The sequence below is a fragment of the Alnus glutinosa genome, chromosome 2, assembly GCF_958979055.1.
Source record: "Alnus glutinosa chromosome 2, dhAlnGlut1.1, whole genome shotgun sequence".
Classification (NCBI taxonomy): Eukaryota; Viridiplantae; Streptophyta; class Magnoliopsida; order Fagales; family Betulaceae; genus Alnus; species Alnus glutinosa.
This window is the reverse complement of record NC_084887.1, coordinates 29722136-29792477: the sequence shown is the minus strand read 5'-3', so window position 1 is coordinate 29792477 and position 70342 is coordinate 29722136. Positions and strand designations below refer to the sequence as shown.

General features: G+C 35.6%; 7 protein-coding genes and 2 long non-coding RNA genes across 19 annotated transcripts; 2 read left to right on the top strand and 7 right to left on the bottom strand.

The window, feature by feature from the left end:
• Window positions 1-4587: 4587 nt before the first annotated feature.
• Window positions 4588-7327, top strand: LOC133860167 (uncharacterized). 2 transcript variants are annotated; one of them, XR_009898883.1, is made up of 4 exons: window positions 4588-4870; window positions 6337-6480; window positions 6562-6625; window positions 6710-7327. It is a non-coding gene; the product is annotated as an uncharacterized LOC133860167 (long non-coding RNA). The 2 variants fall into 2 exon arrangements; XR_009898882.1 differs by having other exon boundaries at window positions 4588-4940.
• Window positions 7328-7862: 535 nt separating this feature from the next.
• On the bottom strand, window positions 7863-11105 carry LOC133860166 (uncharacterized). The gene is made up of 3 exons (XR_009898881.1): window positions 10851-11105; window positions 9395-9502; window positions 7863-8375 (listed from the first exon to the last, which is right to left on the bottom strand). It is a non-coding gene; the product is annotated as an uncharacterized LOC133860166 (long non-coding RNA).
• An 8158-nt stretch (window positions 11106-19263) lies between these two features.
• Window positions 19264-21419, bottom strand: LOC133859268 (nuclear transcription factor Y subunit C-2-like). The gene is made up of 7 exons (XM_062294604.1): window positions 21303-21419; window positions 21108-21195; window positions 20860-20930; window positions 20000-20203; window positions 19809-19895; window positions 19634-19726; window positions 19264-19516 (listed from the first exon to the last, which is right to left on the bottom strand). Exons 1-7 carry the CDS (start codon window positions 21417-21419, stop codon window positions 19511-19513), a joined length of 666 nt encoding a protein of 221 aa, XP_062150588.1. The 3' UTR covers window positions 19264-19510.
• Window positions 21420-22657: 1238 nt separating this feature from the next.
• On the bottom strand, window positions 22658-24810 carry LOC133861015 (zinc finger CCCH domain-containing protein 14-like). 2 transcript variants are annotated; one of them, XM_062296710.1, is made up of 3 exons: window positions 24433-24810; window positions 23558-24319; window positions 22658-23415 (listed from the first exon to the last, which is right to left on the bottom strand). In XM_062296710.1, the coding sequence occupies exons 2-3, from the start codon at window positions 24302-24304 to the stop codon at window positions 23110-23112; spliced, it is 1053 nt and encodes a 350-aa protein (XP_062152694.1). In that variant the 5' UTR covers window positions 24305-24319; window positions 24433-24810; the 3' UTR covers window positions 22658-23109. The 2 variants fall into 2 exon arrangements, with proteins under 2 accessions (XP_062152694.1, XP_062152693.1); XM_062296709.1 differs by having other exon boundaries at window positions 23558-24310.
• Window positions 24811-40326: 15516 nt separating this feature from the next.
• LOC133860478 (agamous-like MADS-box protein AGL82) lies at window positions 40327-41343 on the bottom strand. The gene has a single exon (XM_062296070.1). It carries the CDS (start codon window positions 41341-41343, stop codon window positions 40327-40329), a length of 1017 nt encoding a protein of 338 aa, XP_062152054.1.
• A 2331-nt stretch (window positions 41344-43674) lies between these two features.
• On the bottom strand, window positions 43675-52771 carry LOC133859316 (putative lipid phosphate phosphatase 3, chloroplastic). 6 transcript variants are annotated; one of them, XM_062294687.1, is made up of 9 exons: window positions 52659-52679; window positions 50709-50801; window positions 46602-46823; window positions 46403-46490; window positions 46158-46267; window positions 45955-46045; window positions 44446-44634; window positions 44293-44352; window positions 43675-44054 (listed from the first exon to the last, which is right to left on the bottom strand). In XM_062294687.1, exons 3-9 carry the CDS (start codon window positions 46815-46817, stop codon window positions 43843-43845), a joined length of 966 nt encoding a protein of 321 aa, XP_062150671.1. In that variant the 5' UTR covers window positions 46818-46823; window positions 50709-50801; window positions 52659-52679; the 3' UTR covers window positions 43675-43842. The 6 variants fall into 6 exon arrangements, with proteins under 6 accessions (XP_062150671.1, XP_062150665.1, XP_062150667.1 ...); XM_062294681.1 differs by lacking the exon at window positions 52659-52679 and adding an exon at window positions 52354-52511; XM_062294683.1 differs by lacking the exon at window positions 52659-52679 and adding an exon at window positions 50438-50502 and having other exon boundaries at window positions 50709-50765.
• A 4171-nt stretch (window positions 52772-56942) lies between these two features.
• On the bottom strand, window positions 56943-58571 carry LOC133860161 (transcription factor DYT1-like). The gene is made up of 4 exons (XM_062295823.1): window positions 58335-58571; window positions 58058-58231; window positions 57794-57970; window positions 56943-57348 (listed from the first exon to the last, which is right to left on the bottom strand). The coding sequence occupies exons 1-4, from the start codon at window positions 58536-58538 to the stop codon at window positions 57277-57279; spliced, it is 627 nt and encodes a 208-aa protein (XP_062151807.1). The 5' UTR covers window positions 58539-58571; the 3' UTR covers window positions 56943-57276.
• A 4426-nt stretch (window positions 58572-62997) lies between these two features.
• On the top strand, window positions 62998-65045 carry LOC133859313 (protein PAL OF QUIRKY). Its single transcript, XM_062294675.1, has 2 exons — window positions 62998-63825; window positions 64115-65045. The coding sequence occupies exons 1-2, from the start codon at window positions 63173-63175 to the stop codon at window positions 64818-64820; spliced, it is 1359 nt and encodes a 452-aa protein (XP_062150659.1). The 5' UTR covers window positions 62998-63172; the 3' UTR covers window positions 64821-65045.
• Window positions 65046-66791: 1746 nt separating this feature from the next.
• Window positions 66792-69944, bottom strand: LOC133859314 (protein PLASTID MOVEMENT IMPAIRED 2-like). Of its 4 annotated transcripts, none has more exons than XM_062294677.1 (4): window positions 69709-69944; window positions 69466-69633; window positions 68998-69127; window positions 66792-68888 (listed from the first exon to the last, which is right to left on the bottom strand). In XM_062294677.1, the coding sequence occupies exons 3-4, from the start codon at window positions 69022-69024 to the stop codon at window positions 67062-67064; spliced, it is 1854 nt and encodes a 617-aa protein (XP_062150661.1). In that variant the 5' UTR covers window positions 69025-69127; window positions 69466-69633; window positions 69709-69944; the 3' UTR covers window positions 66792-67061. The 4 variants fall into 4 exon arrangements, with proteins under 4 accessions (XP_062150661.1, XP_062150660.1, XP_062150663.1 ...); XM_062294676.1 differs by having other exon boundaries at window positions 69466-69573; XM_062294679.1 differs by having other exon boundaries at window positions 66792-68885; window positions 69466-69573.
• Window positions 69945-70342: the final 398 nt, after the last annotated feature.

Sequence of the window (70342 nt, the reverse complement as noted above, 5' to 3'; positions counted from 1 at the left end):
AAAATGCTACTGTTTTTTTAAAATCTATCTCTCTGCAAAAATCTCTAATCTTGCATGTAGAGTACAAACGTAGGATAATAATAATAGCTAGCATCTGCTATTCGTAGCTAATCGTTATCCGCATCCACATATGCGAATAGTTGTTTTAAGAAATGCAGGTGCGGTTATTAACCACATCTGCATTCCCTTGATATATATATATATATATATATATATATATATATATATATATAAATTCACTAAAACAATATCACATTGAATTTGGTTAGTTTAAGATGTTTAGTTATGTTAAGCTTGTTTTTACTATTATTTCGAAGTTATACATCATTGTATTTACTTTTTTTCTTTTCTTTAGTAATCAAAATCCTGATTACACTATGAAACAATAACTTTTTATGACTAATAATCGTGAATTAGATAATATGTGAAATTTTAATTTACTTAAGTTTGTATATAATAATAATCGCATTGTTTAATCTTGCATATAAATTTGAATAATAATTTAAAATACTTATTACCACATATTCAGATAACAGATAATATATGCATATGTATATGTGTGAATACTTAAAAGTGATAATTGTATTTTGTAGATACATCTATTACTAATAACCTCATTTGCGATTCCGTTAAGAAATTTCAAACAATACCCACATTGATGTTTTCCATATACTAGCAACTTTTTCTCTTCCGAAGGGAGACAGGGAGTCATGCATGAATGGAAAGAGTCCGGCCTATATTGCTAGAGTTATCGATTTGCGTGCAAGACCCACGACAATCCACATTTTAAAGAATAATTATTTTAATAAAATAGGGCGAAAATTTAAATAAAATGGTAGGCGGTGGTTTTAAAAATGGTTAGCTAAATTATATATATAAAAAAATAATAATAATAAAGTTTTGATTAAAAAATGGCAAATAATTGAGAATGCTATTACTTGTGTGAATGAATACATATGTAAATAATTGCTTAATTTTGTCACTAATAAAAAAGTAGCCAAAAAAAAAAAAAAAAAAAAAAAAAAAAACTGCTTCAACCATTAGTAAGGAAACGCTTTATTTAAAAGTGAGTAAAAACAGAAAAAGTTGACGGTCGTTTTTTTTTTTTTTTAATGATATGTTTGGGTGAAATTATTTTTTGAATATTTTTTTGAATTAAATTCTACTCAAATTTTATCTATTTTTTGTTTTGTTTTTTTTTTAATAAAAAAAAAATTTGACTCAAATTTTTTAAATCATCCAAATATAATTTTAAAAAACAAATTTTTTCGTTATTCATAATTTTTTTTAAAATCGTACCAGAGCGACAGGTTTAGTTCAGACAATTAAATTTATAATAACGATCCAAAATTTGCGAAGCCATATATCATATGATTTTTTATTTTTTTTTGCATCCTACCACTTGAATTAAGGGTACATTTGGAATTGAAATTTTGTAAATAAAAGTACGATTTTAAACAAAATAACAAAAAATAAATCTTTTTAAAATGTAAAAGTTACGATTTAAAAATATAAAAATACAATTTACTAATTGTAGGCATTGTGATTTTTTTTTAAAACACAAAATTTTAAAGGTGAATATACAATTTTAATGATCAAACTATAATTTTACCAAATTCTTAATTAAAATTTTAATTATTTTTAAAAAAATTACACATTTAAAAATCATAATTCGAAAATCTCTATCGTAGAAAAACAATTAGCAATTACACTTATTCGTTACGTTAATTTATATGAATAATGATAGTTGTACACCAAGTGTACAACAATCATACAACACCCCTTCACAAGGGGTGGGTCCCACAGTGTATGGGGCCCACCCATTGTGAAGGGGTGTTGTATGATTGTTGTACACTCTTGGTGTACAACAATCACTCCCCAATTTATATACGTTCAGAAATGGGCTTATTTTGTTCTCAATACTTTATGAATGACTAAATTGTCTTTTCAGGCAATTAAGGCATTAAGGACGGACACATCTGCAATTTACTACATGTACACAACCAAACGAGTCAGAAATTTCACTTTTGACAACTCATTTTACTCCCCCAACTTTTCCCAGTCAATATACGTCCTATCTCACCATTGCATATGTGGACTAATGATGTTATTAAAAAAATGTGGATCCCATAACATTCTCTTTATTATCTCTTACATCATTGGTCCACATATGCAATAGTGGGATAAGAGTGAGATCCCAGTGAGTACCCAAGCATTTCCCTAAATCACGGATTGAGAAATGATTTTTCGACGGTACATTATTTTACAATAATCCTACATTAAGATATACAGGGTATGAGATTCATGTATAAGAGTTTCACATAGCCCTAGCTCCTTCTCCGCTTCTTATCGCTCTCCAAATCCCAAGTTCTGCAACTCCTTCACTACTCGGTAATCATCTCTTTCTGCGTCTCTGTATTTATATCTGCGGCCATTCTTTTGATCCATAATTTCTATTAAGGTTCTTTGTCCTGCTTCTAGTTTTTATTTGTGTGATTTTTATTATATGTTTGCTGGAAGTTCCACACTCTGATTTTTCTAAGTGTGAATAACGGATAAGATCTCAATTATGTTGGACAATTAATCAACTTAAAAATTTGAGAATGGAGTTGAGATCTCAACTATTACCATGGGATAGGGAGGGTTAAAATCCCAATATTGCTGATATGGAGGAATTTGAATAGTCCATTAATTCTTTTCTTGTTCATATGGTTTTATTTTCTTCTAATGGAATTGCAATGCTCTTGATTACTTTATGTATGATCCTTATTCATGGGAAGATTGCTCACATTAGCTGTTTCGTTTGCATATATACAGTATCTTCTCAGATGTTGCTGGGGACATTACAATCGTGGTAGATGGAGAGTCATTTCTGCTGCACTTCTTATTATAGTCCCTAAAAAAATATTTTTAGGGAGTCATTTTTCAAAAAAATATTTTTCATTTAAATTATTTTTTGGTGTTTGGTGCGTACGGAAAATTACAATTTTTTTTTTAATTTTTATTCAATCAAATTAATTTTAAAAAATTAAATTGTATTCATAACATAAAAAATATTAATATAAAATAATATAAAAATACTTTTTTTATATTTGGCGCATACGGATTCTGGCAAAAGTGACCAGAATTCGGCATTTGGTCATTTGTGCCCTATTCACAAAACGGTCGAATCCCAGCCCGGCCAGTTGACTGGAAGCCGACTGTCCTGGCCTGGATCCTGCCGTTCTGGGAGGATCCCAGCCAATCCTCGGCCAGATCCGTCCAAGATCCCGGTCAGATAGCTGAGGATTCGGCCGCTCCGACAAGATTCCAACCAGTCTGCCCAGAATCTGGCACAGTACTGCAGGAATCCAGCTACGGTTGCCGAACGTTGCTAGATTTCTGAGTAATTTTTCGGTGCCGGAATCTGGCTTGTCGAAATCCGGTGATAGTCAACTGTTTGAACGTAAAGGTCGACTGCGTCTGCCTTTTACGGAAAAATGATTTACACTTTTAAAAAGCGTAAATCATTTTTTGAAATTTATTAAGCATTTTTTGTTTAAAGGAAATAATTTTTCGATTGACCGTTATTTGCGCCCTTACCAAACACCGAAAAATGACAAAATCATTTTCTAGAAACTATTTTACGTCGAAACAAACGGAGCATAAATCATTACATTATTATCACACAGGAAAACAATCCATAGTAATAGCAGAACCAAATCCCTTCAGTTCAAATGAACGGGAGATGAGTTAGTTGTGTCAAAGGAAAACAAAGTTATTATTTTATTTTTTATTTCTTATAATTTTGCTCTTTTTTTTTTTAAAGGAATAGGCTCAATTCAGTAAGGACCCAATTTTTATTTTTATTTTTCCTTCTTCTTTTTCGGGTTAAACACCTTTTTGTCCTATGTAATTTGACTCCTTTATTTTTTTGGCCCCCGTACAAAATTTCTGTAAAAAAGCAAACGGTAGTCCATGTGTCTACTCTCAGATACTGATATGTGTCTCATGCATTAAAAAAAAAAACCTTTAAAAAAGAAAGCTTTAACTTGTAAAAAATAATTATTAAATTTTTTAAAAAAATTGAAAAAAAAAATTAAAAAGAGAGAGGAGGGGTGGCCGAGTGGCTAGTCACCCCATGGCCAGTTTGAGGGTGGCTCAACCACCCCCATTTAGCCTAAGGGTGGGATCAACCATCCCAAACCGACCGTTCTGGAGGTGGCTGAACCACCCCATGGCCCTTGGGAGTGGTTTGGCCACCACCAAGGCCCAAATCCCCTTAATTTATTTATTTATTTATTTTTGTTCTTTGACCGGTTTCAGAATGATCAAACCACCCCCAAAGGCTAATACCCCTTAATTTTTATTTTTATTTTTATTTTTTTACACTTTGACAGTTTGACCATTGGGAATCACCACATGACCTTTGGGATGGTTGAACTACCCTCAAGGGCCAAACTCTCATCTTCTTCATTTTTTATTTTTTATTTTTTATTTTTTTATTTTTTTTTTCCAGAAATGATCCCTGCACTTCTTTAGCACAATACCCGCACAACAAGCTGACGTGTAAAGGTGTTTTTATTTTTTTTTCTCTTTTCTTTTTGTTTTGGTTGAAAATCGGTTGGAGGGGAAATTAAATTTCATTTCCCCTCCAACGCTGCCCCTCCTCTCTCTCTCTCTCTCTCTCTCTCTCCAACTTCCGTATGAACCTGCCGTTGCCGCCGCTCGCTCGCTCACCGGTTGTGACCGACCCTCTCGGCGGTTGGCTTCTCTCTCGGTGGTCGGCCACCCTCCACCAGGCCATCCTTCACTGGTGTTCCGTCTCCGACAGATTTGGCGATCAGATCTATCTCCAGCGATGCTCTCTCTCTTTGTGGCCGAATCTGTTGTAATCCAACCTCCTAATATTGTTTATTTCTGTGGAGTTTAGCTGGGTTACAAAGTCACTTAGACTTTCGGTATAGGGTTCTGCATCTTTGGTTATTTGCTTCATGAAAAGATTTTGTTGTTTAGTTATAATTGGTATACGGTATAGGATTTTGTTAAAATTGGTATTGATTTAGGGGGAGTTATTAATGTTTTGTGCTTCCATGCATTCACAAACTTTTGTGTGTTGTGCTTTTTTTTTTTTTTTCTTCTTCTTCTAATTAGTTTGCTGTGCTTGAATAGCTTGATGTATGTCATTTAGATTATGCATTTTAGGCATGTGCTTTAGACTTTAGGCTTATGATGATTAAGTTGCAATTGCATGGGTTTAGGTATGCATTAAACATTTTCATTTAGACATCATGATTCTGCTGTTGTGCTTGTTTTGTGACTTTCTCTTTATCATTTAGGGACAAAAGAGGGAGGAGAAGTGAGATAGGGAAAGTGCAGCTATTTTTAGTGTTTTTTTTTAGTCATGTTTGAGTTTATTTTGATAGTCATATAGTTATGTTGATTATTTCCTTATCTTAATTATTCATAGCTTATATATCTATTTTTTACTGTTTTCTATACGTTTAATGTGTGTATGCATGTTTAAAGAAGACAAGTGTTTAAATTCTGAATTCAACCTAGTCCTAGTTTAGGATTAGTTTGTAATTCTATGTGTTTTTGCTTTGAGTTGTATGTAATGATGAGTTTTGTCACATAATTGTCAAATGTGGAGTTTGTTAGGGTTTATGTTGGCAAATTTAGGGTCGAAACTAGGTTGGTTCAAAGTCTAGGTTTAGTGGTTAAGTTGGCTCTTGATTTGGTGTTCAAAAACTTGGTTCACAATGAAGGTAAGAATAGCCGGTTTGCAAACTCGGTCAAAGAGAGTTCGAATGAGATAGTTTTACTAAGGATCAACATTTCAAGGAAGAATGCTTGGGTCGCAAGCCCTTTTGAAAGGCATTCAAAAGAAATCATTTGCCCTAGTTTAATTCCTGACTTTAATTAAAATCCTTTGCTCTAGTTAATAGGTGGAATCTGCAGCCTTTGTTGCAGTTATAAATTCTGGTTTTGTTGTTTGGCTGAAGTTGAATTGTAGTTGTTAGGTTATTGGTTATCTTGCTTTGTTCTGTAGGTGTGATTTGATGTTATGTGACAATATCCAAGATTATTTTGAAATTTATCAGTGTATGCCCATCACTTAGCATGCATAATGATAATTTGATGTTATGTGACGATATCCAAGATTATTCGAACAATAGAATACGTGTTGTTATGATTGTATTGTATTGTATTGTATATCTTCAGATGTCCCAGTATATATATATATATATATATATATATATATATATATATATATATATATATATATATGAGCTTGTAATGTATGATCATCCCTTTTTAAGGGAACATCAAATGTAATTTTGGATCACATAATAGGTGAAATAATGAGTTTCAATGGAAATAGTCAAGTTCCAATGGACATGTCCCCAAGCCACATTTTGAAGGGTTCTGTTAAATGATGTTTGATATTTCTACTTCTTAATGGACATGCTCGTGGAAGCTTATGGAAGCCCTGTGAAGGTCAGTTGCTGAACTTCCAAGTCAGAAAGGTGTTATTATTTTGTTCTGATTGATTGTTTCCTCGTTTGTTTTCTTTTGTAGAGGGAGTTGGCATTACAATTGTGCTGGGCCGTTGGGCCTAGATGTATGAAAACCTTTCATATAGGTATAAATTAGAATAACCTCTGCTCCTTGCTTTTCTATGTTGGCTACTTGTTACTGACTATACCTCCTTTGTTCCCTCTGGAAGTCTTCCAGGTCTAAGGCAGAAGCCAAAACATGGATTCGGCATGAAAGTTTTCAGAAGGGTTATGTGATTTATTCACTTAACACGACCTTCCTTCTCAGTACATGCTAAATTCAGTGCTATCAATTCCATAGAATGTGTTTTGTTAGATAAATGTACCATAGAAGCATTAATTTTTTATTTTTTATTTTTATTTTTTTTATGAGATAAATAGCTTTCTTTATCATGTGCATTGACCGTGGGTAATTTTTTGAACAGACTCCAGAACCAGAAGGCAAAACATGGGTGTATATTGATGTATATTTGATGTACATTTTGATAGGCATTTTGATGTATATTTGATGTGAATGTATATTTGATGCTGAATGTATGTATATTTGTACAGTTTTGGTGCACATGTGTATTTGATGTACTTTTTTATGGGCATTTTGATGTATATTTGCCTTTCGAGGAGGTATTTTCTTAACCCTTTCAATGGTTGCAGTTTTTGTTTCAAAGCTTGTTTGATCTATGTTGATAACACCACTGCTATGAGAATGGTGGAAGTTCCATGCATGGCCTATTGTTTTGAGGAAACATTTATATACACTGAACTTTGGGTTACAATATTTGATTTATTGTTTGGAGGAAGATTTGTCTTAAATTGAAAATTTGGGATGCAAAATTTGTCTAACGATTGAATAGCACTAAGGTTTTAATTGAATCAAGTTCTAGAATTGTTTTCTTTTTATTGGTTATTCCCATTTCTCTCTACTGCAGCAGGGGCAAGGGGGTATCAAGACCGAGAGGCAGGATTGTTGCTCTTCTATTACAACTTTCTTGTTTCTTTCTTTGTCTCTTATATGCAATATTGAAGAGACAAATAGAAGGGGTCTGGTTTAAAATTCTTCTCATCCATCACCAACCTTGCGAAAATTGGTAGTTTGGTACAACATAGCCACCCAACCATCCAATCGTGCTAATTGAAATGATGGCGGTGTAAACGACATTAAGATGTATTTGATGGAACCTTGTGCTTTGGATGTATTTTCATCCAGATACGTGAAAATGGAATTCCTCCATCCCTTGATAGAGCAAAACGTAGGGAGTGCAAATATTTTATGACAAAATAGCAAAACTAAACTTAGAAGCACAAATATACACACTAATGCCTCAAGACTTTGTTTCAACATTATCATTTTCCCAATGAGATTCAAATACACAAATACTACAAATTCATTTTAACATCAACTTGCCGCTACCACTAAATCCAATATAACCATTGACATAAAATAATAAAATCAAAATGATAAAAACTAAGGCAACCTGATACATATTTTCTCGATTTTCTAACTTGAGCTGAAATTGATTAGTTTGATTCATATTCTCCTTAAATTTTGTTTCAATTATCAGCCTGTCCAAAGAAGTCACAATCACCAACTTTCTACATGAAAAACATAGTCTGAAATATCATAAACTACCAAACAAAAAATAACAGACGCAAAATTAATTTGAAAAATTACCTTGTAGTTTATACAGTCGTACCACTTTCTGCTGAAATTTGTATTAGTCCAAGAGATAAAAATTACGCTATGTTATGATTTTGGTGTTCCTCAATCCAGGACAAGGATGATTAATGTCTGCTTTCCCATGAAATACTGATGGTAGGACTTTACAACAACTTCAATTTCTTGAAGGAAAACGAAGTTAACAAGTTACTAGCATAAAGAACTAAAGATTGACAGAAAAGACATTTGAAACCAGTGAAGGTTGACATTATATCTAAAAATTGCCAATACAACTTTAGTCTTGAATAGTATAATGTTATATCTTAATACTGCAAAAATAACGCCTTTAACATTTTTAAAAATTCGTATATATCAACATCTTTGCAAGTTGAATAATCAAAAAAGTTAAAAGTGTAGGTTCCCCTTGCCACTAAAGTTCATTGTGCACAGTTACCAAAAAAAAAATCACTTTGGAAATTAGATATGATTGATTTCTATTCCGTCTTGCAGGAGACTATATATGAGATAGTGCAAAGGAGCATATATTAGCCTTGCAAATCAGAAAGCCTTCAATGCTGGTCGATTTTGCAATGAAATAATAATCATTATTCATCCCCATTTAGTTTTATATGAACCTAAAGAAGTTTTGGTGCACATAGAAATTGTTTCATGAGATGAATTATGACAGTAGTGCAACAGATTCCAACTGTATGCAGTCATACTTGATCATCAAATCATGCAGTAGCAGCTCTAGTTACAGATGTTTCACAATGGAAGGTCAATTGTTTCTAGACCTTGGTTTTTCATTGAATAAGCAATACCCAGATTGGAGTGTAAAAATTCCAAGCTTTAATTATTTAGAGGATATATGGCAAATTATGTCCCCGACTAATGTCATTTAAAAGTCCTCTAAGATGAGTATAAAGAGAGAATTTGAACAAAGATGAACTAGACATTTGAAACTAACATGGATTCAAATGCGATATGTTGTTCATGGTGAACTGAAAATATTAAAATTTATGCACTTATAAATAAAATGGATACGGAGCCGTATTCGTTTAACATGATGTTGGTTGGAATGTCTATTTCAATAAAGGAAAAAAAATTTGTAATCATATGATAAGAACGTAATATCTATATTCTAAAGTTTAAAAGGAATTGAAAATGGTCTAGCGGAGTGATGCAAAAAGATATATAATACCTTTGGAAAACACTCAAAACCTCCACCTGTTACGTTAAGTAAAGCTAATGAGAGAACTCTTTCAAGTTTCAAGTACCATTGCTGCTAACTTGCAAGCTATCATAGCTCCTGCTTTGACAATACAAAGAAGAATATAAAAAATGCTTTGATTCAGAAAATAGATTTCTTTGCAGTGTGAATCCAATTAATGGTACCAAAACATTAGGAAAATCAACCATTTGTTTAGATTCTTGCTGGTCTTGCTGCTACAAACCATTTAGAGAATCTTAAAGGTAAATTTCAATTGTTCAACCGAGCTTAAATTACTAAAACTTCATCCAAATTGAACATTTTGATCTCCTGCATTGCAGCTAAACCAGCAAGAGTAGTAACCCAATTTTTGCTCCAAAGTGTCCTATTTTTGGCATTAGAAGGCAAAGCAAAACCTATAAGAGCTCTGTGAATGCCCAATGCTTTCCATAGATGAAAATCATAATAATTACATCACTAGAGTATATGCTACCAGTGTCGGGGACTAAAATAGAGGAATTGTCGTTTGATTTTGTGGTTCAAAATTCGAAAACCAATTCTGAAATGTGTCCCTATTTCAAAGATTTAGCCCATCCATTCGCAGATTTGGGTTCTTAAACCTGTCGACACGTACGGTTATAACAAGGCAAAATTATTTGCAGAGCAATACCGTATCATCTCCTATATGACTTCAAATGATAATTCTGGAACTCTGAAGCAAATGTACCAAAAAGTTGTACAAATCAAATTAATCAGCCAACAAATCTTTTTGTTAGTACTTGAAAGTAGACACGTGAATTATCGTTAGTTTTTGAACAGATACCATCTTCGTTTTTAACCATAGCCCTAGTGCTATCTATGATACAAATTGAAGCGAGACAGAAAAATAAATAAATAAAAGAGTCAAACAAAGCCTTTTTTTTTTTAAAGGAACCGGCTCATTTCAGCAAGGACCCAGTTTAGTTTTTTTTTTTTAAAAAAAAAAATAGTTTTTATGAGATAGTAAACTAAAATAGTTTTTCTTGTTTTGTTAATTTTTTTGATTTCAAATCCATTATATTCTCAATCACACCATAAAAAACCACAAATCAAGGTCTCGATTCCAAGTAAACAAGATCCAAACAAGATTAACTACGGAATGTACACAAGAACCCCAGATCTATCATTGTTAGGCGTTTTGTTAAAACTACCAGTGTAATATAATATGATTCAAACATAAAATCTTATATTCAGATCTAACTTCCAAGTATATCTGCTGATATTTGCTTAGCTTAGTAATTACATAGCCAAAAAAAAAAAAAAAAAAAAACTTAAAAGTTGATCAGGGAAATACGTATAAAAGGGAGAAGAAACAGAAACAAAAGAAATAGCGATAGGTAGATTTATGCAAAAGAAGAAAACAAGATAGAGCATGAAAAACTAAAAGAAATAAAATAAAAATTTATACCTCCTCCTGGAAACAAATCAAGGCAGGAGAAGAGAACCCAGATCGGGTAAAATGTGTAGAGATGGAAGGGAAAGGGAGGAACAGCCGGAAATCACAGGATTGGGTGATTTTGGGAAGAATTAATGTTGTAAATCTAAGAATTTTATTTCACTTTCGTTCATCCCAAATATCCCATTCCTACAACTCCCGATAGCTCCAATCTCCCTTTCCCTCTTCTCAGTTTCAACTTCCATCGGCGCCTCCCCTGTGTGACCACAACCCTAATTCTGTTTGGTAGAAGCCAACACATCTCGGCCTTTTTATAGACAAGGGACCTCATGCCACGTACCCATAAAGCAAATTAGTTGCAGAATGATCCTTTTATTTTGGGTTATTTGTAAGTGTACAGTTTTTTCTATCTTTGACCCTAAACTGACTATTCAAACCAAAAATGCTACAATTTTTTTAAAAATTTGCAAATACAAGCGAGCATGGGTAGGGAGACACTGTAACTGTAAGATTAGAAAGTGTTATATAATTATTCGGTTAATAAATTAATTTATATGTATATATATATAGATATACTTTTTTTTTAGTAGGTTATATATAAAGATATTGCATTTTAATTTGATGAGGAATGCTAAAGCATTTCCTTTGTGTTCTCCTGGTGTTATCTTGAAATGGCACAAATGTAATTTTTTTAATTAAAAAATTACATCTATGCCATCTAAAAGGATATAACTGTAATTTTTTAATTACATTTATGCCATTCTAAGAGAACACTAGGAGAACACCGAGAGATATTTTAGCATTTCTCTAATTTGATTGTCTTTAAAAGAGGAAATAGGCTCGGCAGTGCCTTCCACCTTTACTATTGTAGTTTGGATTTTTTTTTTTTTTTTTTTGGTGCTCTCTTGTAATTTTTTAATTTGTTTTGTTTTTTTGTGGGATTAAGTGTGATGGTATTAGAATTTGCATGTAAGAGGATTTTACCAAGGCGGAATATCTCATGAAAAATTATTTTAGAGGATAGTTGTAGTTATTTATCTAAGTCAATTTTTTAATTATTTATAGCACTATAGTACATAAGTCATTTAGTAGTAGGTTTTTCTATACATAGTTTATCTCAAAGTCTTTTAATTTGGTTCAGTTTGAATTATGTAGTTATGTAGTCCCCTATTTAAAAGGATGATCAATTAATAAAGATGGATCAGTAAATTAATATCATGCATGATGTTTGAAAAGGTATTGGTTCCCTCATAATCTAAAAGGCGTAAATTTCCTCAAAATTTAAGGTCTAAGTTCCAGTCAGATCCTAACAATTTATTCCGTTATGTATCATTCACGTAACATTAAGTCTCCTTGTTCTATTTTGGTATTATCTTTGTTGCATGTGAAGACTTTTACATTTATAGATCTCGTTTTTTCTTAATGATGGATCTTCTCATGATTAGCCCCCGCCCCCGCCCCCGCCCCCGCCCCCCGCCCTCCCCCCAACCGCCCAGCTAGGGTTTGAGTTTAGTTGAGTTTATGGTTGGAGAGCCGCTTACCTGGATTTTTTGTCTCATTGTAATCATTCTCCTGTGTAATGTATTTAAAATAAAAAATAAAAAATAATACTTTTTATATGTTTATATTTTTATATTTATTCTTGTTCAGATATGTTAAGACGGATAAATTATACTTAAATTAATAGATCTCATTAGAATTTTAGTCTTACGCGTTGATTTATCCATTTGCTCCTATTCTACATCAGGAAAAAAAAAATGATTGCAGTTAAGTCAAATAGATAAATAAAGACAGAAAATGGAAACTAATGTTATGTTTAGCACGTTGGAACGATGATTATCTAAAAATAGCAATAAGTATTTTCAAGAATACAAAAAGTTGAAATGTAATTATCATTCCTATTCATTCGCTCGCTAACAATACAAAAACAAAAGCTTTCTCCCCTCTAGTGAGAGACGCTCTCCCCTCTCTCTAGAAATATCTTGGCCTTCTTTTGCTACTGGTGATCCCTCCCGTCCGTTCCCTCATCCCCATATGCTACTACCTCTACCAAAACACCCTACCACCCACACCCATACCCCAATAAATCTGAGATTTCTTTCTCAGAACACCAAGCCGGCTTTGCACCGGATTTATCTTCATCCCTTTCTTGTTTTCACTAGGTTTTCCTCTTCCCAACAGCAAATGATATTGGTTTTATCCCCCTTCCACTGTGTTCCTTGTATCTTTTGGATTGGTGTTTGGTTTTGTTTCTTTTGTTTCAAATCTACTCGCCTTCTTCCACTGGTTCAAGACATGACCCTCAGCAACGGGTTCCTCGGCGTCTCTGGTGTCCACCGGTGGTCTCCGTCTTCTCCACTGTCACCTGGATGTAGGCGTGTGTCTACCGCACGCCCGAGAGCTTCAAAACTCAAACGGTGCGTGATGCATCCGCCTGCTCCATCCACCTTCTCCTGCTTCCTTCCTTGGCGAACCCTGATGAAACTGGTGATTCCCGCTGCTGAGAGGCTGTCCTTGGGCGGCGTGTGTTTATCACGCGCCTCTCAAGACAGCTCCCAACCCTCATCCACCCGATTCTCTGCTGTTGTTGTTTTTTTTGTTTTTTTGGGCTTATGTTTTGTATCCTTCTCCCCATGTTTATCTCTGTTGTTTTGGTGTTTTGGTCTTTGTGACTCAACGCACTTATGAAATCACCTTAAATGGTGACTCCGGCTTTGTGGCATCCGTGTCTCGAGTCAAAGGGCTCGCATCTTCGGAAGCATTGCCCCCACGTACTTTCGTTCATAGTTTCTATTTTGGGTTGTCCAGGCCCTCCTATTTTTGTGTTTTTGTGTTTTTTTTTTTTTTTGTAATCGGTTATTGTTATACTTATAATAATAAAAAAAATACAAAAATGACCAAATTTTCTAATTGGAATGTAATTAGATTTTATCCAAATTTCATAAAATACCTTTACTTATAAAAATGATATTTAATAAAATCTTTTTTTTTTTTTTTTTTTTTTCATAAGCATAAAAAACTCTTTCGTATTCGTTGTCTTTCTCATGGGCAGCCGACCACCCATAATTGTGGTAGCAAGTGATGACGGAGGGCCGTTGAAAACACCAGCAAATGGTGGTCAATGACAGAAGAAGACCTTCGAAGGCGGCAGTGAAGAGTGGCTAGTGATGACGAAGGCCCTCCAAAGACAGACAGCAGACGATGGTGGATATGATCAATGATAGCAAAGGGCCTCCGAAGATGCATGGTGATGGACGATGGTCAGTGACAATAGAGAGTCTCCGAAGATGGCGGTGGATGGTAACTATTCCTTACAATTTTTTAAAAGAATAGTTATTTTCAGTAATTATGGCACAGCCAAACTATTGCATTCTTGGTTTGTTCCTGGGCACTGAGCATGACATAATTATCCATAATTTTCTTCTTTATATTTGTTATTAATGACTAATGACAGCAGTTTCTTTGGGGATTAATATCAATAATTTATTTTGTGTATAGGTTGAGAAGATGGAAACTATAGACCGATTATATGTTAGTATCTCCATAAAGTACAAGAATAATGTTATATTCTAATTCAGACACTTAAATTTTGAATAATAGAATATTTATCCAATGCAATCAATATATTGATCAATTATAATTTACTGGACGTAGTTGCTGGTGAATTCATTTATTTAGTGGTCTATCCTGTGGTTTCCAGGCTTGAAAAAAAGAAGAAAAAAACTAGCTTAATTAATAAAGAATATCAGTTTACTACATTCAGGAGATGATCATTTAAATTGTATACAAGAAGGGATAATTCCTACCAAATATTTTGAGAAGATCAACCGCCAAAAAACTATTTTGACGGAGCCCGGAGATTAGCCACGTCTTAAGTAATTATTTGTATTCCAATAAAAGGGCTGAATCTATAACCAGCCCATCTTAACTTGCACTAATAATGGGCTTTAGCCTGACCCACCAAACTTTAGGGTTAGGGTTTTACGTGAACCTATTTAAGAATAACTTCATGTAATCTTTAACTGTTAAGCATGCAATTAACAATAGTTTTATTTGGCAAAGACATGTACAGAATAGAGTAGTGAGTTGTTAATTTTAAAAAGTGATGATGTAATATAAAGTAAAAATAATTTGTATAAAAAAATAAAAAAATTTTGTATTGCAGTGATTTTTTTTATTTAAATAGTAATAAAAAATTATTGCTGTGATATAAAAAGTGAAAAAAGTAAAAATATTTTAATGTTGATTGTTATTGAAAAATGTAAAAATAATAATAATAAAAAAAACGTAAACAGTAGCATCCATTATTGTGTACCGTCTCTAACTTTGCCAAACAACTCCAATATAGCCACCTTCAATGTGTTTTGAGATGAGCCGTTCCTTGGCTTGGTGAGACGCCGAGGCCACAGCTTGTGTGTGCGCGTGTTCTTCTTCCTACTGTGTACCATCCACTATTTCAAGGTAATTGGGCTAAACTAAATATTAATTATAGACTTTGAAAGGCTTTGATACCATTTTTAATGGAACAAGAATGTAAAGAATGAAAAATGATTTTTTTTTTTGTTTTTCACATGTATTTTACATCTCCTTTACATATTTTTTTTAAATTAACTAATAGATTTATAGGACCCACAAAGACTCACGTGTAGATTATCCAATAGTTAATTTAAAAAAGATATACATGTAAGTCATCCGATAGTTAATTTAGAAAAAAAATGTATGAAAGATGTACCAAAGATATACATGTATGTAACATGTTAGGTACATAATATAGTAACAAAGAATTCATAAAGAGAAATGATTTATATATATATTTTGTACATTATTTTTCAAAATTAATTATTAGATTTGTAGTACATACAATATTAATCCTACATATTCAATAGTTGATTTAAAAAAAGTAATTTACAAAAAATATGCATATAACATGTCTCAATCGTAAAATAAGTGGCGAAAAGAATCCTTATTTGAAATAATTTATCTGAAGGAGAATAACATCCCGAATACAAATCTTCATAATTATGGTAATACTAATACCCTTTCGATATTGAAAGGGTTTTACAAAGATATTGGATTAGAGATTGACTAAAAGGCTTGAGAGTATATTAAAGTTAAGTGAGGAAATTGGTCGTTGCCTCTTTCCTTCCTTACTCGTTTCTTTTATAAATCTGCCGAATTATATTATGTTTAACTAAGTAGTAAGATAGCAAAAAAAAACAAAGAAAAAAGAAAAGAAAGAAAAGCAGTGAGCCAATCAAACTTCAAAAGTTGATCAAGGATATATGCTTAAAAGAGGGGAAAAAACAGAAACGAAAGAAATTAATAGTGAGCAAGAAAATTTATACAAAAGAAATAAACTAAAAGTTTGTACCTCCTCCTGGCTACAAATCAAGGCAGGAGAAGAGAACCCAGATGGGGTAAAATCTGTGGAGATGGAAGGGAAAGGGAGGAACCACCGGATATCATAGGAATGGGCGGTTTTGGGAAGAATTAATGTTGTAAATCTAAGAATATTCTTTCACTTTCGTTCATCCCAAACAGCCCATTCCGACAACTTCCGGCGGCTCCGATCTCCCTTTCCCTCTTCTCCGTTTCATCTTCCATCTTCTTCTGCTTTGCCTCCATGCGTGTGACTACAACCATACTTATCTATGGTAGAAGCGAAAAGATCTCGGCCTTCTTATAGGCTCCTGCGCCGCCACCGAGGGACCTCATTCCCACTTACCCATAAAGCAAATTAATTGCAGAATGATCCTTTATAATATGTATTCTTGTTTAAGTGACTTATTATATTAAAATCAGTATATCTCTTTTAGAATTTTTGTCTTAATCCTTTGTTTATATCCCCAATTGCCCATCTTCTTCTTCAATTTCTTTTAAATGAAAAAACTATGAAACAAATTTTAAATAGAAATATGAAAAAGAAAATGGGAAACTAATTATTGCCACTTAATTTTTAACATTATTACAACTAACTAAATCGGACTATGTGCATCTTCAACAGTCAAATTTAATTATTATGAGCCATTTTTCGTCTTGAGCAAAAGAGGCAAAATATATTTTTTCATTCTAGTGCAAATAGTAAATAGACTCTTCTGCAGTTTGCCTATTCACTATTCACACTACAAAGAGTTTTTTTTTTTTTTTTTTTTTTTAAATTTTATTATTATTTTCTCTCTTCGTTTCCTTCTTTCTCTTTCTCTCTCTCTCCTTATTTATTTCACATTTTTTCCCCCACAAAATAATATTTAAATGCAAATAAAGAGTAGAATAGAGAATCTGTTAGAAAAATTATAGAAAAAGCATAGCTAAAATAGAGAATTTTACTTTTTCAATAACTACTTTTGTTATTATTGCCGAAGATGCTCAACTAGTAACTTTTCAAAACTACTAAACATCAGACTCTAAAGATATTTCTCAACTTTAACTAAATATTTTATTATATTGATAGAAACCAACTTTTGAACTCTTTGCATTAAAAATTTATTTTAGTTGAAATGAAAGAAGAAAAATTAAGTAAAAAAGAGAAATAACAGTAAAAAAATCTTTAACTCTTACTTTTTAGATTTTTTACATTTAGAAAAAAACATTACTGATAATAGTTAAATTTAACATTAAGTATAGAGTTTGTTAAATAGTGAATTTTGTTAAAATTTTAGAGAAAATCTAGAACGAGAGAGTTGATTATAAAAGATTAAAAGTGTAATCAGAATTCAGAAAAGACGAAAGTGGAAAAGATGGTTGCGTGAGAAAGGAGGAAGGCCATTTGTACAAAAAGCTTTGTGGAAGGTTCCAAGCAGTTTCCTTGAAATTGAACAAAAATTTTGGTTGTCCTTATTATACATCTCACCATACTCTTTTACATTTTTTATTTTTATTTCTTGTGACAACTGACAATCAAGTGGAGCATAATTCCTTTAACTTTTTACTCGACTTCTTTTCTTTAGACTAAACTTACTTTTTGATGCTTGAAGATACATAGCACTTTGCACCCGGCCAAATGAAAATTAAGAAGAACCTAATTCGCCAAAAATGTTGTATGGTTGGTCCTTTTGTTTTCTTTAATAGAATTTGGGACCACGTGACATATTCGACCTCAAGAGACATATAAGTGTTAGCATAATATAAAAAGATCGATCATAAATACCACCGGCCATGCTTTGTTTAAAGAGGTTCTTATAATCTATCATTAAATGACACAGTTTAATAATACAGTTTTAGTTAAAAAAGTTTAAGTTAAATCTGGATCATTCATATTTTAACAGCGAATGTGCTATAGTGTTTTACTGTTGCACTGAAGACAGATCTATTAAATTCTCTATATTTTCTTCAAATTAACTCTCTGTCAGATTCTCAATCTGAATTTCCTCTTCCGCTTTCACTTTTATCTCATCTCCTCATTTTTCCTGTTTCTCTCTCTCCCTCTCTACGTGTGCACATCTAGAAGCTCATAAAGGTTCTCAAACCCCCACCCACTCGGCATCATGGATTCCCAAAAATGGCCTTTTTTTTTTTTTTTTTTTTTGTTTTTTGGCTCTCTTTTTGGAGATCTAGGTGTTATGGGTTTTTAATTTTTAGCTGAGATCTATTTACAATTTGGTTTGTTTTTTGGGTTTATTTTTCTTGGTGTTTATTTGAGTGGATTTCTAAAATATTTTGCAAAATATCACCTTCCATAGCAGTTAGTTTCAACCAACTAAAACCAATTAAAAAAAATATTTAGTTAAAGTAAAGAAATATTTGAAGAGCTTGATATTTGACACTTGTGTAAAGTATCTAACTAAAATAACAAAAGCATATTTTTTAAAGTAAAATTGAGCTAAACTTTAGATAAGTCAATGAAGATGCTGTAAGGTGAATTGGAAGGGATTTGATTCTTACACTACACCATCACAACAACTGCACAACAACCCTTCACATGAAAGTGGACCCCAGTGTGTGGGTCTCACCATCATGTGAGAGGTTGTTGTGCAGTTATTGTATTGATGTTGTAAATCTAACATTTTCCGAAGTGGAATGCAGTATAATATACGCACTCTTCATTATATATATATAGCTAGCATCAATTGCTACTATATATTAAACTGAAGAGTATTAAAGTGGCTTGGATGGCTGTGAGATTTTGGCTTCTATGGGATGCAACAATCTATTTCATGGTCAAGATTAATGTAATGAATGATATCTTTGGGTCAAGATAGTGTTATCTACCGGGCCTCATGCTGATGTCCGAATCAGAATGAACATTTTTGCCCTAATCTCCATCCGAATTGGGTGTATTTAGTTTGTAACTCACCTTGAGTATTCCTTGTAATTTTGTATTGTTTTTCCGATCCTTTTAATCTATTAATTACTTGAAAATTTAAAAATTAGAAACTATAAAAAAAAAACCCACCCAAAAATCGATAATCTAACACGAATGTATTAATTAACACAAAAGAACTACTTTGCAAACTACTCGATAACAGTTGTCACAAGTTCTTATATATATTATCATCCATAATAATTTAATTAAGGCACACGCATGACACATTGATATATTATATAGTTTTTAATTTATTATAAGGTAGTCATGACGACCGGCGGCTACCAGCTGTTATGCCACTTTCCTTTATCCAATGACCTTCGAATAATTCTCTTCCACCAGGTGCAACATTTTGCTTAATTAATTCGCTTTAGAACTGCAAAAAGGAACAAAAGGCGATTTCAAATATTATAATATTCAAGGACTAATAATACTTAAAATGTGTCAAATAATATAATTAATATTCAATTATGTAACAAATTATCCCACCTACCTTGGAAGGACAATCATACTCCAGTTCAGCACCGGACATTGATGGGTTAATCATGTACGGCCCCGGCACTTCTGAGTTCGCTCCGACCAATTCCTGAATATGAAAACAATATTCCATACAAATAATAATAATAATAATAATCCAGAAGTGAAACAGTAAAATTAGTTTTACTCACGCCCATGTTAATCATCATAGGATGATGCAGTGATTGATCAGTAGGGCCAGATTGAGTTTGTTCTAAATTTTTTCCAGTTCCCTTTTCCTGAACAATTTGACAATCTTAATTGAAATCCAATATTGACGATGATATATGCATATGGTAGGTGTTTAAGAAAAGAAGAAAATTAAAGAAAAGTAGTACTAGACCTTATAGATACGGTGATGATCCAACGGAACGACATCAACCAAGAAATCAAGAAGGTCGTCGTGCCTGACGGCCATAGCAATGTCAGAACGCTGCAGTGTTCGCCTCCTACATTCTTCAGTTTGCAGCCATGCGCGAAGTGTGAGCTCCAGAATGAAAAGCTCACAAGCTTTGGAGAAAACAGCAGGAGTGTCTGCGCTGATCATCTAATCATACATTCCAACTATAAATAAAAACCTCCACAACATACTCGATCATTAAACGCAAAGAAGCCACAACTCCCTTAAATTTACTGCAACCTTGCTCTTTCATAGGCTTGCCTACTTATATTTTCTTCTTCCTTTTTTTTTTTAAAAAAATTTATATTATATATATATTTAATTTTTTTTAAATCATATATATCACAACTTTCTCGTGCTTTGGTACTTTTGATATTGAAATATAATCTTAGTTAATTTCTAAATTAATGAAATCAAGAATTGTGCTAGGAGAGTTGGTAAATCGAGGCATCTGTTAGTATTTTTCGTCAAATAAATTAAGGAAACGACATCAAAATACAAATATAGTCTTATTATAAAAAAAGTTAAAATTAAAAAAAAAAGGCATATTAAAAAATGTCTAAGATTATAAATGCATGTTTGAAGTATATGACTCTCGATTTTATTAAATTGGAAATTAGGGTCTCAATGTGATCACAATGTCAAAAATTAAATGTTATTTGCATGGCATCTACTCATGTGAAAACATTTCCTTGTCAATGAAACAAGGTTGACAGCAATAATTAAATAACTGTCTATATGATAATAAACACTAGCAATCATTTAAAAAAAAAAATGGAAATGAAAAGAATAAAGTGGCAAACCTTAGCTTTTCCATCGGATTTCATTATCCTTTTGATCCTTGCGAGAGGTAGTTGATGGTGGCTCTTAATCACTAGAATACATCATGAAAACCCATTACATCCACTGGCTAATGGGAAATAAAACAATAATTTTCAATGCCCTCTTATTAAAATATATTGACAAAGATATATAATGTGAAACTTCAAAGATCGAGAAAAAAAGGAGTTTGGAGACATATATATGTCAATAATTTTAATAGGGAAAGAACCTGAAGTATTATAAATCTCGACCAACTGTTGATTCCAAAATAACTCTAAAATATTCCTCTGTACGTACATGCACAAGCCAGGAATCAGCTTAATTCAGCATACTTTAAGAAAACAAAGAAGAGAAGGAATGGGAGATGACAGCCTAATACTGTAGAAAGTTGATGAGAAAACGCGAGTAATTAATAGAACCTCACTTTGCTTGTTTGCTGGTGATTAGGCAACATGAAAGACGCCATAGGCATGGAATTTTGCAGTTGTGGAGATGGGGATGAGGAAAATCGGAAATCCTGAATTGACTGATTCAAATCCATTTCTACTATCCTCTCTACCACAATGTTCATGTGAAGGGAGATCCATTAATTAAACGGATGGATATGTATAGCATTCAAGAGATCCTGATTAATTGTTTTCTTTCTCTCTCTTTTTCTTTTTTCTTTTTTCAGGGGTGGGTGGAAGCGATATAGAAGAATCAATGAGCAATAAATTTGAGCTTAATGGGAGCAATTAGCATTAAGTTTGAGATAATATGTGTCATCCGTATTGACACAAATAGGAAAAAAATGGTCCCTAAGGGGTAGGTCAATCGGCTGGGACCACGCTTCATGAAGCGGAGGTCACTAGTTCGAATCCCCCTCCCCCTCTTGTGTGGACATGTCAAAAAAAAAAAAAAAAAAATGAGGGGAGGGGAGGGAGAGAGAATTACTAAACAGGGCCAATATGGTAGAATATCCCTGCTTTGTTGTCCCTACATTAAGGTCTGGTTATGTTAGCGTAGAAGATGACTCCAAGTATCCAAATAGTCTGAGCAGTTGCTGAAACACCTGTCTAAACAGGTGTGACTTTTTCCTACACTTACATATGTATACCCTAATCCTATTACAGTACAATAAGACAGATGTATTGCGCGGTTCGATCTTAATCCATCCAATTGTGTAAGATCTACAGCTCTTGTCAATAATAACAAATTTGATGGCTTGCATATATCAATCTACCCACCTTACGTTTGTATGATTATAAGTTAGACCTCTATTATTTCATTAATTAATTTTGAAAAGAGCGTGTATTTTCCTGATTAAGTTGTTGGAGCTTACGCTTGACTCCAATTTGAACCTTGATCCCCATAATAATGGCATTCATGCTTCTTGATTAAGGGTTAGTGGTTGTTGCAATTAAAATAGTGAGAGTGTTATTATGATAGCCTCGTCCACGTACAGAGGATTATTTAAGATGTCTTTAATTTGAAGTCATAAATGGCCAGTTATTTTGAAGTCATAAATGGACAAGAGAATCTGATTCTTTCAAGTTCCAATGAAAGTTGTTGAATTGACTGAAAAGAGTTTTGGCTTTGCGAGGTGTAAATAATAAATATGACATGGATGTGATGTGATTAACATGTATGATAGATTTAAATTACATTTGGGCTTGAATTTGGAGCGCATGGTTAATCTCATAATGTAAACGAGCAGCAACAAATTAAATATAGTCTACACACAACCAAGTCAAGTCCAAACATGAATGTACTTTCCAGGCGCAGAGAGAGAGAGAGAGATGCATTGTAAAAGTAGCTTCATTTGAAAGTTTCGTACCAACCGGTATCAAATATCATCATTACAAACTTGAGTTTGGCAGTTTGGCTAGTTAGAGGTGCCAGCCAGCATCTAATGCGTATACGTCAATACTGCATACATGTACACCATTCAAGAATTGTCTACGAGCAGCAATAGACGTTTTTAACAAAAACCAGTCTAAACAAATCATTTATTTGTTCCCCACACCGTTTTTTCCTCAGCAATATCCAACATTAACCCATTTTTATCATTTTTCGACTGTAGTCTTATTTGATCACAGTGAATATTATCAATTTTGTTACTATTATTATTTTTTGTTCTTAGCAGTATTGAGATGAGAATTATGTACATAGCCATTAGCACCAGAAGCAGCATTTAGTGTAAGTGTGAACTGTGAAGTGAATGGTAGTAGTAGTAGTACCATCACAGATCATCAACGCGGGCCCAGCAACAACTTCTCTTGGTCGTTGAGAGAGTGGCGGAAGTGGCACCTGTGGCCGTAGGGACACGTGGCGCCAGCAAGGACCATCCGGCACACCTCCGTCTTGTAGCGCGGGTGCCTGATCACGGGACGGAGCTCGGTGATCCCGTGGGCGAACTGGCAGTGGTCCCCGTACGGACACGTGCCGCTTTCCTGCCACTTGTTGCACAGCTCCGTCTTGTGCATCCCCTGGTTGTACACATCCAACTCCAGCGCCTCTTGCTCCGCGTCCCTCTTCCCAGGCACATACACCTTTTGCTGCACCCGCGGCACACATTATCAAAACTTTCAAACATTAAAGAAAATGTTATTAATTTACAGAATAGATGCCAAACAAAAACAAATTCATTCGCGTGCTTTTTGAAGTAATTAGTTAAGCAAACGTTTCGAAATCACTCACCGATCCGGCGGCGAGTTGACTCGGGACACGTGGCCGAGTGAATGAGAGACTTGGGCTCGGAACGCCGTTGCTAGTGGCCGCAGGGATGTGATGTGCCTTGGCGAAGCCAGTGGAGCGGACGGAGATGCTCTTCGGGAGAGAGAACCGGTCGGAGCTAAGCCGGTCGAAGCGGTTGGTGGTGGTGGTGGTGGGAGTGTGTTCGTCGTCGATGGAGAGGCGGCGAAAGTGGTGGAGGAAAGAGCGTTCGGGATTGGCGGGGGAGGAGAGGAGGCGGTTGTGGAAGGAGGCCTGGGAGGAGAGGAACTTGAGGAGCTCGGCGTTGGCGACGCGGAGCTCAGCGTTCTCTTGACGGAGGGCGTCGGCCTCGGCGATGAGGTCGAGGAGGCTAGCGCGGCAGAGGTCGTAGTGGCCGTTTAGTTCATGGTACTGAAGGATGAGGCGGGCCTGGTTGAGGCGCTGCTGAGTGGCGATGGCGTCGGCGTTGAGGTCGTCGATGATGGTGGAGGAGCAGCACGTGGAGGGGCTAAGGGAGAGGGAGGATGATTTTGGAGGGAATATAGAGTGGTACATTGAGGCGAAGTCGGTGCCGAAGCTTTGGTTCTCGGAGAGATGATCAACGCGAGTAGTATCACGAGGTGGAGATGAGGGAGGTGGTGGTGGTTGAGCGCTTTGAGATGTGATCTGTGAAGAGGTTGCGGCGGTGGTTATAGTGCTGCCGTTGGAAGGCGGAGACGCGTCCTTCTCCATGTGAGGCTGAATTTTCTCGAGAAACAAACAGAAAAGTGTCAGATCAAAACAGCTAGAAGAACGTACAGATAAAAGTCTCAGGAAACAGAAAACAAAGCATACGAGAATATTGCAGAATAGAATCTGACCTGAACCACAGCAGAGCGGAAGAGATTCAGCGAGAAGCAAAGCTAATGAAGAAACGCTATTTATTTATTTATACGGAAATGGGCGGGAGTGATAAGGTGCAGGTGTTTGCGGGCGCACAGGACGTACGCATGGGATGAACCAATCAAGCCGATGCTTGTCCCTGATTTTTAATAGACTGAACACATGGAAGCAGTTGATTGGCTTTCGTTCAAAAATCCTAACTCTTTGTTCTCTCAAAAGGAATCTGAAAGGAGGCCCGAGACCGTTAGAGAGAGCGCCCTCACTAGTCCTAGCTGGCTGTTCTAGAGAGAGAGAGAGAGAGAGAGAGAGAGAAGTCAGTTAGAGTGAGAGTATATATATATATATATCAGTAGGGGGGCGTGTGAGGCTTAAAGGTTGAGAGAGGAATGAATATATATGAGTTTGGATAAATTGCAGTTGAAAAACAGAAAGAGTTTGGTAGAAAAGGAAGGATGTTGGCGTGGCATGGAAGCATATGAGGTGGTGGTGGGCGGTGGCGGTGGATGCGGATGTGGATGTGGATGTGGTTCTCTTGAGGAGGAGGTTTCGTTTTCCTTGTCATGAGGTGGCTTTTTTATAGGATATAATTTTTTGAAGTAAGGTTGATATATAATAATTGTAATGTAGCAATATTGTTTGCTTCTTTATCACAACTTTAACTAACTCTATGGCCCTCTTTCTGGTGTGTCACGGCCATCCCAATCAAATTGTAATTGGTGATATATGTTCCTTGTTATGCAGCCAACAATCACTTTTGTGAAGAAGAGTATCTTTGGTTTTGTTTGATTAGTTGGTCCTTGGCTAATTGCTGGTACTGATCGATTCTAAATCAAATTGGCCGTCCTTTTCTATGCAACACCATAAATTGGGGATTGCCCACAAATTAAATTGTCGTTTCATTATTATTATTATTTTTTTTAAAAAAATAATATATATTTTAATCTTCAACTCAACCCCTTGTCAAAATGGAAGCCAACATATATAGTAGAATAGAATAATACATGAGGTCAAACAAGCTAAGCTAGCTGAGGCTCCAACGAAATAAACAAAACAACACCAGTGCCCTCAATGAAAATTATGTGTTCCTAATAACAAAAAGTTAAAATAAAAAATTACATGTATTCCTGATTTGACCCTTTTTCCCATTTGAATAATTAAAAAAGAAAGCTGTACGTGGGATTATGTGTACTGTAGTGAGGAAACAAAAGAAAGAAATTGAAATGAGGTGGTTTCCTTTGGGCCGAGAAATGGAATGGAATTAAAAGGATCCAAGTCCATGCCCTGCTGTAATTAGCTTTGGGCCGAGACAAGGCACGTCCACGTCCATGATCCTATGCGGCTATGCGGGAGCAGCCCTTATATATATATGGCATATTTATTGGAAAAAACGCCAAATATATATTATTAAACCTGGCCTTACTATACAGATCCTATTTTAGATTATTATTATTATTATTATTATTTTTATTTAGATTTATTATGTAAATAGTTCTAAATGTAGTGACGAAGAAGTATGTTCTCGATCAACCACCTGATGGGGGGTCATGAATGGTAAAATTATTTTTAATTTCTTTGTTTTTACAGAATTTTGCAAAATATGGTTCAAGATCCTCTAAAATTCTTAGTATATATTTAGTGGTGATCACCTAGATTTCATCAATACTCCATGAGATATAATCTTTTGTCACCCCAAAACACATTTAGCTAGCTTTAGGTTTTCTTTTTTTTTTTTTCTTTTTTTAAGAGAAAGAGTAATAATAAAAATTACCACTTGAACAAAGGTATTCAAAGAATTGTATCTTGGAGTGATGTCGTATCAACGTACATTTATCACTTTTACCAATTCAACTTGTACCTAAATATTTACTATTTTATTTTGAAGAATAATTTAAATTTAATACTGACACAGTAGAATCTTAATTATTTAATTTGAAAAGAAAGATTTGGATTTAAGTAAATCTACCTCTTAGAAATAATATTTTAAGAATTTTAGAGGATACTGACTAATTCTTCCTTGTTATATACATATATTCATGCCTAAACATGATAAATAATGTTGATTTAGGAAAGAAACCATTCCATTATTCCATACCAAAACAACCATTGACAACTAACGTACGTACGTGATTTGCTTTCCGTTGAAGGCAATATTAATAGCTAATTGATTTTCCTTGCCAACGACCACAATTATGATTTCTAATTTACACGCTGTCTTGTGTTGAAAATATATAATCGTATATGTTTTCTACGATATTTTGGATTAAAAAAATAAAATATTATTTCTCACTCTCAAAATTCAAAATTCAAAACATGAAATGTTGACTATACTCCACGCCCCTACTCTCTGACTGCTTTTTTTTTTTTTTATATAAGTACTCTCTGACTGCTTTGAATTTCCCTATCTTTTTCTTCATTTGTTTCTTTTATTTTTGTCAAAATCTGGGATGGATTAACTTGATCACGAGTGTTATATATCTTTTTTATTTAAATTTCATTTTTTTTTTAAAATTTTTTAAATTAAAAGCTTCGGTCCAAGCTAGCTAGACCCTTGTGGTCTTGGGGCCTAACCCGAGCCCAACCACGTGATTACTGTCACTATTGGTAGATGAGTTTTTATTTTTTATTTTTTATTTTTTGACATGTCCATATAAGAGGGGGAGAGGAAATTCGAACTAGAGACCTCCGTTTCATAAGGCGTGGTCCCCAACTGATCGAGCTACTTCTTGAAGACTATTGGTAGATGAGTTACGTATACGTTGTAAGTGGGCAGCGCCGATTGTCTCCAAAATTAGGTAATAATTAGTGATTAATTTCTCTTCAATTCATGATTAGATTAACAGCCATAGTGGGCTACACATCATGTAGGAAGAATTTCCTTATCCAACGGCGCTGTTGAAGAGGATGAGAAAATGAGCTTTTAAAGATAAATTAAAGGTTGTCGATGACTTTACACATTAGTGGTATTTCATCTCATGTTAAAAAAAAAATAAAAAAAAAATTAATTGGTACAGTGGTTGCCTTAGTTACAAGGGTTGAGTTTGGCTTGATTCAGTGAAAAAATTACAAAAGAAATAGTAGAGATTGCTTCAACAAATAAAATAATTAGACTTCTCCCCCAATCTTAACAATCTCCGCCATTTATTTTTGCCAACGGATGGGGACTAATGCCCATTAATCCCCTACTCATGGGCTTTTTATTGCTATTTCTTTAGTGGAGCTAAAGTTAGGTTGTGGCCCGTTCTATCTTAAGGGAGTGTCGACTGATTTCCTGTATTGCAAGTTCATCTAGACCCTTTTAATTGGGGTCTTGGCAATTAAGTTCCTATAATCCTATTATATATTCAGTTTACCGTGGTTTAGAGAATTTCAGCCACTGTTTGCCTCCCCTTACCCTTTTTTGCTCATGAAAAAAACAAAGAAGATGTGTGTTCTATCTTAACATCGGTGAGAAATTTAGGGGTTAGATACAAATTCTATTAGATGCTAACATAGAAAGAAAAAAATAAAGAGAGAAAAGAAAAGAAAGAAGGGGGAATGAAAGTCGAGATGCCACGCACATAGTAAACTGAATATATGCAACTCATGAGAGTTGGAGATTTTCCAAGATTAGTTATATATTTTGTAAATATTTGTGTCCACATTAATGAGGGAATTTTGATTACGGAGCACACTTACATATTGAAGTGTCTCTCATTCAATATTTAATGTGAATTATGTTATTGCCTTGATGGCTTTTTTTTTTTTTAATCAAATGGGAAAAAGTTATAAAGGCTAGGGGAGTCTTCTCTGTTCATGATTTGAATAGAAAAGTAAATGAAAGATCAATTGAAAATGCTATCGAAGAATAGGTTGAGAGCGGCCCATCTATCTAACAAATGTGCACAACTATTGGCACTTATAAAGATTTTATTAGCTTTCCGGCTATAAAAAGAAAGCAACAAAAAGTTGATATTCGAAATAATAGAAGCAAAGTTCCGATCCTTAAAAGATCCGGCTTTTGAATGGCAAGAATGATGTTGATGGCATCCCCTTCAAGGATGAGAGAGTACACCCCAAGAGAAGCTGCTGATTGAATAGCTAAAAGAGCCTCAAGCCTCGCCTATAGCTGCATCTGTGGAAGAGACAATATTATCATTGGAATCAGTAAGGACTATATATAGCAGCCACAGCAAAATCAGACTTCACCGCAACATCAAAGTTGGCTTTGACTGTTCCCGGGAGAGGGGGACTGCAAAGAGAAGAGGATTTAGCATTAACCCAAACAAGGTTGTGATGCTTCAATTCACGTACAGTAACAAAAATCTGCTGAAGAGACTTTGCTAAAACTGGTTGAATCCCATTGTGCACCAATTGGTATCCACATACCAAATGTGATCAAGAGTGCTGATGGCTGCAATAAGCTGGAACTGTCGAGTTTCATGAATTGGAATAGCCAATTTCTGATGAGGATAAATAACTGCAGAGATCCACTCTGTTACTAGCAGGCTTTTGTTTTTGGGAGTGTTGTATTGTCTCGCATAAATTAAACTTCCATACAGTTATTAATTAGTATAATTATTTACTATTTCAAAAGCAATATTCTCTCATCTAATATAGTAGTGGATCCCATAAACGAAATGTGCAGTGTGATCCATTCTTCGATGAATTATTATCAGTAGAAAATTAAGCCTTCTGGTAATTTTTTCTTTACTATGTAATTTGACAATCTACATGCATGGCATTGGCCCGTCAGCCACTAAAAAATTAATTAAACTTGCTATATATATCTGCCCACATTTTTCAATTAGCAACAGCAACACGCCTATCTATCCTACCTCTTTTGTAGCTGCTTTCACACCCGCGCTGACAATGCCAACAACCTCGTCTCCTCCTCCTACGTATACAGCAAAAACCCCTTGGGCGAGAAAATTGGACTTGAGTCTCCATTGCAAGATACCCACGGTTTGTCATAGAGATGGTCGACCAATACCTCGGGTGGTTCATTCTGGGGGTGGTGTGGGTGTGGCTGACATGGGGTGGGGGCCGATCATGTAGTTGGCTACATAACGTAATAAATATAAAATATACAGTATCCTTTAGCACCGGTGATGAATTATTATAGGTTGAGAACGTGAGTTTTTCTCCTAGCTCTCCCCCCTCTGTGAGAGTCCACCCACTCCCCAATGACCGTGAGAGTCTTGGGGAAGAGGAGAAGCTTTTCTCCAGTTCTCCTCCCTTCTGGCCTGTCCGGCTTTCCTTCTCTCCACCGGTCCCTTTTCAATACCAAAGGGAAAAAAAGTTCTTATTTACAATTTAAATATGTTTCAACAACAAACAGAAAGGCATACTAAAATCATTTTAGTTGCACGGAGGTGAATCTTTGTGTCTCTGTTTAGCCAAATTCGAATACCAGATTTGTTTTGCTTGCAAAACTTCAACATGTGAGCTATGTGCTACAGAATTACAGAAGAAATTCTTGGCCATTAAGCTCATAAAAGAAAGAAGAAATTACAGAAGAAAAAATGGAAAAAAGAAAAGAAAAGAAAAGAACACGCGCGTTCAGTTTCCCAACTATTCAAGGGATCCAAGCAAAAGTTCGTTACAGAAGAAGAAAAAGACAAATAATATATATATATAGTTCCTCTACATGGGAGTTAATTCACGAGAAGCCAGGGCCTTGTAAATCTCGATAACCAGCCTATTCTCAATTTCTTCAAACGAATAATTAAGGGGAACTGGTTGCCGAGCCTTTGGAATGCGTTTTCCACCGAAAACGTTAGTGTTGCTACTACTCAAGTGGGCTACGTTGCCAGCCAAGCTAAGCATCGTGTTCATATAAGCATTCTTGAGCTTGGTCCAGAGCTTCAAAGGTGACCCAATCTTCAACCGCAGCTTTGGAAGTGCTCTGATCCTCCAAACTCTACCAGGGCCGTCCCCCAACCTCATGGTCTTTACGTTCTTTCGGATTCTTTTTGAACCATGGAGCCGTTGGTATCGTTGTCTTCGCCAGTATCTCTTCAGGCTACCTTGAATTGGTTTAGGAATTAACTCCATTTCAGAGAGAGAGAGAGAGAGAGAGAGAGAGAGAGAGGCTTGAATGAATACGGCTTGAGTCTCTGCTTTCTTATGGGATCGAGTACTGTGTAGATATCCTGAGGCTTGAATGTGAATGAGGGTGAGAGCTCGACTCTCTTATTTGTAAGAGATTGCATGTAAACCTCGTGGCAACTTCTAATTCAACGGACGCCCTTTTTTTCATTACAAATGAAACATGAAAGTCAGGTCAAGAAAAGCCGGTTTGACAAATAATTGCTTTTTGGGAGGATGTCCGGCCCTCATTAAATAATTACGTCTTTTCTGATATAAAATTGAGCAATTTTTTTTTTTTTTAAATCCCCCAAAAACAATTAAAAAAAGAGTTTATATTTTGAATCAGATCATCTATAATTATTTGTACAAGTAATTATAAAAAAAGACTACCAAATAAAAATTTAATTATCTAATCATTTATTCAGTTAGTTAAGTTTCATAAATAATTTCTTTCAATTACATATCTGAATTGTCTTAAATTTGAGAGCTAAACACTCTCTAGAATTAATTGAGCCATAAACAAAACCCAAAAATTACATAATTTGCTTATAAAACGTTTTATCAGAACAAAACAAACAGAGCCCAAACTAATAAATAGGACGATGCCGTTCGTGGGACTTGAAAATTAATTATTAGTCCAAATTGTCCAATTACATTAATGCTTATAAGAATGACGCGTACGCACATCAGACTAATCATGTCAATGTTTGACAACAAAAGTCTAAACGTTTAACATCAGGCTTATTAGGTAGAGATTTTTAAAAGCTTTTGTAGGGTGCGCCTCATTCTCCAATGTGACCCTTCTTACCAACTAAAAGGCTAGGATGCCTTGAATTGACATGTTAAAATATGTTGGACACAAATTTTTTATAAATTACAATTTTTCTTTAAAAAGTTATATGTGTTTTTTAAAAATGAGAGAAGTATATATATATATATATATATATATATTTTTTTTAAAAAAAAAAACTTTACTTAACTCCTCTGAATTGTCATCGTTTTTGAAATTATCTTTTTAGAGATAATTTTAAAAACTTTTAATTTAGTATATCCATTTTTCATTTTTTTTTTCAATTTCACTCATCTGTTATGACTTTTCGTTAAATCTTTTCAAGATTTTCAAAATACCTTTGATTATATATTTGCAAAGATTCAAGGGTGAGTATTTTTACAAATTTTGTTAAATTCTAACAAATACTTAAATTCATGTAATTTTTTTTTTAAAAAAATAGAAGTATTTTGAAAATTTTGACACCCCTCGTTTAAGAATTTTAACGGATGAGTGAAGTTGAACAAAAATTAAAAGATAAATATACTAAATTTAATTTTTTTTTAAATTAGAAGGTAGTTACAAAAATGTGATGAAAGTTATTCAAGGAGGTTAAGTTTTTTTTTTTTTTTTTTTTTAACATATTAAAGAACACGTCTTTTTTTAAAAAATTGAATTATAAGAAATCTTGCGAAAGAAAATTTGTGGCCAAACATGTTTGCATTGACTTCCATTAGCACATGATGATGGTGAGAGAAGGACGGGTGCTGCATATATTGGGGCCGTTGTGCTGCGCTCTAGAAAGGTCATGGTTGTTGCCGCTTATTTAAGTGGTTGCCGCATCACTTAAATAAGCGGCAACAACCATTCAGTTTATCCTGTTGGTTCGTACCAATTGGAAGCCCTTTGTACCAGCAAGATGGGGTCCACTCGCTGTATTCAAAGCCTACTTTCAATGGCTCAATCCTCAATATAGAGGTGCCTGCGATTTTGTTGAAAATTTCAACCTTCTGCTTAAAGGCACGTGATCATCTTTCTTGCGCCTAAAGATTTTTCTTCTTGGGCGCCTCAAATCAAACGAAAACTATTATTCAATTTCGAGTAAATACTTGTAACTTGCCCAACCTGCTTCGCTCTTTCGGGGGAAAATAGGTGAACTTTGAGATATTCACTTCCCAAATAACATTTTATTCTGTTATATTTAACGGTGTGTAGTGCTATATTATTAAAAAATTTAAATGACATAATAATATATTTATTATGAAAAATGTTACTTTCTTGTCATTTTTTTGTTGATATGGCGCTGTGAATTTACCGTTGATTTTTTATTTTTAAAAAAATGTTAAAATTGATCAAAAGATGGATTTAACTAGGGGTGGGCAAATTATCTGATTACCGACTACCGAAAATTCATCGACCGCTACCGAACCGACTTTGACCGCCTACCGCCTACCGAAAAAAAAAAAATCAAAAATCGAAATTAAATTTATTTTCGAATACATTGTCGGTCGGTAATCGAAAAAAGAAAAAAATTTCGTCGGTTACCGACCGACCGACAAGCGACAGTGCATATAGAACTAATTTTTTTTTTGCTGTTGTTCAGCTTCAGCCTGTTCTCTTTTAGTCTAAAAGACTAAAACCCACTTGCTGCTATTCTTAGTATTCTATACGTTTTAAGGCTAGGCAGTAGGCACATGTTTCCCACTTTCCCAAGCACTTTCTGAGCATTTGTCCCATCTTCTCTTACACATCATCCAAGCCAATAAAAAAAATCGTTTTCTACATTTTTATTTTGTAATTTCAGCAGGTTTTGCCTCTTTCAAGGTGCTGCGGTGCACGTTCCCATGTTTTTTTTTGTTTTGTTTTTGACCATTCTCCACCATTAGATTTTTGCCTCTTCCAAGGTACTCATCCTTGAAGTTAATTCTCCCCACTCCATTTGACCTTCACGGCTTCACCCTCAGCTCAGACCCACAGCGCCGTCTCCCCCCCCCCCTCCCCCCCAAACCCAGAACCAGAAATCCTTGCCCGTTCGCCACTCCACCAGTTCAGCTGTCCACCCCTCCGTTTAAACGTCTTTCAGTCTCAGATTCCATGCTTTTTAATTTATTTGCCTCGATTAACTTTCCCCCTTTCCCCCAGCAACCAAACAGACCGGAAGTACTGCGTTTGGGGGGTTCATAAAGCTCATTCACCTGCCAGGCTGCCATGGCCCGTTCGCTTCTGTTCCATTTTTAGCTTCTCTACCAAACTCTCCCTGACTCCCTCTGGTTGCTTCTTTGCAAACCAGGTACAGCAATTAGCATAGATGATAGATCTATGTCGTTTATACTTTTCTCTGTTTTTCGATTTACGAAACTCTTTGTTATCGTTTTCTGACTGATTTAGATCCTTGTAGTTATTGTTATTACACATTTCACATAATTTTATTTTATTTTATTTTCATGTTTTGAGTTTTACTTGGCCTTTTCGACTCTTTCTGGATGTTTGCCTGTGTTTATGCCTTTATGGGCATATCTGTACGTGTTCGTATTACCGATTCATCCGACCGACTATTACCGACTTTCCGATTTTCTCGATTTATCCGACAATTTCAAAATCAAAGTTTAACGAAAAGATGTCGGGTAATTATCCGACTTTACCGACAAGGGCGGGTCGGTAATCGGAAATGCTATTTCCGACACCGACTTACCCGATACCCACCCCTAGATTTAACAGAGAAAAATAAAAAAATCGAAGAATAATATATAAAACATCTAGTTAATTGCGTCATTTAATTTTTAATTAGTCTTTTGAGCCTTCTATCGTAATTATTCATAAAGTGGATTACAGAGAAGAGCATAGAGGTGTGTTTGAGATTACGATTTCGTACATAAAAAATGCGATTTTAAATCAAATCGCAGAAAATGAACCGTTTGGAAATTACATTTTTAAAAAATTGCGATTTAAAAACGCAGAAAACTTTTTTTCAAATCACAGACAATAAGGTGCTTTTTTGAAAACACAAAATTTTAAAAGGCTAACCTGCGATTTTAAAGATCAAACTACGATTTTGCCAAATCCTTAACTGTGTTTTAAAAAATTACCTTTTTAAATTACACATTTTAAAAATCACTATTTCCAAACATACCAATAATGGGACGTATTAAAATTCTTTGCTTCTTGCAACTGCAAGTGGGATGCTAAAAAATTCCTTCATAAACAAACAAATTAGCGAGATGGGACAAGAAGTGGGAGGTCACTCACTCACACACTCGCATACATATCCACAAGGTAACCGATAAGGATTCAACCCAAACAACAGGCCATCATCTTCACCCACTGCTTGACTCGCACCATGATAACAAGCCCCAAACTCATGAAAGCCGATTCCGACTCCTTTTGGAAATGGAATGGCAACAAGAAAAGGAATGAGAAGAAGCCATTCCCGGTTGCTAAATTTTTCCAAAACGAGCGCAAGAAGGCGGAGGAACTAGTGTTGGGGCCAGGAGTTGGCGTCGGGATTGGGTGTGGTGTTGGAATGGGGTTTGGGTTGGTCGGAGGGATTGGTCATGGTCGGTGGCCGTGGAATCATTTGCAGCTGGTTTTTGGGGCTGGGATTGGTTGTGGTGTTGGTGTGGGGTTTGGATACGGCCAAGGGATTGGATATGGTTCTAGTTTGGAGTCCTTAGGAGAATCATACCTGTCCAAGCAGAGCTCTTCAGATTCAAACAAGAGAAATATTGTAATCCAGATATGAAGAGCAATTCTATTTTTTTTATTTTTTATTTTTTTGTTTAAACTTTTTTGTTTCTTGAATTATTTATTCTGGTTGATATACCTCCAGCAATATGGCCAACAGTTTTTTTTTTTATTATTATTATTATTTTTATTTAATTTGGCCAAGTGATGGTCTATTTTTAGTCATGGCCGACGGCCAGCTTTATAGGCGGACAACAACGTCATCTAGGTTGTTGAATAAACAACACATATAAGTCCTAAGCAAAGTACAAAACAAAGACAATCTTGTGCAGATCCACCTTGTGGAAAATTAGCATCACTCATTCACACGATTTTGTCATGCACAAGTATGCTAACCTTGATGGCAAGTTGTCTTAACCAATAGTCTGCTAACTGATTTGGGAACATTAAATACTGTCCACGTCCTTCTTAATACTTTTCTTTTTCTTTTTCTTTTTTTTTTTAACAACATCTTCTTAATTCTAGAAGTCTAGGACAGACAATTTGCAAACACTAGAGAATTCTATTTACCCTTGCTCTTCAACTGCCAAACATTGCTCAAGACTGGAAGATCGCCTCCAGCATCTCCAAGATCTTCTACGCTATTCCGACTTCTTTTTGTTGGGCGCTTGAAATGTTAACCGAAGTACAAACTGTCATACGGGCTTATTATTGGGCCGCGACCAAAACTGTTTTGGCCACATTCTCTTTCCTCCCCCTAGCTTTTCCTCCCTCTCTATCTTTATGTATTGGCCTTATGCCCAAAAAAAAGAAGAAAAGAAAAAAAAAATTACAGTTTAGCTCCTCAATTACTACCCGTTTTGTGGATAGCTCCCTAAACTACCAACACTCCGACTCCGGCCTACCAAACTACCAAATCCTTTGAAAAATGCTCCATTTGACGAAATATCTCCATATTACCTCTGCTTCGTGTCATTTTTCAATTAAAAAATAAACTAAAAAAACTAAAAAAACATTAAAAAATTAAAAACTAAAAAAACTAAACTTTTATTTTATTTATTTTTTTTTAAAAAAAATAGAAAATATGGGTTTTTGCGGTGGCTGCCGAGCCACCCCCAGAGGTGGCCGCGCGCCACCCATCGAGCCCTAGGGGTGGCTTTTCACCAGGGGTAGCCGCGCGGCTACACCCAGCCTCAGGGGTGGTCGCGTGCCACCCCCCGAGCCCTAGGGGTAGCTTGTAGGCCACCCCCCTCCCCAAGGGGATTGCTCGGCAGCCGCCCTAAAAACCCATATATTTTTAAAAAAATAAATAAAATAAAAAGAAAAATAAAAGTTTAGTTTTTTTAGTTTTTAATTTTTTTTTTTTAGTTTTTTTTTTTTTTTTTTTAATTGAAAAATAACACGTGGCAGGGGTAATATGGAGATATTTCGCCAAATGAGGCCTTTTTCAAAGGATTTGGTAGGTCGGAGTCGGAGTGTTGACAGTTTAGGGAACTATCCGCAAAACTGGTGGTAATTTAGGGGGCTAAACTGTAATTTTTTCAAAAAAAAACTAGGTGCTAAAAATTATCTCAAAAATTACATAAAAACGTTCTGAAAAGTTTCAAAGATATATCTTCGGTCCAACTCGTTAACTTAAGAGCCTTATACAATAAGGATGAAACACTCAAATCGGTTTCAGTGGAAGTAAGATTGTTGAACATCATAGATATATATTGTCCGGCCACCATCTCAGACACTCCACCGTAAGAAGACTTTTTTGTTAGAGTGAGAGGAGGAAGAGAGACGGACCTAGCCTTAACGTGTTTGTCCTTCTAGCTAGTGCTCCGGAGGCCGCTAAAAGATTTATCTGTTACTTATTTTGCACCTAATCCAAACAAAAACCAACATATTGAAGGTTATTCGCAAATCCTCGTCATAAAATCAAGTTCTAAAATTCAAGCATTTTTAATTAATTTTTTTAAAAAACATTTTACAAAATTCAAGCAATTTTTAATTAACAAATACACAAAATTTAAGCAAATTTACACAATTATAAAAAGGAAAAAATGTTAGCTTTGAATTACACATATTCATTGAAAACCTGATCATGAAAAAATCTCAATTATTTTTTCTTCTTTGTTTCTTCCTTCAATTTCTCATCAAATTTCATTGCAGCTCCCTGATCCTGCAGTAGTGATGATCGATGGTACGGTTCGTCACACCAGTTGCAAATCGATCTTTTCCTGTTTTTTAATCATTCATATTTTTTTTGAGCTAGAATACGAAGACCTGTTGGGCTGGATTTTTTAGGGGGAGACCATTGGAATAATGACAAAAAATTGGTCCTTTCTGTTTTCTTTTTAGAAAAAAAAAAAAAAAAAAATTCTCTGGGGATCATGCTGGCCCTAGCTTCGACCCTAATTGGTCTCCAAGAAAATATATATGCATTTGGATTATTTCAAAAATCTCCACTATATATATTGTAAGCATGCTTTTTTATTTCCCCCTCCATATTTCAGCTAAAACGATGAAAAGAAAGACAAATGCTGTCTTGGCTTCTATGTAATAATTAAGAGCTTTGTACGAAGAGCTTAATTCCCAAGTTTCTGTAGTGGAATAAATTCTTCTCTTAGAAAGTACCCACATATATAGGTTTATCTTCCACACTTCTTTCTACCAGTTCCAGCTTGCTTTGAATTACAACCAATTCTTCTGATCGTGCCGAAGGCCAAAACCAATCTCCATCCTTTACTACACTATCAAGCTTAGCATTTACTTTAATCCCTGCATCATACACTACTTTGAAATCATATTTATCATAAAGAACACCATCTGGATACCACCAATCCATCCATAGGTGAAAAGATTTTTCATCACCTACATTGTATTTGATGAAATCTTTTGTTGTTTCTCTAAGTTTTAACAATTTCCTCCGGCTCTAAGAGCTGTTATGAAATGTTTTAATATTTCAAAAACTCTGGTCTTTTAAAAGATATTTAAATCAAAGACCCTTCGGAGGGATATCCATCACATTCACACTACAAAAAAAAAGCAAATTCTGGACGGTTTTAAACCGTCCAGAAATGCAAAAAAACCGTCTGGAATCAATTCCAGACGGTTTTTTATGGACGGTTTAAAACCGTCTAGGATATAGCGTCGGTAAATCAATTTCTGGACGGTTTGGACAAAACCGTCCGGAATTCTAGACGGTTTCACAAAACCGTCCATAACTAATTATGGACGGTTTGGTCCCAAACCGTCCAGATTTGCTCCTTTTTTTTTTTTTTTTTTTTTTTCTGCTTTCAGTTCCCGTTTTCTTTATATTAATATAATTAATTAATTAATTATGTAATGAAAAAGTAAACAAGGCGTCAAAAGACTCAAAACAACGAATCCGGCCGACGCCTCGAGCTTGCTAGGGTTTGAGCGGGACCGCTCGATTTGCCTCTGGTGGGATACGTGCCGAGGAAGGGAGGGTAGATCCAGTCGTTGGCGTTGTTGGGGTAGGGCCAGGAGGGGCCGTCGCCGTCGATGAAGAAGACGCAGAGGTCGAACGACCTTGGAGGGGTGGGAGTTGGGGAAGGTGGAGATGCGGCGGACGGCCGGGAAGAGTGGGCTAGGGAACTGCGGCGGACGACCGGGAAGAGTGGGCTAGGGAACTGCGGCGTGGACCGCGGGCCGTGTAGCCGGTGGATCCGAATCGAGGGATAGAGCCGTCACCGTCGATCTCTCCCTCAACGCCCAATCAGGTCGATCTCACTCTCACCCTGAAATGTTACTACAGATCCGTGAGCATCGATGATGGCCGGTTGTGAAGTTTCAGGGCAGCTAGGTTTATAATATCTATGTACAATTTTGTTTTGGTTGTCAAATGAAATGGATGGTTGTGATTTTGGCTGGTAACAAAATCAAACGGATGTGGTGAAGTTTGGGAGCATCATGCGGATCGATGACATGGGTGAGGAAAAAAATTTCCAGACGGTTTCATTTGAAACCGTCTGGAATTGAAATGTTATCTCTAAAAATAATATTTATAAACGGTTTGGATGAAACCGTCTATAAATTTCTAGACGGTTTAGTTCAAACCGTCTGGAATTTTATGGACGGTTTAATCAAACCGTCCATAAAAAAATTTTTGCAGACGGTTTCAAAAAAACCGTCTGCAAATTTTTTTTTCTAGACGGTTTTTAAAACCGTTTAGAATAAAACCGTCCATAAATGCCTTTTTTTTTGTAGTGTCAAGGTTGCTTTTATGAGATTTTTCGGTGTGAGAATGATGTTCTTGCAAAATAAGGAGGCGGTCAGAGGGCCCTCGGTCGGAAACCGAAGACACTCCGATGCTTAAGTTATCGTATTTGTATTTGGAGTGGGGTCAAGAATGTAAGGTGAATGTGTGATTATGATAAACCTAAGAAAGAGAATGAGAGGGTGATGAGAATCAACTTGTTGGATTGCAAAGCGTGTCTGTTGAGGTTCGCATCAAAAGGAGAGACAAAATGGGAGCTGGAGAAAGTGAGAGGGAGAGATCGAGAATGCTTAGGGGAGAGGCTAAGAGATAGAGCCATAGAGGGAGAGAGCCACCGAGAGAAGAAGAAAAAGAAAAAGCAAAAGAAAAAAGAGAGACACTTCCCTCTGCCAGGTCCTCCTTTAATAGGGCACTCTTCTTACCGTATAAAATTCTAGAGGCTACCGTATTATTATACTATTTGGAATATTATAATAACTCAATTATCTCCCAAACAAAAGTGACTGAATTTCTGTTCTAAAATTCTATATATAATTACCTTCTTTGCGCGGCAAGATAAAGATACTTGATCAATATACTTGGAAGCTGTAAAGGGCTAAAGAGAGAAGCTGAAATCTGCCTGAAAACACAGCTTCTTCTCTTTTCTTTTCTTTTTTTCTTTTTTCTTTTTTATTTTTTATTTTTTTAACCAAGAGTTTAATAAAGAAGCAAGAGAACATTCAACACTACAGTAAATTGAAGGTACGAATGGTAGAAGATCCGACATCTATTTTTGAGTCGAGAAATGATTCATGCACTACCACTAACACAACTTCAACACAACCAGCTTCAGTGTAAAGCATTTTTTTTTTTCTTTTTATCTTTTGGATTGAAGGCAATTGTGTTGGAGTTGTAAAGAGGTAGTGCATGAATCATTTCTCTTTTAAGTCATAGACAGTAAAAAAACAAGCATATATATAGAATTAAAAGCCAGCACTGAATTTAAATCCTTAATAAACAAGATTAAACAACTAATTAAGTACAAGATAGAAACTAAACCCGAAGCCAAAAGTAAAATATTAATCCCAAATTAATTAATACTAGCCTTCAAGATCCGGCCTAAGTCATAACTAGCGTTCTCGTTCTTCATAACAAATGCTTGTTCTTCATATCAAACTCGCCGATATCATGATACAAATCATTCACTTGGAAGCCATGCATATGAGAAGAAATATTTGACATCACCGGGTACGGGCCGTACGGCATATATTGTGGCGCGAATTGTCTGGTTATGTCATAATAGTTCATCGAGGCATTAGGATGATTGCTCATGATTGTGTTCTCCAAAACCCCGGCCGGCACCATATTGTAATTAGTCGACGGATATTCAATATTCAAGGGAGCATGAAGATTATTGCTTGTAGACACGCTGCCAAGTTGATGAGTCCAGTACTGATCATCGCCATGCAACAGCTTCTTGAAAGAAATATTGTCAATAAAATTTGGATCGAATGGAAGCATGTGAGAGGGCCACTGAGCATGATCAAGTGACTTTATAGGAAAGTCAAACAGCTGGTCTTGGCACAAGGCTTGCATGCTATTAAATTGGTTTCGGATTAGTTCGGCCGGCGGCTGAGGACCATGGCTGACAACCATCGCTGATGTTGGTTTTCCGACCATCATATGCTGATCATTTCCTTTCATCCTGTTAATTCTCATCCCCGCAGCTTCAAGCTTTGTGTCCATAACGTCAAGAACCGCCCTTAGTTGATCCTCGGATAACATTTCAATGCGATCATCCCATGTTGGGTACCTGGCCTCGAAAATATTCTTTCGCAGCCTTGAAGTCTCATCGTTGACCTTCTTCTTCCTGTCTATGAAAAAGTCAGACAAATCGAAGGATACCCTTGTAGGTTTAAGCTTTGTATCGGTCTTATACAGCTCGATAACGCGCTTCACTTGATCATGGTCCTCGGGCCAGGTACCAAGCTCCACGGGCTGCTTGGATAGTTTAGGCCCATAGATGATCATGCAGGTATCAACACCACAAAGGGTGGAGAACTCGAGAGCTTTCTTCATCAGACCCTTCTTTCTCTTCTGAAAAGTTATACTTCGAGTTTTCTCCTTCTCTAAGAGTTTTAAAACAAGTTTTCTACGACCCATCTTCTGAAATAACAAAATAAAGATGTATTTACATATATATATATATATATATATATATATATCCAGCAATGTGGCCCATGATTTATAATATATATATATATATATATATATATATATATATATATATATATATATATCCAGCAATGTGGCCCATGATTTATAAATTGTTCAATATTTGATTCCATAGCCAACCAATTTCACTATTTGGTGGTTAAATTCTTAGTTCTGAATGTAGTCTAGTAGTATTTCTTCTCCAAATCGAGGAGACCCAACCTAAATAAGAGTACTATTTTTTGAAAAAATAACAATAATTGTAATAAGTACAAAAGAATAAGCATAACTCTCACAAATATGCAGAAAACAGAGCATATATATATATATATATGGTTTCGCAGAGGGGGTAAAAAACATCATCCTTTAAGAAAGACAAAAAGAAAACAGTTTCTAATCTCCCTTGGGAAACCCATTTAGAGGGACTTAACTTGAATTAAAGCAAACACAAAGCGAAGGAAAGAAAATTAATGGCAAATACAATGAAAAATATGTACGAGAGCATAATAAAAGAAGAATGTACCTTAACTTCTTTAATGGCTTCTCAGTACTGGTCTTTCTGATATGTAACGGATGCAGAAACAATAATGGAGTGCTCCATCATGAGCTTAATTGCTATATAAAAAAGACAAAGAGTTCTCAAGCTAATTTCAAATTACTAACTTTATTCTCTGAGATCTGCCGTAATAAATATTGCATTAATTGTTTAATAGCAAATCTTATATTTTGCGTCCAATTTCACAGCCGGTTTTGCTAGATCCTTCCACGAGATTGTCATAAATCAGCGGCCCTAGCTTTTATTGCATGGTTTTGCTCGTCTAACAGAATATATATATACAAAATCTCTAGTTTAAAAAAAAAAATACAAATCTTTCATATCAAAATAAAATAAAAATGCAAATATTTAATAGATTATAATCACGTGTCATAAACTGTAGGGCATGCATAGGTCAAGGTTCCATCCGCTTTGGGTTCGATAGTCGATCCCCTCAAAGTTTACAGCCCTCGAACGAGCCATCAGCCATGTTATGATGAACCAATCCAACATCCTTTATGACATTTTTTAGATAAATTTCATAATTAATTGGAAGTCTATTATGTTTATAGACAATACAGATATTACTGTCTCCCTTCACTTAAATTCCCCCTCCTTTACTCGTTGACACCCACAATTATCTCTTATTTTTTAGATTTAAGTTGTCTATAATCATGCAATTAATTGTTATTATTATTATTATTATTATTTTGTAAGTATGCAATTGTTATTTTTAAGTTTTCAATTTTACTATTTGCTCCCACATCGATCCATCTCCTGCCACCCTCTTTTTACTAGTTTCCGTTTGATATGCTCGCATACATGTTTAGATTGGGCAATTAATTACGTAATTAATTAATTTTTAGAAAATAACCAGTTTAACGTTTTAAGTGATGATATTTTATAATAAAAAGTTGACTACCATGTTCAATTTTATTATAGGTCGACGTATATATATAGAATCTTTCTTGCCATTAAATGTGATGAAAGAAGAGAGATTGAATTGAACGCTATATATATTTTCAAGATCAATGTAATTATGTAATCGCTTAACTAAATATGGAAGTTGAATCAAACTTACTGATTTTGGTGCGTCTAATTCTACCTCTACTTTACTGCATCAATGCTTTCTAGCAAATTCATTAATAGTCGTTGTAACGTTGATTGCGGCCTAATTTGTTCTCAACTTATATACATAAACAATTTTTTGTGTGATTGGCTGCTTTTTTTTTCTTCTTTTTTTCTTTTTTAATGAAATTATGTTCATGATTTGTCCAACAATTAAGTCCCATTATTTATTTTATCAAAAAAAAAAGTCCCATTATTTATTATAAATATATAAGAATTAGGGAAATGCTCAAATTACAATAAGTGCACCAAGACACATTGGGGAAGACCCACATGTGAGAGCCCAACTCCAATGTGCCTTGGTATTATGCACTTGTAGTGCATTTGTTGTACCTGTATCATCTCCCAGCACCATAATTGTCTACCGCACTCACACCCGAATGGTGTCCACCATGGCCGTCAAACCCTAATGCCAACAAAGAATGATGAAGTTAAAGTTACCGATGTGGTCTAACGATTGTGTAACGAGCAATCGAAGATGACGAGGGCAATGACAACTTTAGACTATTCACATTTCATCAATTAGAGTTGCAAATGTAAAGGGAAAAATTGACATTGATGATTAATCCAGAAGAGGATGAAAGTGGTTAATTAGAATAAATTCATATCACATGAAATTTAAGGGAAAAAACACCAAATTCTTGTGATTTTGCTTCTTTATAGAATCAGTCATATTGTGGTTTGCTTTCGAACAGGCTCCAAAATTTTCTTCAAAAAGAAAAACGGGAACATAGGGTATAGTTCACAAATGGATATACATATGCCTGATGTAGGGTAGGTACAGATCATCCCCTCCCAGATTCCATGTCTTCCAATGTTGAACCAGAAGAATTAGGAGCTATTGTTATACCCAAACACCCATGGATGCTTCTTTCATCTTGTTTGTCTTCAACCTCAGGCTCCATGGCCTGCACACTGCTCGCATTCACCGCATTGGCTGCTTGTGTACTTGCCCGTGACTCCTCCAACACCTGGAAGTAAGCGTGAGGCCCCCAGCCTACAAACAGTATGTGCAGAAGCTCAATGATTGATAGAACTTCCAATCAAGAAGGAAAGATATCAAATATATATATATATACATGATTAAGGCCATCTTTCAACTGGCTATGAATTTAAAGGGCCAATGCTCGATATAAAAAAAAAAAAAAAAAAATGAAATGAGGGTCTCTATCAGAAATCCAATGACCTTGTGAATGTAATGCTGACAATCATATAAGATTAGCCTACAAGCATACCTTCAGGATGATATGGTGGTGCGAAGAACTGCAAATAGCAAAACGTAGCCACCGTGAGCCCTGCAAAAAAGGCTCTTTCAATGGTCAATGAAGCCAAGCATCAAATAGTAGTTATTTACAACAAACTAAATGACAAATTATATTAGCACAAACCTAGGAGACCTCCTGCAAACACATCTTGCCAGTGGTGCCAGTAGTCATCCACTCGTGAAATGCCAACAAGTGATGCAGCAAGTAGAGGAAGAAAAACAACGCATAATTTTGCAACATGGCCTCTGCGGTCAAACACTTTTATTTTTCCAGATAAATACAGCGATAGAAAACCTAGACCAGCAAAGGACCCTGCAAATGAAATCCAAATTTCCTCAAACCTAACAACTCCTCCAAAAGATCCAGTAAACATACTCTGCTATCATGCGTTCAAGTTACTTTTATCATGCATTTTCACGGATTAAAATGCCCTTATTTAATAAAAGAGATCCACTTTTTTAGTTAATTAAATTACATCTTACCACCCAAACACAGTACCCTCTTTAGCAACATCCACACTGAGCAATCAATTTGCTGACCGACAACCCAATTTGGAAGAACTGTAACAATTTGTGTCCCTTCATCGAATTTACGATGCCCAATCAACCAGCCTCTTACCATCAAACATGACCTTTTGCCAAAACAACCCAAACCCAAACACACCCCTGGCATTCATCGGCCACCACCGGCCAGCCATCATAACTAAATCACCTGAAATGCCCTAATCAAGAACGTCGCCTACCAAAACCAAATGCTCATGAATGCATCCCCATTCTCCCACACATCACCCCACCACCCCGAGACACCCAACAATCCCTAAAACATCTAAAATCAAACTTCGATCTGCACAACCCCGAACATTCATTGGCCACTCACAACTGGCCAACAAAACACGAAACACTTGATTCTTACAGAAAACAAACCCTGTAACCAGATCTCCAAGCCGTCAGAATAACCACAAAACCCAAAACAAACACGTACCACCCCTACGCAAACACCACCGCTTATGGCCATGAGCAACCCAAAAGCCCAATATCCACTAATCCTTTTCACCATCTGCACCACCCTAAGCCCCAAACATTACCTCATGGCGATCAAACCTTGTAATTCCACCACACAATGCCCACAGCCCAACATGCCACCGCTCTCTGCCCTGAATCTCTCAAACCCTAAACACCAAAACCATACCTAACATGACTGCACACATATCTGAGAACCATCTAGTAAAAAATTGCTTACAAAGTTGACTCCTCCATCGAAACCTACTTCATTGTGCTCCTTGGCTGGAAGGTGGGGATCTCCACTTTCAACCCTTAGGGGACAATATGGGCATTTCTTAAGGCTAGAAATGAGGTCTAGCTGTTTTGTGGGCTCAAAGAGCACATGTTGGTCGCATGTTGAAATTTCTATAACACTTAAACAAGTAATTTAGACAGTGAAGGCACACCGCAACAACTCTTTCAAATTAGGATGTCGACCAAGCAGGTTGATAGGTCGCTAGTGATATTGCAACAGGAATGTTAGATGTGGGTGATGATATGTAATTTACCCTTCAAATAGTTACCATTGTTCCACAAAATATAGTCATTGAGTGGCCATATAAAAGCAGAGATGTAGTATAGTGCAGCTTACATGAAGTATGACCACTAGGAAAACTCTTATGTCCTTCCTTTATGACACTTTTGACACCATGGCATACAACATTTCCCAATGTATCATAAACCTGAGAAGTAATTAGTGATTAAGTACCATTATCAAAGACATGATATAAACCCACTGATGGACACTATGTTCTCCTAGAGGCAATGTTAAAGGAACCATAATTCTAGACATACATCCTTTCCATCAGGAAAACAACGCCAAAAGAAGTCAGGCCGAGGTCGACCAACAGCATTTTTTATAGCATCTGTAATAACGGCTGTGATAAGAGTAGTGTATAAGAGACCTGCACCCAACAAACAATTTCCAATCATCAAACTATCTCAATAAAATAAGTAAATGTCTTAAACTAATTGCATACCAGAAATATTCTTACAAAATAATAAAAAAAAAAAATAGGGGAGAAACAAGATTTTATCACCTAGTATGGCATGATGAAGGTCATAGACATCTCTCCTACGGAAATAGACGACAAGAAAAATCGCAATTGGCAACAGGAGTGAATAAATCTAACCATCCAAAAAACAGAACACAAAGCCTTCTCATCAGTTTCGCCACTCTAACATCATACATACAATACTAGGGTGTCATCCAGATCATAATCACATAGGAAAACTTACAGGAACTGCCCAAATAGGCACTGTATTACTTTTTAAAGGATATTTGAGGTCAGTCATCATATCCTTCCCAACAAAGCGATAAAATGGATGGATTCTGGAAAGGATGATCAAAATCACCCCAAGAAGCACAAGTATCAACCAGTCATGCATGTGCGTCCTTGCAACTGTGACACCATGGGACCTTACAGTATGTGAACCAAGCTGGACTTCCCTCATTCTTTCCTGTCATACATACAAACCATGATGAGATTTTTGAGTAATTTGATATCAGAATGTTAGTTCCTTCTGATAGAACACCAATAATGATACGTTTGGTCTATGGTGAAAAAATGAGAACAACCCCAAGCAAGAAGCGAAATCCTAATCAAGTGCTCTTGCACGTATTTTCATTCTGTATTTCTGAATACACTTCTACATCAACGATTATTAGGCAAACCTATCATATACCTATACCTACACGTGTATATATTAGATTAGTATTTCAGAGGAAAGAAAATATAGTTTTGCAGCCCAAAACAATACGATTTGACTCCGTAAAAGGCAGGCATAGAAGATTACAGATAGCAATTATAATAATAAAAACATAGATGTCCCTAATTAAACGGAATAAGGAGCTCAAGAAGTGCAGCTTGCCAACAAAACTGAATAAATCTAATCATCGAAAAACAGAATACAAAGCCTTCTCATCACTGTCGGAATCTATAGCACGAAAGATGAAACATCATAAGAAACAACGGCTATTAAAAAAAATAAAGCCAAAATGCAAACAAGCAGTGTGAATTGAAGGAATTCATTGGGAAGAAAAAAAAAGGAGCTGATATAAGAGGCATCATAAAATTGAAAAATTAATTTAGGAAAAGCTAAACAGATAAGGTGAATAAGAATTTGTAGACATGCAACACATGCTTATCAAACAGAATCACGGTCAAATGATCTACAATGTACTACAGATCCGTATTGCTGTCTAACATTTGATAAAATGCTTTAGGATATTTAACATAAATATGAAACCGAGATACATGGATAATTCTATGGTCCTTTGATCATTAAATACAAGTTTAATATTTCCTCATCATTTCCGTGCTATTTTTGTGTGTATCACTTTTGTACAATACACAGGTTTTGTTGCACCAGAAATCTCTTTCTATTTTTATGAAATATTTGCCCTTTTAGGTGGATGTATAATAACTACTATAAAATTCTTGAATAGATTATGAAGTTTTGAGCCAAAAGAGGATTAAAAAAAGTCTTAAGACTACCCGATCACATAATATATTCTTTTGTTGATAAGTAATTGAATTTCATTAAAACCAAAGGGCACACCCAAGTACACAGGATGTATACAAGAGAAACACCAAACTAGAAAAAGAAAAAAAGATCAAAAAAAGCATAGAAACTAGAAATATGGAAACAATCATAGGCAGCCATCCAATGGAAAAGGGAGTTAAAAAAGAAGGCCTAAAACTCTATCACCATCCTCTCTCACTCTTCAAAGTTCTGGTCATTTCTTTCTCTCCAAGTACACCACATTAAGCATAGCGGAATCATCTTCCAGACAGCTTCACTTTGAAGGCTACCAAACTTCTCTCCAACAAGCGAAGAGATCTCTCACTTGATGAGGCATGACCCACACTAAGCTGAACAAGCCAAAGATAAAGTTCCATAATGCACTAGCTAACTCGTAGTGGAGTAAAAAACGGTCGACGATTTCTCCACTTTTCTTACACAAACAGCACTAATCAACCACAATGATATGCCACTACCTTAAGTTATCCAAAGTGAAGATCTTATCTAAAGCGGCCGACCAAGCAAAGAAAGCCCTTGCTCCACAATGGAGTAAATTCTAATGAAGCAATATATAAAAGTTATATAGGGTAATATGCACCAACATCCCTTGTGGTTCGACAATGTTCTATTGAACTCCTTCAAGTTTTCAATTTTGTTAATCACACTATTTTTGGTATCAAACTGTTCTAATCAACTCCTTCCATCCTCTTTCCATTGAAATCACAAATAGAAATAAGTCACACAAGGAGCCCATGATTTATTAACCAACATTATCATGCCATATGGCCAGTAACTTTCATAATTTTTTAACAGCATCTTGTTATTTCTATTAGCATTTGATATTTTAAAAATAAAACTGAATATAGAAAAGAAAAGAAAAACAAAAGCTTCTTGATTGCCGAACCACTCAGCCCTGCACTATCAAATCCTCCTCCATACCCTAAAGCTCCACCACTATCTACCCTCCAATCACCACCTCTAATCCACAGTGACCACCCAAAGGTTCATGTAAGACTTTTTCTTTACCAAACCCACTAGCTTGAAGCACAAGAAAGCAAAAATATCCCTCTTTGTGCATGAAGATCTCGTAGTGAAAGAAGCCAAGCCATGGTGGCTGCAGCACAATATCCTCTGCCAACCCCTTTGCTCTGCTTATTAAAACTCAATCTCATCAAAGACCTACCAAAACAAAGAGCTATAACATAGATCTACAAGTCTTTGGTTTCTTTTTGGTATGTTCGATTTCTTCTCAAATTCTTTCACCCCAAATGAAATATACAAGGCTGCAGATGCCACTGCAGCAAGCTCGTCCAAATAAAATCCATGTTATTTAAACAACTCAAACTCATGGTTTGCAAGATTAAACTGAGGAACGCATATATCTGGAAAATATTTTGGTGGTTTTGATGGGTGGGGAAAGAAAGTGATTGGTCCAGGTTAGAAGAAAGAGGAGAGAGGGAGAGAAAGAAGCGAAGGAACAAGAGGCGGTGGCTGGTTGGGGGTTCAATCTATCAATCAGTTGGATGGGAAGATTGATAATTGTTCTCTCTTTTGTCTGCTAATTCATATATTTAGGGGTTTCTTCCTATTTAAGAGTGACAAAATATCTAGAACATATATAAATTTACTGCCCACATGACATGATAGTAGTAGTTCATAAATCATGTGTCCCTCATGGGACTTATTTCCGTTAGTGATTTAAATGGAAACAGGATGGAACTAGCTTTTTTGAACAGTTAGGGTGTCATTAGAAAACATTAAAACCCAACAAGTCTCAATAGAACACCATCAAACCACAAAGGGTGTGGGTGTATTTTGCACTTAATTAAAATCCTACTTCCATCACTCTACTTTATCGGCTAAATGGCATGCCAAACTCTGGTTCTTGTTCCATGTGCCACAATGATTCATGTTTGAAATAATTTAAGTATCTAAAATTGTAACAGCAGTGTTTGGGAATGCACATCCTACTACAATTAAGTATATAATCATTTATTGTCAAAAAAAAAAAAAAAAAAAAAGTACATAATCATTTATATAAACATTACATGCAAAAAGAAAAAACTTTGATGCAAGTGTCATTGTTTGAGAATGTATCAGAAATTGAAAACATCTGTGAAAATTTGTCATTTTAATGCAACTTTAGGACACTTAATATGCTGTCTATTAATATGTTGCTTATATGAGCACAAATGAGTAGCACAGTAAACAAAATCAATGAAAATGTGACTAACAAGAAAGGGCCATTTACACTGTCACGCATTTCCTCATGTAATGTCATTGAATAGGAAGATATTTAAAAAATAAAAGGAAAAAAAAAAAAAAAAAAAAAAAAAAAAAAAAAAAAAAAACAGGCCCTCTAGGATGGCTAGAATTCGCAAGAGAACTATAAAACAGGCCATGCACACAGTTCTATACCTCAAAAAAGTAGTTTTTTTAACAAAAAAAAAAAAAAAACAGATAGAATAAGAAGACATCCTATGGCCTCATGCATGTGGTGAAGCGTCAATATTAAAAAAAATTAAAAATAAAAAATAATATGTTATTACTTGTTAATAGAGCAAGATGTAGAGCCAAAAAGGAGCAGATGTGAGCTTGAAAAGCAACAGCACATCTGCAACAATTGACACAGTAAAAATTATACGGAAGACAAAAAAAATCCTACATCACTTCACCATAAGTCAATCATGGGAATAAAAGTTCCACTAGTTCTTGGACTGAACAAACAAGTTAAAGCTGCTCCACCATAAAATATGCAGATTGAAATTCTGCAAGCCCAAGTCTCATTCAAATGCATATTTAGGACAGATAAATACATACCTCTTCGTTCTTGTGTTCTATCAAAGGAAAGTCACTGGGAGGAAACCAATCACTAGTAACCACAGAAATCTTGGACCTCTTGCGCAATACATCCTAGACAATCCCAACAAGTTAACCTTCGGAATACATATCAATAGAACCCCAAATTAACTTGGTTCTAATCTTGAAAAGAAGACTTTAAATTCAAGACTTCACATCACATCCTACATGGCTGACTTAATAGGACCTTCTTTGTTTTATCAAATCAAAAAAAAAAAAAAAAAATAGGACCTTCTAGGAGATGTTGATCACCTAACATAAGTAATTTTTTGAAAGGGCAGTTAAGAAAGTTGCAAATCTATCCTAACTACATCTACCTTTGAAAAATAATTGCCCCAACTAGAAAACCAAATCTGACCTGTGGGTGAGATTATGGGCTCAAGACTCATCGAATGCATGTATAAATTACGTCAAAACTAATTTACTTTGTATCTGGCAGTTTAGAAGTGCAAACTTGATACTTGATCTACAATATACCTATGAAGCAGGCCTAGGGTTCAGAATTGCTTCTACAAGGATTTTGGAGAACCCTATTGAATGAATAATTCTCAAAGGAAACCTCAAGGAGGCATGAAAACAGCAAGAAACAATGATGAAACAAAAGAAAGACTTCAAATTCAGCTTTAATTCGACATGGAAATATTTAGACAGCGAGCGAATATCTTTGAAAGGATAAAAACACAAAAGGCACGTGTTAACTGATATCAACTGATTTACATATGTAACCCATTTATTAGAATTCCAACGCAAAGAAAATGTACAGTCTGATCCAATAAAGATCAGCTTCTTTTGTTTTATTAGACTTTGCTGAAGAAGAAAACATGAGGTCAAATAAGGATTAAACTTACATAAAACATATGAAAGTAATCAACACTTTAAAGCATATCATAGTACACTATCAAGCACAGGTAACCCGTAACCATCCTCCATGATCGATGAAACTAATTCAACAAGCTAAAAGCCTAAACCCTAACAAGATTCCTCACGATAACTCTAGATTAACAGCTATGAAGTTGGTTGATTCACCAGCATACAAAGGAAGGCATCGAAGACTCTAGATAACACTGAATGATGAAAGAGGGGTTCCGCGGACCAACCCAAGTAACTGGGAGTAGGCTATGATGAGTTCAATCTGGGATTCCCAAAAATCATGCGAATTACGTGGTGTAAAAGGCTCAATAGTGGTAAGCATATTAGACAATCAACTGTAAAAGGTATATAATGAATGAATGTTAATGGATATGAATGTGCTGTGAAAAAAAAAATCACATTGAAGTAACTCTCGAAACAATTCATTCCCCAAATTAGCTATCACCTGCATATTAAATTCAGCTTCCAATAGATAAATCCAAAAATGAGCCATGAAACAATCATCCATTTCACAGCCAAAGTTACAAACCAGTCCTCCCCCCACCCAGAAAAAAAAAAAAGAAAAAAGAAAAAAAGAAAAGAAAAGAACAAATCGCCCATCGCCACAGCAAGAGCAACGGCAACGACATTAAAAACAGGCAAAGCCCAAAAACCCTCAACCTACACAATTCAGTAAAATGAATTCAAACACCAATTTCAAGAGCTAGAAATTTAACAAACTTAAAAACCCACTAACCCGAACGATCCCGAAACAGGAAAGTGATCGCAAATCCCACCAAGGCATCGTGTGAACAAACCAAAGCCATACAATAATAATGCAAGTTGGTAAATGAGTTTATTGGGAGTCAGATAATACTAAAGGGTGGTATAAATATCCATAGGAAGCTTCCAACTAGCCTGGTGGCAAAGATTAAGATGAATACATACAAAGAGTCACATGACTGACATCCTGACATCCACAATGAGGAGAATCGCGACAAACAAGTAACAAGTTGTATGCCGCCAACAGTGAAAAGACAAAGAAGACATGAGTGAACATACAGATTCTACAAAAGGCAAAGGGCTGCTTTTCCTGAAAGCTCCGATTTTGAGCAGTAAAATTGGAAACAAGACACATGCACGACTCTTATTCTCTTCTTTTATCTTCCTCTTATTCCAACATGCCAACATGTCACAAAGACTTTTAAATCACTTCATATAAAAAATAAAAAGGGATAAAAGTCTTGAATATAGGATTACGTAACTATAATAATTAATAAATAAAATTCTAAAATGGGGTTCGACTGGGACCCAGGTTGATTTTGTGAGCGTGTACCTGTGCGTCTGAGAGAGAGAGAGAGAGATACGGAGGCGGCCGGTGTGAGAGCTTTCTGATTGGCACACGCGACAGGTGGGATCACAACGGCGCAGGTTCGAATGAGATTTTCTTTAATGGACCTCTAAAACAATAATGTGCATTTTAGCTAATAAAAAAACACTTTAATATAAACTCTAATAAATTTTTTATTTTATTTTCTTTAAATATTATTTTTCAGTATTTTTTTTTTCTTAAACCACTAAAAAAGAAAAGAGAGAAATAATTATAAAAAAATAAAAAGAAAGAGAAAGAGAGAAATGATTAAAAAAAATACATAAGATATAATGCTTGCATAAAAATAACTAATCAAAAAACAAAATTTGTATTTTAGATAAGAAGAAAATAAGTTGATGGGCGTAATTTTTACTAAGAGTGTACAAGCGGGACGGTTATTAATCGGAAATAACCAATAACCGCTAATAACCAACAACAACCGCTAACTGAAAAAATTAGAAAATTAAAAATAACCGCAATAGAATAACTGGGTACCCGATTGTGGTTATCGTACCGGTTATTGCATTCTAACAAACCGGTTAATAACCGGTAACCGGTTACATATATATATAAGAAGTGCTTTTTTGAATTCTGACCCTCCTTCCAATTAAGCTACATGAAGGAGGCACTGAGCCATTCCTGCCTTTTAGCGCGCATCTTTGAGGGTTCTGGGTTGTTACATAAAGGAGAGTCAAAGAAGGTAAAAACCCCCCAATAAAGCGCTCCATGCCTCTGTGAGGCTTTTGACTGTGTTCGTAAAATCACTTGGATTGCCCTTTGTTTGCAATTATTTATTGCTGTATGACTATGTCCTTGCAGCTTACGCGTCAGGATGTTAATGTTCCTACTTGGTAAGTTTGTGACAAGTTAGTGATTTAAATAAAACATGGAAGGATAGAAAATAATGTAACAATAATTCCAAATTAGATTTAAAAAAAAAAAATTGAAAATATTTAACAATACATTAAAACCGGTTATCCGGTTAATAACATGGTTAAAATAACCGGATAGCCGACGGTTGGTAAAAATTACAACCGGCCTACTGATTGCGGTAGCGGTTATTAAAATAGGAATAACCGCCACGGCTAATAACCGCTACCGCAACCGGCCAGTTGTACACCCCTAATTTTTACTTTATGTTAACTAAATATACCCAATATGAAAAATTTAGAACATATGTTAAAGATGCTCTGTATAAGTTAAGGTAATAACACAAAACAAAAGTAACATGCATGGACCCAAAGAAAAGTGACATGTAGTTGATGGATAAGATGACAACTTTGGCACCTTAAGAAGTAGTCTCATATTAATACTTGGGGATGAATTTAAACTTTCAAGATTTTATTTTATTTTATTTTTTTTGTTAGCAAATATCTCCACCTTATTCTTACCAAACTCATCTATCACATCTTTTTCTTATTTTCTTCTAATTTTTGAGCATTTCCAGCAATGACGTGAGTATTAAAGTTCCTCTTATTATTATTATTATTATTTTAAAAAAGTTCATTTTATTGCATATATATTTAAAATCGCGTGGTATTAAAGTTGCTTTTTCAGAAGCAATACATCATCATATGATTCATATCTTCTTAGCTGTATGTGAGCTAGAAGACCTTTCTCATTCTTTTTCTCTTTCTTGCCCTTCCTTTCCACTAATGAAATTAACAACACCTTTTTCTTTTTTCTTTTTCATATATATATATATATATATTTTTTTTTTCTATCTAAGAAGATAATTAAATTTCAAAGTTCTGTTATCAAATGAAATAATAGCACGCATTTTGAAAAAATGATCAGCATCATGTGGAGATGAATTAAATTGGTGAAAAACCTTTCATCATTCCAAATTTCAAGCAAATATGACGTTCATTCATATTCATGATCATGATCCACTAAAATTTTAAATACACTGTATATTTTTTAAAATTATGTGAATTCAAGATTTAACTTGCAAAAAGTGCTATTGAGGGGAAAAAAAAAATTATTTCTTTGGTGGGCTTAAAGGGTTGGAGGGTTTGACTCAGGAAGAACTTTTTCTATAGCTGCCAGCGAAGGATATCAGCGTGAACGATCCATCTTTAGGGCTTAAGGTCTGTTTGGATTTACGATTTCAAAAAGTGCAATTTAAAATAACAATTTTAAAATGAGCGATTTAAAAAAAGTGATATTTAAAAACGCAGTTAAGGGTTTGGCAAAATTGCAGTTTAGCCTTTAAATTTTTGCGTTTTCAAAAAAGCATCATCTTACTTGCGATTTGAAAAAAACAAATTTTCTGCGTTTTCAAATCGCAATTTTTTAAAACGCAATTTCTAAACGATTTATGTTCTGCAATTTGATTTAAAATTACACTTATTATTTACAAAATCGCAATCTCATACCCACCTCTATTATTCTGTTTGATATCGGCGTTTCTCATAAGCAGCTCTCCCTTTCTCTGTTTGAAGACCCTCCTGTTTGTAAACCTCAAGGTACCCAATTTTTCTCTGATTTTTTATTAGGTCTCCAATTTTTGGTTTGATTCTGGGTCTGGGTTCTTAATTTTTGGGCAAACTTTTTCGGGGATTGTTAATTTGTTCTTTCCTCTATTACGTTTACTCTGTTTGGTTGGTAAGAAATCCCAGAGGCAAGAATTGGAAAATTCAGGCTTGTACTGTTTGGTGCGCTGAGGGATTGACTAAACAGCCTGATTAGATTGGATTTTGTAAAGTCATTTGTTACACATTTTCTCAATTTTGCTTTTTAGCAGCCAAACAGAGTGCTCATTATTCAATTATGTCTCTTTGATTCTTTGCCCGAAATTTTCTACCATTTAGGGTTCTATAATTAGCATATGTGGTGTAATTAACATTAGCACCAGTCAGGTTATAAGCTTTTTGATCTTCATACCAACTCAGTTTTTATTTCAAGCTAGGGATGTTTTTTTTTTCATGAATGCAAATTTCCCTATGCTTATAATCTTTTACATCTTAACTATCAACGGTCAGACATCCTCAAGCCCACTTATAACTACTCCTTCGGACAGCACGTATACAAATAATACAATATCCTCCATATATCTTCATTCATTGATTATGATAAGCTTTAACATGCTAGCTCAACAAAATATATATATATATATATATATATATATATATATATATATATATATATATATATATATATATGTTATCTGTTTTCGTAGTATCTGCTAAAAATATGTGTTGCTAGGTGTACTACAATTTTTATTACAAGTTAATTACAGACTGACATGGCAGTCCAAGTGACACTTACTACATCAACCACTAAACAATTAAATTTATCTATCAAATTTTGTTACTTATGTCACATTTGGTACACAGGAATAGGAATCGAATAGCTATTCTACAGTAGTTATTCCCCTAAAATGAAGAATAGTTATCTCTCAAAAAAAAAAAAAAAAAATTCGTATTCGTCGTGTTCCCCATTGGTGGCCAACCACGTCCTTGAGAGTCGTCGGCTACCACTCGGCCTAGTCAATGACCGACTAGCCCCCAGCATAGTTTGGCGTCAGCTACTATTTGGCCCAACCTACCACCCATAATCATATTCAGCGAACCTTCGCTGTCACCAGCCACCGCCCGCTATTGTCTTAGGCAGCCCTCCATCACCATTGGTCACGATTCATCGCCATCTCATACGAGCAGACGACCTTCCACAGTTACCGACTATCGCTTGCCACTGATTCTGAAGGCCCTTCGCTGTCACGAGCCACTGTCGTCTCAAGAGGCTCTCAATCTTCAACCATGTCTACCACATGACACTTATATGGAGGGCTATGTGAATTTGTAAAAATATAATAGTATAGGATTTGAAACCTAAAATTGTGAATATTTAGCCAGCTGCTCATTGGAAAAATCTTTGTTTCATAAACTGGTGGCTATATTAATTTAAGAATGGTGTATGAAACAGTCTTGGCTTATTACATTAATTGCACCAAATATATAATAACCATTACTTTCAAACCTCCAAATGCTTCCGCAGCTAGCACAAGTGTTAAGAGGATATACACTAGAAACCAAAAAAAATGCCATTTTAATTAGGATTAGGATCATTTTAAATTATCTGTTAGAATCTGAGAAAATTCAAGTTGGTGATTGTAAGAGATTGCTTATGGTTCTTACCTGACCAAATAAAAATTGGGATGTCTAACCACTTATTTGGTCAAATAGATTCTATAAGTGGTCTTTCACAATCACCTGTCCAAATTCTCTGAAATTCAAATAAATAACTTAAGAGGATCTTGACCCTTTAATTGAATACATAGATGAAGATGATCAGTTATTCTCTGAATTATATGCCATTAATGATGTCTAATAGCAACTCCTGGGTCTGCTGAACTTGAAGACTTTCCCCATAAATTCCCTGAAGTTATAAAAAGTGAATAATAAATAAACATTATCGATCTGTAAAAACTTATGAAAGTTCATGTAGAAACTGAGGTACTTTGATTTTATTTCTGTTATATGTCTGTTACCATTGCATTGGATGTCCTACTGAGACGTTGTAGTTAGTTATGAGTTTGTTTTGATACGATGGAGGTACAAAGGAGAACAAGTTTTGTTTTTTTGTTTGTTTACAAGTAACATTGGAAAGGTGCCACCAAAAATGCTTGTTCTTGCTCGTAAGAGTTATTTCAAATGGTCGATTCGTTTGATTAATATTATGAGATTAGCTGTTTGAATCCTGCCTCAATCGATACACAGTTCTTGCAGGCGAGTCGCATATTCGAAGTTTATTCGACAAGGGTATGATTCCACGTTGTCATGAAAATAAATAAACAAATAATTATAACCTTACTCTTACTAACCTTAACACAGGATGAAACAAGCATTGCTCCTTTAGATGTAGTAACAGTTGTATCAACGAGTTCAAATCCAATAGCATTCATGGCTTCCATCAGTCGATTGAATCCACCCCTTTTCTTCTCGAAGACTATTTTTACCCAAAGTTTGTTCTCCACAATTTTTGTGGCCTCAACCTCTGCCTAATGACAACAAAATGAAAGTCATCACCAAGTTGTGTGTCTAAGAGTTCAACACAAACAACTTAATCAACTAGTTGATAAGTAAACCTGAATCCCACTTTTCTTCATCTCGTCTGCAGCTTCAGTTTCTTCACTTCTTGGCTTTGTTTCCTCTTCAGACGAGGCTTCGATTTCGGAAAGTTGTTCTTGAAGAACCTTCACATTCCTCTGCAGGTCCTGGATGTATGAAATGGCATCGTCGATAATAGTTGCTTTATTCATCTAGTTAACCAACCAAAAGAAATTACATCAGAAGGTAAATGCTTGTTGAAAAAACAACTTCTGTGAAATATAAGGAGAATTAAGAAGAATGTTGGGTGGTTACATTTGTGATGAAAGGCACTAATGCACGTAGTGCCAGAAGCCTTTCACTGAGCTTCTGCCTCCTCTTCCTTTCTGCAAATAGGTTCTTAGACTTGAACTCTGACGGATCTTCATTGTTGTACCTCCTTTGGCCCATCCTTCCCCTGCTGCTACCTTCTTCTGTTATGTGTAAATCATTCAAGTCAGAGCATATTACATATTCCATTTTGTGCAGAAATTGGTTGTTGAGTAAACTTAGAGAGAGCTCTTCCACTACTTGTTTGATATTGTGTGAGATTATATAACTACTCCTCACAAGGTTAACATGTCAGAGAGGAAGAGAGAGAAATTCTATGTGGCAGGGCCGGTTGAATGCCTAGGCAATCGTTTAAGGCTAAGATTCCCAATTAAATAAGGCTCCAAATAGTGATAGTATCATTATTTTTTTAAAAAAATAAATAAAAATTAAAGCCCCAATTATGACCAAAATGCTTTTTAATTAATGCCTCAATTATGGTAAAAAATAATATTTTTTTTGTTAAACGAAACAGCTAAATTTTTGTATTGATAATGAAAATAAAAATATCATATTAGGGTGGGCTGGGGATTTTATGTACATGTCAAAGATGCGGGTATATGAGTAACAAGCTCTTTTATTTTTTCTAAGCCTTGAAAAGGTGCACATGGAATATTATAACTACTCATAGGTAAAATGGGCATAAGCATTTAGTATGGACTCTAAAACGGTGCACACCCAAGATGTTTGGTGTTGCGCCAAACCACCTAGGTGTCACCACCAATGCATCCATGAGTTTGATCTATGGTCGCGTAATAGAGAAATGTTGGGGCCCTTGTCACACCTTTACATGTATTTATCTATTTTATTTGTTTAAAAAATTAAAAATAAAATAACATTTCTACGTAGAATATCTTTTCACTAAATAATGATTCCCTACAACTTTCACACAATTTCCACACAATTCCTAGACACATTGAATGGGACCCACATGCATAAGTCACACCCGATGTATTTGGATTGTGTGGGAATTGTGTGGGAGGGGGTTGTAAGGGACCACAGCTTCACCGCATCTTCATTGTTTTTGTCACCATAACCTTTAATTGCATTAAATGCACCCATAAGACAATTAATAAATTTATTTTCACATAAACTTAAAACTATCATATTGATTAAGTTCGTTCATTAAATTTTAAAATAAAGTAATTAAATTTTATTTTGCGCTAAATTCTATATAAAAAAAATTATATGTAATTTAACACAAAATATGTGTCTCATAACATAAATGAATTTTGCAAGTCATTTGAAAATAAAAAATTAAATATTTAAATATAAAAAATGCATCATCTAAATTTATCACCTTAATCCTCAAAATTTATAAAACCAGCCCGCTACGCGGTGTTGCAATCTTTGTGCACCCTTACAAATCTTATAATAATTGCGGTTCTTGTTTTGCTAAGAGGCTCAAGAGTTTTACTATGCCAACTTTCTTTTATGGCAAAATGTGCAGCCTCTGGACCATACATCTCATCATCTTCCCCCAACTGTGCCTCTCAATTCTTATGATAGTGGAAAAGATCCCTCACAGCTTTGCTCTGTTGTATTGTTTCTTGCTTAAGAAAAAAAAATCCACATAATATACACATGATTTTTGTCACATTCATCAATAACTTTTTAGATATCTTAATTATAACCCCCCCAAAAAAAGACTTCAGTACAGATATATTCAATAAGGAACAGAAATCTATATCCTTACAAAATATTTTAGCTTTCCAATCATTGTATGAATATAGCTGAGCTATCCGTGATATTTCTTTGTCTGCCATGTTGATTGGACAAAGGAATTTGGGCGATTAGAATCCTGTTATCTAAGCCAATCATTACAATGTCACGATGGAGTAATGTTATAAGTTTTTTTTTGTCCCTTTAACAATGATGTAACTTTTTAAATTACCATTAAATTTATGGTCGATTATTATTGAATTTTGATCAAATGATAATTTTAAAAGTCATCTCATTATTAAAGGAATACAAAAGAGACTTGTAGAATTACTCCACAGGATGCGGTTTGTATTATCATGTATTGTACCATGTGGCTCGTTTGTTAAGGGTGAACTCTTCGCTTAGTCTTCAATAGGGGCTCCAATTTGTGTCATTTGCCACGTGCACTGGGCGCAAGCCGATGTGTTATGCATCTCTAATTATTGATGTGTCACTCTCAACTTGTGTCTTATGCGCATAGGACAAAAAATGCAAGCCCATGTGCATAGGATGTAAATTGAGGTGCCATGCATCCCTAATTAGTGATGTAGCACAGAACTTGTGTCCTATGCATACATACATAGAGGCAAAAAGACGCAAACCATACTCTTCTGTACATAATATAAGAAGCATTCATATTTGTAAGATGCATAATGGTACATTAAAGTCCTTATAACAACGGCAACACTTCATCTTATTCTTTCTATAATATAAAAATTCTTTATTTTTTACTTACATTTAAAAAAAAAAATTAAATATAAGATGGGATAGATTCAAACATTGAATTCGCTATTATTGTTTTATCTTAAAATTTAATCTAATAAAATTAATTTCTTAATCATTATTGTAAACAATGAAAATTTGAGTTTACATGCCACCCAACAGTTCTACACCCAATATTCAAATTGCCACATATAAAACCCTCTCAAAACCCACAAGCCGTTGCTCCCTATCACTCCGTCATTTCTCTTCTAGCCCCTCAAAAAGATGTCGTTGTCTCGCATCCTGCGCCGCCCTTTCTCCACCTACGAGGAGCGCAGCCACAAACAACTCGTCCAGAAGTTCAAGAAGTCCTCCAAGCACGATGTCTTTGTCGCATAATTGATGTCTTCATGGCATATTTGATCTTTATGCATAAATGATGCCTTTGTGGCATAACCGTTACTACCCTGTCATGTGATCTTAGATAAATTCATTTTAAAAATATTCTTCTGTGGGAATTTGTTTGGCTTGTAGTGTTTTGGAATATGGAAATGTAATTTAGCTTAAACTTGCATTTCCCCTAATCCCATTATCCATGCTACTTTCTCGAGAGTTGAGATACTCAGCGAGTGAATTCTCATATTTTTGTTAGAATTTAAAGGTTTCAGCATTTGTCATTGTATTAGTTGTTTGATCGGTCTGAAAATGAGACTTGGAGTCAGTAGTTTCTAAGTATATTGGACATAAGAGTAATGCTATAAATTATATTTTTATCCCATAACTATCTTACAATATTAACATGACGATTTCAACTAGTCCTTAGAGGTTTTTTTTTTAACTAGGATTGATCCGAGAGTTGATTGAGAGTGCTACGTTAGCATTATGGAATAATTGTGATAAAAATGTGACTTCTAGTATTACTTTGTACCCAAATTATGTTACTGGGGGAACATATATCTTAGACACAATTGGCATTTTTGATTTATTGTGTTTGACGGTAACGGAAAACTTTAATGAAATGTTTGTTTTTTTGTTATTAAGTTTTGGTGGAGTATTTATGGAGTTCCAATTGATGTTTTAAAAGTAATTTGGTGGTATAATAATTATTCTCGGATGAATGAGAAAAGGTTCAAATAGGTTTAATTTCAGTTTTTATTAGGTGTCATGTTCTGCCTTAGGCCTATTAATGTGTGGATTTGAAACATGTAAAGAGGGGTGCTATTTCGAATTCATCAAAAGCTTTTATTCCGAACTCGAACTCCCTTCTCCATCCAAAGGGAGGGCCGAGGGGGTATCTCTTGAGTAGGAACAAGTTAAAATGCGGCCTATAACTTATTCTGTACTATATATTAGTCTGCCGTAATAGATAAGTGCTATAATTCTTGAAACTGTTAGAATTTTTTATTTTATTTTATTTTTTATTATTGGCAAAATGTCAAATTCCATCATTAGAAATTGCAATATCCACAAAGCTAACAGAAGAGGGGAGAGAGGAGATGGGGAATGTGGTAGAAGATCATATTAGCGGAGGTAAATGCTTGACGTTGAAAAAGAAATCATAAATTTTTCTATTTCTCTCGTATGTCAAATAGCACTCGCCACTCGATAACTCCAATGAACAGAAGGAAAAAAGTAGCACTCGGTTAACTCGAAGCACCCAAGGAATTCTCACCAGATTTTTACCAAGTTGGTTGACAATATGGTTCGATCTATTCCCTCCCCACGTGTGACGAGTGGGTAATGTCACAATATTCTACATTAATCATACATCAATATATATAGGGTGTCAAAACTTATGTATATGGGTTTTATATATATGAATTTTACACTCAATATGTCTTGATATACAATTATTATAAGGTAATGTAAAGTAGATATAACAATCTCATTTTTTTCATGAGTTTTATTTTATCGGGTCGGCTCTTGTAAAACTTTTTTTGACATATTTATGTATGTAAGTTCTATCATGTACGAGTCCCATCAATATAGACAGATTGTTTGAAAATTATGCAAAACTGTTGTGAAATAATATTTTTTTTCTATTTTATCTATGAGTAGGTGAGAAATGGGTTGAAAGGAAGCCGCTTCATACGACCATATCTCTTGAAGAATTGTTGGACTTTTCAATATGGGTCCCACTACATTACACGTTCTGTTCTAAAGATCTCACGAAGATGACGTGGCCTTCGTCCCCATCAGTGTCCCAGCGACCTGTAGTCCAATACACAACTCCAGCGCTAATAAATCTTCTCAAATATCGACAGTCGACACTCTGTTTTGCTCCTTCTTTCGCCTGGATTTTACCGTTGCACCCATCAAAGACCAAACCGTATCTTCGGCTACACACTTTCCCTTAGATCTCCACTACCCTAGCGCCTCACATGGACAGCCCAACCGCCACCACAAAGCTCCGCCTGATGTGCAGCTACGGCGGGCACATAGTCCCACGGCCTCCCTCCAACTCACTCTGCTACTTAGGCGGCGACACCAAGATCATCTCCCTTGACCCCGTGACCACCACCACCCTCTCCTCCCTCACCGCCCTCCTCTCCTCCGCTCTCTCTGTGCCTCTCCCTTTCACCCTCAAGTACCTCCTCCCTCCCCACCACGACCTCTCCTCCCTCATCCCTCTCGCCTCCAACTCCGACCTTCTCTTATTCCTCCACCACCTCCTCAGCCTCTCCTCTTCTCCTACGCCCTCCCGCATCAGATTGTTCCTCTTCCAGGCCTCCGTCATGCGTCACCCCAAGACCGAGGCTTGGTTCTCTGACGCGCTTAAGAGCGCCAAGATTATGCAGAAGGTGGTGCTGGGTGAGGCTCAGAGTGAGAGTCTGAGTGGTGGGGACTTGAGTAATAGTGCTTCTTCCAATGCGGAGTCGTTGGTCTTGGGGACTGGTTCGTCTTTTGGGTCTACGTCGTCTTCGGCTTCTTCGAGCAATTTGTCTTCGCTTAAGGTTCAGGCTGACGACGGTCATGGCGGGGCTTATCTGCAGGATATTAAGGTTACATTGCCGTCTTCCGAATCGTTTGCTAGGTACACCTACGTTTTCTGATTCTTATGTCGGGTTTTGCTTTTTCATATTATCCGATGTTTTTTTTGCTGAGAAATTGAGAGGAAAAGTAGAGGCAACGATTCTTAAGTGTCGTCTCTAGTCTGTTTAATTAGTTAAAGTGATTGAAGTTTTTAGAAAATGGAAATTTCGCTATTGACTAGGCTAAAGGTACTGGAATAGATTCACTTGTATGGAGGCTTTGACATTCATGTTAAAAATATTCGACATTTTTGGTTCTTAATTGGGTGAATTAATTGTGGAATTTTACAGTGATAATAGTGTTATAAGTGCCATTTCCAACCCACAGACTGCAAATTGCCAAGACCCAGTCATTCATGTTTCTTACTTGAAGAGCAGTGCATCTTCTAAACCCCTCGACTCGGAGAGTACAATCTCCGAGCCTTTCTCCGGTATCCAAGAATGTAAATCAGTTTTGCCTTCTGGATGTCCATTATCTTTACAATCAAATCAGCTGCAGCAACAACAAGTGCAATTTGTTCAAGTGGGTGCCAACTACATTCTCCATAACCCAACTGGTGTATCGCCAATTTCATCTTATTACTCAATGTATCCGGCACAGCCGCAACAGCAGTTCCATTATCAGCCCAATCAGCTTTGCCCAGTTTACTATGTGCCTGTTGGGCAGATGGCACCTTACAATTTGCCTGTGCAATGTGATTTGGTTAACACTGCAACTGCTCCCAATCAGCCCCCTATGCATCCAAATACTTCCTTGATCACTCCCCAAATTGCTTATAAGGAGGCTACAGTAGCTCCTGCCGAACCTGATATAGCCTCACATATTTACAGAACTGGCCATGCGCATGTTGCGATGCCACTTCCTCATAATGAAAATCAGCAACAGCCCATGGAATCTGCTAATTTCAGGAATGAGCTTGAAGACGACCCTGCATATGACCAAATATACAAATCTCAGCCTCCACCGCCATCAGTCCTTCTGACTACCAGACATTGAGTAAAGTCATAACAAGCCTGTTACCTGAGGCTTTGGCTCAGTTTGCGGAAAGACAACCTCCAGCAAGAGATCAGACCCTCACAGCCAGAATGTTTGTATAATCTGAGAAGAAATTTTTTTGGTAGAAGTGCTTTGTCAACTTTAAAGAACTTGCTTGCTTGGTTTATTATTTTGGCATTGGTTGTGTTCACTATCTGGTATAAAAATTAGCAATTCGTTTTCTTCTGTTTACCCTTTTTCTTTACTTTCTTGCTCTTGTTGTATAACTTGTATGTGATATATAACATTTAAGATTATGTAGTAGAAGTCCTAGAAATAGTTTTGTGCTTGACGGTTCAATTACAGTAATATTTATACAAGGGCTTTCATTTTCCCCTGTTAAAGTGTTTGTAGTTCATCATTCATGAATGGGGTGCCACTCCCGGGCATCTAGTTGCTAAAAAAAAACCATTTGATTATATGATCTTATATATGATGTCGTATCTAAAATATGTTTTGTGTCTCTAATGTTCTTAACGAATAAACTAATCATCTTCTAATGCTTGGACAATGAAAGATGAAAAATTGTCAGAGGAAGTAGCCTACTATTCATGAACATAGTTATATTGCTTGTATCATGCACACAAAAGCTGTGATAGTAGTGTCATCTGTGATAATGGGTCTTCATGGTGGGCATATGGCCGTGACTGATAAGCAGTTGTATAGGCATTGAGCAACCCACTTTGACATGGGAGAATTGCACTCGCTTACGTTAATGCCACCACTCAGTATCATGAAGATTTATCTTTTTGAATTTTGACTTTGATTTTAGTCAATCTTTTCCCTCTCAAGTTAGTGATGCCTGCAATTTTGCTACCATAAATTGGCACTGCTAGTTATTGTGTTTTCTGATAGCTTTGTAACGTACGAAAAGTGATTATGGTCCCCTACGTTAGAATTTTGCTACATCCAAAATGGAATTACTTAAGTTGTTTTAAGGTCCTGTGAAATGAACCATGTCACTGTCTTCTGCTTGTGGTTCCATCTAAGGCATGGTTTCGGATCCTCCAATATTGAGGAAAAGAAAAACAGGAAAAAACAAAAACAAAAAAAGAGGGTGCTTTCATTTGGACAGTCAAATGTTTCCTTGAAGTCTGAAGATGCTCCTTCTGCAGAGGTTATGGCTTCAGCTGTTCAAAGTTGCTGCAAGTATGATCATTTATCACGAAGATTCATGCTTGAGAATCTATGTTCCCAAAGCACGAAAAAGGAATCTGTTCTCCATTTTTGAAATGTTGATTCCTCTCAAGTATCCAAGGCATCTAAACTCCATTAAGATGGAAAGACGAATCTTCTTATCACTCTTTCAGTTTCCTGAATTTAGACAATGAAACGCTGCAATGCATTTCCTAACAAATCAGCTTTGTCCGCAATGCATTAAGGTTTTTGCATTTCTCTGCAATGTCCTTCTACGCGTTCTTGCTATAATTTGCAATATAATAGAGTGTCCTATACGAGTCTATATGGAGTTAAAAGACCCATTAGAGAAGTTTCTTGTTATATATGTGAATATGTCCTACCAATTTTTGATAATAATGGTCCCTATGGTTAGGGCTGGTTTCAAAGGGTATGAATGTCTTAAGGTCCTCAATATGTTAATCCAATCTCAAATTAGTTAAAGCTGCCGTTGACACCAGGCGGCCTGCCTATAATTATTGAATGTTTTGCTTTAGTTTATGGCAATGAGAACAAATGACACATCATTAAAAATAAGTAGGAAACTAAAGTTAAAAGACTTGACACAGAATGAGGTCTAGTAGGGTTAATATATTTTGGCCTTCGCCAGAGTAGTCTGGACCATGCCAGAGCAGAAGGGCACTACTACATTACCAAGAGATACACAGATGATGAAACTGTAATGCATATACAAAATTCATCAAGCACAGACCATATCAAAAGCTGCAATTAGGAGGTTACTTTTATCTATGAGAATAATCACAAGTGTCTTCTCTTATATCCTAAATCATATAAACCAGTAAGCATGACATTTGGAGGCCTCTCATTATACAAGGAGTTTCATTTATTTGAAATAAAGCAAAATGAAACATTGAAGAGGAGCACTTATTGGGAGCAATCAATTGCCTGTTATCTCCTAGTACTAAGAGTATGGTCACAGTTCATTTTTTATTCTATGGATTGGAATCACTTGCCTGAGGAGCTTCCAGAAACAACTGCAGATAGATTTACCGAACTTCAGGCAACTTACCGATCCCTGTCAATTCTCTTGCCACTAAACAGCTCAGCTAGATTGGGCATTACCTTCTTTTTCTTCTTAATAGTGAAAGAATTAATATGTTGAGTTGCTGGTGAGGCAGCCTTTCGAGATGCTGGTGAGGCAGACTTTCGAGCAACTGGTGAGGCAAATTTTTGAAACTTGGCTCCCCTGGACGGAGTCATATTGCCATTATCTTTCATAGTTTTTCTACGCGGTGCGAATTGCAAGCTTTCGGCTTCTGCATTTTCTACATTCTTCTCACGTTTCTGCCTCCAGTCCTGTAATCCTCCCTCAACAATTTGCTTTGCAGAAAGTGACTTCTGTGTTCTATAGGCCTCCGTTTCTTCCTCCAACCTCATCTCTCTGATCTTTCTCTGAGCTAGTTCTGTCTTCATCAATATTTCCTTCTCACTGGCCTTTAGAGCTTCAATCCATGCATGAGCTGCTGCAACCTTTTTATAAGCAATTTCTTCAGCCCCACCTGCTCGCCTAGTTAAATACTCGTACTCAAACTTTGAAATGATAATCTTAGAGCTATGCTGAGATGCTGAAACCCTGCCACTCATGGTATTCTCAATAAGAGTTCTTAGATTCTCAAGAGCTATAGCTTCCGATGATTTGATGACATCAAGGTCTTGCATAGCAACCTGTAATCTTTCCTCGGTTATGTCTATCTCAGACTTAGTTTTTAGAATCTCTGCCTTAATGGTTGCAGTTTCTGCTCTAATTAGCTCCTTTTCTTTCTCTGCGGTCTCTGCTTCTGTCTTAAGCTGTTCAAGAGTGAGGGATAGATTGGCTAAAATTGATTTAGCTTTTTCCTCAGCTCCAGATACAGCTTCTAATTTGGTATTGGCTCTGAGCATCTTCGAATTGAGATTTTGAACAGTTATATCTGACTTCTCTTCTGCTTTCTTAAACCGAACAGTCTCTTTCGTGACATGCTTTAACTCATTTCTTATGATATCCATCGAGGCCATGAACTGAAAGCCTTCTTCTCTGACCAAAGCCAATTCCTTTTTTGCTGCCTCCAACTCTTCTATGACTGGCTGCAACAAAGGCGAAGCTCCCAATTCTTTTCCTTCTCGAAAACTGCCTCGGTTCAGGCTATCATTTCTCTGAACCTTTTTGTCCATTTGTTTCACTAGCTTCAGTTCACTTTGCAACACATCAACATCAGACACTGTGACAGCCAATTTATTTTCAAGCTCTTTTGATTGGTCAATCTCTTCAATCCTATCCTTCATCTTCTGTTTGGTTTTCTCCATTGCAGCTGAGAATTCAGTGGCTTCCTTTACCCTCTGAGCTTCTATCTCTCTGAATTCTTTCAAAGCCTCAATCCTCGCCAACTCAACAAGTACTTGTTCTTCATTAGCTTCCTCAATCTCCTTCGTAAGGGCTTGAGCAGAGCTCAAAGAAGAAAACATTTTCGAACTTGAGGCTTGAACTTCCTTCTCTGTCCTCGATTTATCTTCCAAAACATAATCCATGTCAAGCTTAAGCTTACTCAACTCCTGTTTCACAAATTCCAGTTCTCTCAGCACTTCTGCATACTGATAACTCTCCATGTTCCTAACAGCCAATGCCCGTTCTTCATTCCTCCTCGATTTATTTAGCATCTCAATGTCTCGCATCTGCACCTTTGCCTTCAAGTTCGACTTCTCAGTTAATAAAGATAGATCTTTCACTGTCTTCTTTGCATTAGAGAGCTCAGATTCTGCTTGAGCACTTACTGACTCCGCAGCCTTTTTGCGCTCTTTGTATCGACCAATGTCCCTTTGTGCTATATGCAGTTCTCCTGCTCTTGAAGATGTCTTCTTAAGAATTCAAAAGACAGAGTTATATCAGAGGAACATAAATGGTTGCTAGTGCATAAAAACAAATGGAAATGGTGAAATGGGATTTAGACAGTTCTTTGGAAAATACCTCTGAGATATCCATCTGGGGTTTCATGAGTGGACTACCTTCAAGAATCCTATCTCCATCTAAATTAATGCCTGCTTCAACTGACCCAATTCTTCATCTGTTAACCAAACTCCGCTCAATCCATTTCAGCCTGTTCCAAACACAAAAAAGTGAAAATTATATGAATTGCTCAGTCTAGAATTCTCATAGTTGGAAATTGAAGCCACTTTTGTAAAAACCAAAATTTGGGTTTACTTCTAGCTAACAAAAGTATAGTACTGGTTTTTTTTTTTTTTTTGATGAATAAGGAAACTTTCATTCAACGACTAAGACTAATACAAGCAATCAGCCAAGACAGCTGAAAGTAGAGCAAAGGAGATAAACTCCTATACACGAAGCCCAAACAACAGAAGCTCTACAAACCAAAACAAAACCAACTAAAACAACTAGAAAGTCTAAACACAGAACCAAACAGCAAAAATTACGCACCAAACAGAGTGTTAAAACGAGCAACTCCGTAGGGATGTTCCAAGCCTGACAAAGGACAACATCGGCCCGAGTCTTTTGAAAGCTTCCCCTCCCCAAAATAGCATAGTACTGGTTTATTTTTTCCAATCAAATGAAAGTCTCAACGTTAGAAAAGCTTCCTTCTTCAAACTATGAAAGAATAGTCATTAATGAGTATTAAGAGACAGAAAGTATGAGATTGATAACATATGCACAAACGCTTACCCGGGGTTTCTTTTGGATATAGTATGATGCTCTTGTTTCTAAGATGGAGCTTGTGTTTGAGTTACAGAGGAGACGTTAAGTTTCAGTAGGCAATCCCAAGGAGAAGATACAGAAAAGATAAAACGGCAAAGGAGAGTGAATCCTAATGATTGGCTGTTATTGCTTGGAAGTATCGCCTCCAGCCATATGACGAGCCCCTTTCCTGGCCTTCAGATAACGGGGAAGTGCTATACTTACTGAACTTTTTTCTCAAAAAGGTAATTTTCAAATTTGGAAAGTAGAAAATTTCCCTAAAACAACTGTTTGAGATATGCTTGGCTCACAAATATTTTACAAACGACAACGTCAGTTTTATTTTATTTTTTTTATTTATTTCCTTGAGCCGGTGGAGAAGGTGGTGCCTGTCTGAGTCCGTGTGTAGGTTTAAACTGTATTAAGACATAAATATAAGGTTATATATGTTAATTTTAATCCGATTAATTTAATTAAACAAGTCGAATCCTTAAATTAATTCTTTAATTTTATATTTGGTTCGTATTGCGTTCGTGGGTCATAAAAAATTGGCTGTCGCATATTAAGTTCAAATCATGTCAAAACATAAATGTAAAATTAAATAAATTAATTCTAATCTGAC

Coding starts and splice junctions, on each gene's coding strand:
- LOC133861015 (XM_062296710.1), bottom strand. CDS start 24,304: ATGGAGAAGGACGCGTCTCCGCCTTCCAACGGCAGCACTATAACCACC. Junction 23,416..23,557: donor GTCAACTCGCCGCCGGATCG/GTGAGTGATTTC, acceptor CCGCGGGTGCAG/CAAAAGGTGTATGTGCCTGG.
- LOC133859314 (XM_062294677.1), bottom strand. CDS start 69,024: ATGAAACCCCAGATGGATATCTCAGAG. Junction 68,889..68,997: donor CCCAGATGGATATCTCAGAG/GTATTTTCCAAA, acceptor TGAATTCTTAAG/AAGACATCTTCAAGAGCAGG.
- LOC133860161 (XM_062295823.1), bottom strand. CDS start 58,538: ATGGAATATGTAATATGCTCTGACTTGAATGATTTACACATAACAGAA. Junction 57,971..58,057: donor TGAAGAAAAGTGGGATTCAG/GTTTACTTATCA, acceptor TGTTGTCATTAG/GCAGAGGTTGAGGCCACAAA. Junction 57,349..57,793: donor TTGTTTCATCCTGTGTTAAG/GTTAGTAAGAGT, acceptor TTATAACTTCAG/GGAATTTATGGGGAAAGTCT.
- LOC133859313 (XM_062294675.1), top strand. CDS start 63,173: ATGGACAGCCCAACCGCCACCACAAAGCTCCGCCTGATGTGCAGCTAC. Junction 63,826..64,114: donor TCTTCCGAATCGTTTGCTAG/GTACACCTACGT, acceptor GGAATTTTACAG/TGATAATAGTGTTATAAGTG.
- LOC133859268 (XM_062294604.1), bottom strand. CDS start 21,419: ATGGATTTGAATCAGTCAATTCAGGATTTCCGATTTTCCTCATCCCCA. Junction 20,931..21,107: donor CGAGATTTATAATACTTCAG/GTTCTTTCCCTA, acceptor GATGTATTCTAG/TGATTAAGAGCCACCATCAA. Junction 19,896..19,999: donor ATCATCACCGTATCTATAAG/GTCTAGTACTAC, acceptor CAAATTGTTCAG/GAAAAGGGAACTGGAAAAAA.
- LOC133859316 (XM_062294681.1), bottom strand. CDS start 52,401: ATGCCTTGGTGGGATTTGCGATCACTTTCCTGTTTCGGGATCGTTCGG. Junction 46,491..46,601: donor TGCCTATTTGGGCAGTTCCT/GTAAGTTTTCCT, acceptor TTGGATGGTTAG/ATTTATTCACTCCTGTTGCC. Junction 44,635..45,954: donor TCCTAGTGGTCATACTTCAT/GTAAGCTGCACT, acceptor TTTCATTTGCAG/GGTCCTTTGCTGGTCTAGGT.
- LOC133860478 (XM_062296070.1), bottom strand. CDS start 41,343: ATGGGTCGTAGAAAACTTGTTTTAAAACTCTTAGAGAAGGAGAAAACT.